At 39.9% G+C, this 66847-nt stretch overlaps 1 protein-coding gene across 3 annotated transcripts; it reads left to right on the top strand.

Annotated features, from left to right (window-relative positions):
* The first annotated feature begins 20461 nt into the window (after positions 1 to 20461).
* On the top strand, positions 20462 to 45180 carry Zswim2 (zinc finger SWIM-type containing 2). 3 transcript variants are annotated; one of them, XM_021155466.2, is made up of 9 exons: positions 20462 to 20672; positions 21989 to 22065; positions 22924 to 22964; positions 28863 to 29073; positions 30291 to 30542; positions 32682 to 32766; positions 42452 to 42561; positions 43406 to 43559; positions 44279 to 45180. In XM_021155466.2, the coding sequence occupies exons 1-9, from the start codon at positions 20508 to 20510 to the stop codon at positions 45077 to 45079; spliced, it is 1896 nt and encodes a 631-aa protein (XP_021011125.1). In that variant the 5' UTR covers positions 20462 to 20507; the 3' UTR covers positions 45080 to 45180. The 3 variants fall into 3 exon arrangements, with proteins under 3 accessions (XP_021011125.1, XP_085686665.1, XP_085686670.1); XM_085830539.1 differs by having other exon boundaries at positions 44287 to 44343; XM_085830544.1 differs by lacking the exon at positions 43406 to 43559 and having other exon boundaries at positions 44279 to 44428.
* Positions 45181 to 66847: the final 21667 nt, after the last annotated feature.

The following is a 66847-nucleotide window of genomic DNA, read 5'->3' on the forward strand; positions in this document are numbered from 1 at the left end:
GGCATCCCAACACACCTGAAAAACTAGACCTGGATTTAAAAGCATATCTCATGATGATGGTAGAGGACATCAAGAAGGACTTTAAAGAACTACAGGAGAACATGGCTAAAGAGTTACAAGTCCTTAAAGAAAAACAGGAAAACACAACCAAACTGGTAGAAGTCCTTAAAGAGAAACAGGAAAACACATCCAATCAGATGATGGAAATGAACAAAACCATACTAGACCTAAAAAGGGAAGTAGACACAATAAAGAAAACCCAAAATGAGGCAACACTGGAGATAGAAACCCTAGGAAAGAAATCTGGAACCATAGATGCAAGCATCAGCAACAGAATACAAGAGATGGAAGAGAGAATCTCAGGTGCAGAAGATTCCATACAGAACATCGGCACAACAATCAAGGAAAATGGAAAATGCAAAAAGATCCTAACTCAAAACATCCAGGAAATACAGGACACAATGAGAAGACCAAACCTACGGATAATAGGAGTGGATGAGAATGAAGATTTTCAACTCAAAGGACCAGCAAACATCTTCAACAAAATTATAGAAGAAAACTTCCCAAATCTAAAGAAAGAGATGCCCATGAACATACAAGAAGCCTACAAAACTCCAAATAGACTGGACCAGAAAAGAAATACCTCCCGACACATAATAATCAGAACAACAAATGCACTAAATAAAGATAGAATACTAAAAGCAGTAAGAGAAAAAGGCCAAGTAACATATAAAGGCAAGCCTATCAGAATTACACCAGATTTTTCACCAGACACTATGAAAGCCAGAAGATCCTGGACAAATGTTATACAGACACTAAAAGAACACAAATTCCAGCCCAGGCTACTATACCCAGCCAAACTCTCAATTAACATAGATGGAGAAACCAAAGTATTCCACGACAAAGCCAAATTCACACATTATCTCTCCACGAATCCAGCCCTTCAAAGGATAATAACAGAAAAAAACCAAGACAAGGACAGGAACCACGCCCTAGAAACAACAAGAAGGTAATCCCTCAACAAACCTAAAAGAAGACAGCCACAAGAACAGAATGCCAACTTTAACAACAAAAATAACAGGAAACAACAATTACTTTTCCTTAATATCTCTTAATATCAATGGACTCAACTCCCCGATAAAAAGACATAGACTAACAAACTGGCTACACAAACAAGACCCAACATTTTGCTGCTTACAGGAAACTCATCTCAGAGAAAAAGATAGACACTACCTCAGAATGAAAGGCTGGAAAACAATTTTCCAAACAAATGGTATGAGGAAACAAGCTGGAGTAGCCATTCTAATATCTGATAAGATTGACTTCCAACCCAAAGTCATCAAAAAAGACAGGGAGGGGCACTTCATACTCATCAAAGGTAAAATCCTCCAAGAGGAACTATCAATCCTGAATATCTACGCTCCAAATACAAAGGCAGCCTCATTCATTAAAGAAACTTTAGTAAATCTCAAAGCACACATTGCACCTCATACAATAATAGTGGGAGACTTCAACACACCACTTTCACCAATGGACAGATCATGGAAACAGAAACTAAACAGGGACACAGTGAAACTAACAGAAGTTATGGATCAAATGGATCTGGCAGATATCTACAGAACATTATACCCTAAAACAAAAGGATACACCTTCTTCTCAGCACCTCATGGTACCTTCTCCAAAATTGACCACGTAATTGGGCACAAAACAGGACTCAACAGATACAAAAACATTGAAATTGTCCCATGCATCCTATCAGATCACCATGGACTAAAGCTGATCTTCAATAACAAAATAAATAATAGAAAGCCAACCTTCACGTGGAAACTGAACAACACTCTTCTCAATGATACCTTGGTCAAGGAAGGAATAAAGAAAGAAATTAAGGACTTTTTAGAGTTCAATGAAAATGAAGCCACAACATACCCAAACTTATGGGACGCAATGAAAGCATTTCTAAGAGGAAAACTCATAGCTCTGAGTGCCTCCAAAAGGAAACTAGAGAGAGCACACATTAGCAGCTTGACAACACACCTAAAAGCACTAGAACAAAAGGAAGCAAATTCACCCAAGAGGAGTAGACGGCAGGAAATAATCAAACTCAGGGGTGAAATCAACCAAGTGGAAACAAGAAAAACTATTCAAAGAATCAACCAATCAAGGAGCTGGTTCTTTGAGAAAATCAACAAGATAGATAAACCCTTAGCCAGACTCACTAGAGGGCACAGGGAAAGCATCCTAATTAACAAAATCAGAAATGAAAAAGGAGACATAACAACAGATCCTGAAGACATCCAAAACACCATCAGATCCTTCTACCAAAGGCTATACTCAACAAAACTGGAGAACCTGGATGAAATGGAGAAGTTCCTAGACAGATACCAGGTACCAAAGTTGAACCAAGATCAGGTTAATGATCTAAACAACCCTATATCCCCCAAAGAAATAGAAGCAGTCATTAATAGTCTCCCAACCAAAAAAAGCCCAGGACCAGATGGGTTTAGTGCAGAGTTCTATCAGACCTTCAAAGAAGATCTAATCCCAGTTCTTCACAAACTATTCCACAAAATAGAAACAGAAGGTACTCTACCCAACTCATTCTATGAAGCCACAATTACTCTGATACCTAAACCACAAAAAGACCCAACAAAGATAGAAAACTTCAGACCAATATCCCTTATGAATATTGATGCAAAAATCCTCAATAAAGTTCTTGCTAACCGAATCCAAGAACACATCAAAAAAAATCATCCATCCTGACCAAGTAGGTTTCATCCCAGGGATGCAGGGATGGTTCAATATACGGAAATCCATCAACGTAATCCAGTATATAAACAAACTCAAAGACAAAAACCACATGGTCATCTCGTTAGATGCAGAAAAAGCATTTGACAAGATCCAACACCCATTCATGATAAAAGTCTTGGAAAGATCAGGAATTCAAGGCCCATACCTAAACATGATAAAAGCAATCTACAGCAAACCAGTAGCCAACATCAAAGTAAATGGTGAGAAGCTTGAAGCAATCCCTCTAAAATCAGGGACTAGACAAGGCTGTCCACTTTCTCCATACCTATTCAACATTGTACCTGAAGTCCTAGCCAGAGCAATTCGACAACAAAAGGAGATCAAAGGGATACAAATTGGAAAAGATGAAGTCAAAATATCACTTTTTGCAGATGATATGATAGTATATATAAGTGACCCTAAAAATTCCACCAGAGAACTCCTAAGCCTGATAAACAGCTTCGGTGAAGTAGCTGGATATAAAATTAACTCAAACAAATCAATGGCCTTTCTCTACACAAAGAATAAACAGGCTGAGAAAGAAATTAGGGAAACAACACCCTTTTCAATAGTCACAATAATATAAAATATCTTGGCATGACTCTAACTAAGGAAGTGAAAGATCTGTATAATAAGAACTTCAAGTCTCTGAAGAAAGAAATTCTAGAAGATCTCAGAAGATGGAAAGATCTTCCATGCTCATGGATTGGCAGGATCAACATTTTAAAAATGGCTATCTTGCCAAAAGCAATCTACAGATTCAATGCAATCCCCATCAAAATTCCAACTCAATTCTTCAACGAATTAGAAAGTGCAATCTGCAAATTCATATGGAATAACAAAAAACCTAGGATAGCAAAAACTCTTCTCAAGGATAAAAGAACCTCTGGTGGAATCACCATGCCAGACCTAAAGCTCTACTACAGAGCAATTGTGATAAAAACTGCATGGTACTGGTATAGTGACAGACAAATAGACCAATGGAATAGAATTGAAGACCCATAAATGAACCCACACACCTACGGTCACTTGATCTTCGACAAGGGAGCTAAAAACATCCAGTGGAAGAAAGACAGCATTTTCAACAAATGGTGCTGGCACAACTGGTTGTTATCATGTAGAAGAATGCGAATCGATCCATTCCTATCTCCTTGTACTAAGGTCAAGTCTAAGTGGATCAAGGAACTTCACATAAAACCAGAGACACTGAAACTTATAGAGGAGAAAGTGGGGAAAAGCCTTGAAGATATGGGCACAGGGGAAAAATTCTTGAATAGAACAGCAATGGCTTGTGCTGTAAGATCGAGAATTGACAAGTGGGACCTCATGAAACTGCAAAGCTTCTGCAAGGCAAAAGACACCATCAATAAGACAAAAAAACCACCAACAGATTGGGAAAGGATCTTTACCTATCCTAAATCAGATAAGGGTCTAATATCCAATATATATAAGGAACTCAAGAAGGTGGACTCCAGAAAGTCAAATAACCCCATTAAAAAATGGGGCTCAGAATTGAACAAAGAATTCTCACCTGAAGAATACCAAATGGCAGAGAAGCACCTGAAAAAATGTTCAACATCCTTAATCATCAGGGAAATGCAAATCAAAACAACCCTGAGATTCCACCTCACACCAGTCAGAATGGCTAAGATCAAAAATTCAGGTGACAGCAGATGCTGGCGGGGATGTGTAGAAAGAGGAACACTCCTCCATTGTTGGTGGGATTGCAAGCTTGTACAACCACTCTGGAAATCAGTCTGGCGGTTCCTCAGAAAATTGGACATAGTACTACCGGAGGATCCAGCAATACCTCTTCTGGGCATATATCCAGAAGATGTCCCAACCGGTAAGAAGTACACATGCTCCACTATGTTCATAGCAGCCCTATTTATAATAGCCAGAAGCTGGAAAGAACCCAGATGTCCCTCAACAGAGGAATGGATACAGAAATTATGGTACATTTACACAATGGAGTACTACTCAGCTATTAAAAAGAATGAATTTATGAAATTCCTAGCCAAATGGATGGACCTGGAGGGCATCATCTTGAGTGAGGTAACACAATCACAAAGGAACTCACACAATATGTATTCACTGATAAGTGGATATTAGCCCAAAACTTAGGATACCCAAGATATAAGATACAATTTGCTAAACGCATGAAACTCAAGAAGAATGAAGACCAAAATGTGGACACTGTGCCCCTTCTTAGAATTGGGAACAAAACACCCAGGGAAGGAGTTACAGAGACAAAGTTTGGAGCTGTGATGAAAGGATGGACCATCTAGAGACTGCCGTATCCAGGGATCCATCCCATAATCAGCTTCTAAACGCTGACACCATTGCATACACTAGCAAGATTTTGCTGAAAGGACCCAAAGATAGCTGTCTCTTGTGAGACTATGCAGGGGCCTAGCAAACACAGGAGTGGATGCTCACAGTCAGCTATTGGATGTATCACAGGGCTCCCAATGGGGAAGCTAGAGAAAGTACCCAAGGAGCTAAAGGGATCTGCAACCCTATAGTTGGAACAACATGATGAACTAACCAGTACCCCGGAGCTCTTGTCTCTAGCTGCATATGTATCGAAAGATGGCCTAGTCGGCCATCACTGGAAAGAGAGGCCCATTGTACTTGCAAACTTTATATGCCCCAATATAGGGGAATGCCAGGGCCAAAAGAATGGGAATGGGAGGGTAGGGAAGTGGGGGGCGGTATGGGGGACTTTTGGGATAGCATTGGAAATGTAATTGAGGAAAATATGTAATAAAAAAAAACAGGGAAAAAAAAAAAAAGAAAAGAAAAAAATAGTCCCAGTAATGCAAAGGTTTTACTTTAGTAGTTCTGGTATCTTGTTAATCACAGCTGATTCTTCAGCCCCAGCTAACCAGAACCATAGAATCTTCCCAGTCATATTAGCAATGGCCCTGAAAAGAGTCTTTAATTTTCCCTCTGAAATTTCACAAGCCAGACCTCCATCTTCTGCACTGTTCTCAACATTATCTTCCAAGCTCCTACACAACATTTGACAGATCTCTTAACAACGAATGGATCTTCTGGCCTAAAGTTCCAAAGTCCTTCCACAGTCCTCCCCAAAACATGGTCAGGTTGTCACAGGAATACCCCACTATGCTGGTACCAATTTGTCTTAGTCAGGGTTTCTATTCCTGCACAAACATCATGACCAAGAAGCAAATTGGGGAGGAAAGGGTTTATTCAGCTTTCCATACTGCTGTTCATCACCAAAGGAAGTCAGGACTGGAACTCAAGCAGGTCAGAAAGCAGAAGCTGATGCAGAGGCCATGGAGGGATGTTCTTTACTGGCTTGCCTCCCCTGGCTTGCTCAGCCTGCTCTCTTTTAGAACCAAGACTACAAGCCCAGAGATGGTCCCACCCACAAGGGGCTTTTCTCCCTTGATCACTAATTGAGAAAATCCCTTACAGTTGGATCTCATGGAGGCATTTCCTCAACTGAAGCTCCTTTCTCTGTGATAATTCCAGCTGTGTCAAGTTGACACACAAAACCAGCCAGTACAGTATTCTATAATTTACAGCTAATATCCACTTACCACTGAGTACATACCATGTATGTCCTTTTGGGTCTGAGTTACCTCACTCAGGATGATATTTTCTAGTTCCATCCTTTTATCTGCAAAATGTATGATGTCCTTGTTTTTGATATCTAAATAGTATTCCAGTCTGTAAATTAACCACCTTTTCTATATCCATTCTTCAGTTGATGGACATTTGGGTTGTTTCTAGTTTCTGGCTATTACAAATAAAGATGCTATGAACATAGTGGAGCATGTGTCCTTGGGTGATGGTGAAGCATCTTTTGCATATATACCTAGAAGCATAGCTGGATCTTCGGGTATTTCCAATTTTCTGAGAAACAATCAGATTGATTTCAGAGTAGTTGTACAAGTTTGCAAACCCATTAGCAATGGAGGAGTGCTGCACTTTCTTCACACCCTTGTCAGCAGAGGGATAAGGACACCAACCCACCTACAAAATCCTTGAGTTTTTGATCTTAGCCATTCTGATGGATGTAAGATGGAATCTCAAGGTTGTTTTGACTTGCATTTCCATGATGACTAAGGATGTTGAGCATTTTTTTAAGTGCTTCTTGGCCATTCAAGATTCCTCTTTTGAGAATTTTCTGTTTAATTCTGTACCCCATTTTTAAATTGAGTTATTTGTTTTTCTGGAGTTTAACTTCTTGAGTTCTTTATATATTTTGGATATTAGCCCATGTCAGATATAGGGTTGGAGAAGATCCTTTCCCAATCTGTAGGCTTTCGTTTTGTCTGGTTAACAGTGTCCTTTGTACTTACAGAGCTTTTAGTTTCATTAGGAGTCATTTATTAATTGTTGATCTTAGAGCCTGAACCATTGGTGTTCTGTTCAGGAAAATTTCCCCTGTAACAATATGTTCAAGGGTATTTCTCACTTTCACTTCTATGAGATTCAGTGTTTCTGCTTTTATGTTGAGGTCCTTGATCTACTTGCACTTGAGTTTTGTGCAGGGTGATAAATATGGATCTATTCACATTCTTCTACATGCAGACATCCAATTACAATAGCACCATTTATTTTTTCTGTTGTATGGTTTTGGCTTCTTTGTTGAAAATCAGATGTCCATAGGTGTGCAGGCTTATTTCTGGGTCTTTGATTCTATTCCATTGATCAAACTGTCTATGTACAAATATCATGCAGGTTTTATCACTATTGCTCTGTATTACAGCTTGAAGTCAGGGACAGTTATTCCTCCTGAGGGTATTTTATTGTTCAGGATTGTTTTGACTGTCCTGGGTTTTTTGTTTTCCTATATGAAGTTCAGAATTGCTCTTTCAAGGTCTGTAAAAATTGTGTTGGAATTTTAGTGGTGATTGCATTAAATCAGTAGATAGCTTTTGGCAAAATGGCCATTTTCATTATGTTAATCCTACCAATCCATGAGCATAAGAGATCTTTCCATCTTCTGATATCTTCTATTTCTTTCCTTGGGGACTTGAAGTTTTTGTCATACAGATCTTTACTTGCTTGGTTAGAGTTACACCAAGGCATTTTATATTATTTGTGCCTGCTGTGAAGGATGTTGTTTTCCCAAAATTCTTTCTCTGCCTGTTTATCATTTGTATAAAGGAGGGTTAATAATTTCTTTGAGTTAATTTTATAGACAGTCATTTTACTGAAGGTATTTATCAGCTGCAGGAGTTCTCTAGTAAAATTTTGGTGATTGTTTATGTATACTATCATATATATATATATATATATATATATATATAATCTGTAAATAGTGATACTTTGACTTCTTCCTTTCCAATTTGTATTTACTTGATCTCCTTTTGTTGTCTTATTGCTCTAGCTAAAACTCCAAGTACTATATTGAATAGATATGGAGAGAATGGGCTATTGATGTGGGCTATTGGTTTGCTATATATTACTTTTATTATGTTTAGGTATGTGCCTTTAATCTCTGATATCTCCAAGACTTTTAACCATGAGGGGGTGTTGAATTTTATCAAAGGATTTTTTTCAGCATCTAATGAGACAATCATGTAATTTTTGTCTTTCAGTTTGTTTATATAGTAGAGATTATGTTGATGGATTTTCATATATTGAACCATCCTTGTATCCTTAGATGAAGCCAACTTGATAGTGGTGAATGATATTTTTAATGTGTTCTTGGATTCAGTTTGCAAAAAATTTTATTGAGTATTTTTGCCTTGATGTTCATAAGTTAAATTGATCTGAAGTTCTCTGTTGTTGTTGAATCTTTGCATGGTTTAGGTATGGGGTAACTGTAGCCTCATAGAATGAATTAGGTAGTGTTCCTTCTGTTTCTTTTTTGTGGAATAGTTTGAGTACTGTTGGTATTAGCTCTTCTTTGAAGGTCTGGTAGAATTCTGCACGAAACCCATCTTACCTTGGCCTTTTTCAGGGTGACGGGGTTGCTAGTGACTGCTTTTATTTCCTTAGGGATTATAGGCTTGTTTAGATAGATATGTACTCATATCTGTTAAGATTGAAGCTATACTGTAGCAGAGTTCCATAGGCTCCATCTATTGTATGCATATATTGTAGTAACTTTCTACAAGTCTTTACTCTTGCAGGAAAATTACAGATGCAGATATCTGTCAGTTGACATCACCTGAGCATCACTCTACATCACCAAGAATTCTCAGTTCCTAAGACATTCTATCTCGATAACCATTTCAGCACAAAAATGCAGGTCCTACAAGTGACCTTGATTTTGTGTTTCCTTTCTCATATCTCTCAGTGCACCCAACTGCTCTGCTCTTCCTTAGCATTTTCCTTTGCATTCTATGAGATTCTTTCTCTCTTTTGTCTTGTAATTTATTATATGTGGCAATTAATGAACTTATAGTGAGTGATAATGTGCAGCCTGAATTTAACGACTAAGCTAGACATGACACTGCTTGCTCTGTGATTTTAATCCAGCCTAGTCTGCTTTGAGAGCTCCAGGTTTCCAGGTCTACACAGTGAGTCCTTTTTTTCTTTTCACAAAACAAAATAGGTGAATTATTGTGTGAGACGCCTGACTTGCCAGCAAGAAAGACACCACAATAGGATCCTTCTGCACACGTTTATTGGGCTGCGCATTGACTGTGTAGGCGAAAGACCCCGAGCCCTGGGCCTCTCACTCTTATATACTATCAGTTCCCATCCACTCACAGCAGGCCACATCACCTCACCAGGTACGCAGCTTCAGCTAATCAGGGCAGAAGGGGCATATCTCCACCAAAATGACTTCGCCAGTAACCTGGTACACCTGCGCAGCTCTCACAATGTTTGTGGTTTATATGAGGAAGTCAGGTGCAAGTCATACGACTTAGCTGCAGTCCCTGGCGCCTTTGGGACTGCCGCCACACCCGCTCCCCACATTATTGTTTTCTTGTTTTTATCCAACTGAGGAAAGCATAACAGTATAGAATGGGATAGATGGGAATCAAGCTTTGGGTACTAGCAATATAATTCAACTATTGACCTCTGTTTAAGTTCTATGCCCAAAGTCAGTCATTTTATGGGAAAAAAATATATATACATACATACATATATATATATATATATATATATATATATATATACACACATACATACATACACACACACACACACACACACATATATACACAGAGAGAGAGAGAGAGAGAGAGAGAGAGAGAGAGTCTATGATTTTCTTCGACTGTTGAAAACAAAGAATTAGAAAATCCCATCGTACACTTTTACACTTTCCTCAGTTGGCTTGAGCTTCTGGAAACTCAAAAGCTTCCCTCTAGTAGCAAACACTCCAGCAAGGCCACATGTCCTAATCTTTTCAAATAATGTCACTCCATATGAGTCTATAGGGTCATTTTTGTTCAAACCACAATTGCCATTTCCACCTCAAACTTTCCTACTAAATTCACTTGTTGACTGCCAACTCCCCTCAGAAAGTAAACCATTATCAGTCTCTATGCCACTTCAAAATCTCCAAATCCAAACTCTTTCCTGCCAAATTTATATCTCTCCTTGAAGTCCTAACTGATTATAAAATTTACCACCAAGGCCTCTAAATTAAAAAGTGTCAAATATTTTTCTTGATTCTTCCCATTTCTGATCCCATAAGAAATCAAGTCTCACTAGTATTTGAATAACACTTTTCAGGGACCTTTGATACATCCTTTTAACAAATATTTGTTGCACATTAATTATGTTTCTTGTACTGTTTTAATCATAATTAACAAAGATAAACATAAACCTACTCCCATTTTAGATGTTTTCACATAGTGCACATATATATTCTCTGTCATAGAGTTCTTTCTCATAAAAAGTAGTCAGTACAAATTTACTAAGATTATTATGCAAAAAGGAAAGGGCTGGGTTGCCTTTTCTGGCCTCAGTGGGAGAGGATGCACTTAGCAGAGACTTGATGTATCAGGGTAGGGGAATACCCAGGAGGGTCCCCACTCACTCAGGAGAGAAGGGGATGGGGAATGGGTGAAGAATTGTGGGAGGGAGTGACTGTGAGAGAGGCAGTGAGCAGCATGTAATGTGAATAAGCAAACATAAAATAAAAATAAAATTTTTGGCTTCTATGACATTACTATTGTGGGTTTATTATTATTGAAAATAATTTTGCTATATATATATAATATAGCATAGTAGAGTAGAATTTCCCCACAATTTTAAGAAAATTGAAAAGAAAAATTACAAACACATACCTAACAACCATTGATTAATAAGTTAAAAATATCTCCTGAAATATCAGAATATCTTATATTTCAAAACGTAATAAAACATTGACTACATTAAAAGCAAATGTCCTAAACTGTGCGTTTCACTGAATTTTGTGTCCTGTTATTTGAAAATATGCTTAGGCACGTGTTTCCTTGTTTGTTTGTTTGTTTGTTTGTTCATTTAAAATATAATGAGAACTGGGCATGGTGATGCATATGTTTAAACCCAGCACTTGGGAGGCAGAGATAGGTGGATCTCTGTGGGTTTAAGGCCAGTCTGGTCTACAGAGTGAGTTGAAGGCCAGCCAGAGTTACATAGTGAGACCCTGTCTCAAAACAAAACAAAAGAGAAAGTAGGGAGAGTTGTACTCTAAGCGAAACCGAAAAGCTCTGTCACATGAAGGAGACAGAAATGCACAATGAAGAACTTTCCCACATCTAGACACCGACTTCAGGCATCTTCTGCACGTGGGAAATGTACGATGAAAGTTACTGTGAGTTGAGTCAGGGCCAAGTCAACACAAAGCTGACACAAATGATGCTGCTTTAGGCGTCAGTGAAGGAAATGGTTAAAAATGCTTCCAAATGACACAATGTGTCTTCTAAGGAGCAAGAGTACCATTCCTTATGGCCTGAAGCTACTCAATTACGGCTCATATCCTTTAAGGCATATTTTTAAATGAAACAACTGAAAGAGGAAATATTATACGTTTGATCTTCCCATAGTTCAAATGTTTTTCATAACCTCCAGAAGAGAAAAGCCACCAATTGAAAACCCTCAGCTCAGAAGCAGGAAGTGCTCAAGTTACTGTCTTTCCTGAGCTGTGTGGGGTTGGTTTTTTTCTTTCCTAGTTCCCTCCCTGGGGTCCAGCAGCCAAACTTTTTACACAGCTGACTCTAATCAGAATGATTTTTAAAAATTAGGCAGAGAGTGATTATTGCAATACACAAGATAATTGCATTGTCGAATTTCAGTTTTATACATCATCATTCAGGAGACAAGTAAAAGCTGTTTACTACAAACAAGCAATGACTAAATGGTCGCCAAGACATTGTGAGTGGTGCTCTGCTGACACCCAGTGGAATAAACATAGACTCCCAGCTGCCGAGAAGTCTTTGCTGTCACCTTCTACCCCAGAGTCACATAGACACACTTAGTGTTAATCCAGTTACTTAAAAGAAATTGAAAAACAGAATCCATTGAATTTCAAACAATACTTCACCAAAGTCCCTGCTAATGAAAATGAAAATTAGCTTACTCAAAAGCAATCAGTAGATTTTATTTTCATCAAAATTCTAAATTAAAAACTCATTTGCTAAAATAAAACAGTCCTTCACTTTCCACATTCTGTCATCCATTCTTCAAATGTACATGTCAATTAATTTATCTGTGTTTTATTTTCATGTCTGTATCCTATAGCAACTTCTTAAATTGTTTTATTTGCTTCCCGCAAGTGGGTCGAGGACTTACCTTTTTCTTTTCAGTCCAGTCGTTCTCATGAGAGGACTGCATCGTGCTTTCTGTTACCACTGATAAACACATCTTGAACATCTCCATAGTGTTCAGAGACGGCTGTAGGGTGGTAAACTGTAATTCCACTTGGTATCTCTCAACAACATTCTATCTAATTAATGTATTTTTGTTGTTGACATAGTCTGTTTCCCTCTAAGCCCAGTTCTCTGGATAAGAATCTAGAATAAACTGCAATGGCAATATTTTAGGGGGAGGTGTCTGTGTATGAAAAGTCTCTGGAGAAAAGAGGACAGAGGAGAAGAAGGGAACTCGGGAAAAATTGAGAGCATACATTATTGGATATTATCTTTGGGGTCAAGCAGAGCTGGCGCTCCATGCAGCAAGGCCATCTTCAGAACAGTCAGGAGTGGGGTATTAAAACCCCCAACCTTATGTCCCAAATTAGTACTGAAAGTTCTACTTCCTTGCTACTAACTTCATTCCAAAGAAGTTAGAATGGTCCTGTGAGCAGTATCTCAGCCTTACATTAACAGGCCAGCAAGGCAAACAGGAGACAAGGGACACACGGCCACACATAAAATAAGGCCCTGACAAGGCTCATGTGAACTTTGTCAGTCACACTGCTACTGGGTTGGAACTACGACCCAAAGATCACCAAAATAGATGCATCCAAGACCTTCTTGGGAGATTTGTTTTTTACATTTCTGTCTCTATTGGTGATTTAACAAGCTCTGAAACTATCTTTTAAAAAATCCACTCAATACTTTTCACACATCCTCTGTTCTACCAATACATGCGTTCTCCTTGAAAATAACGAATCTGGAAACTTCTGGACTGCTTCAGTCTTAGATACCTGTGTACAGATCACACTGATCACCTGTATCTCTAACAAGATTCATTGTGGCTGTGACTCTCTCTCCATTTGTTCACTTTGATAGTTAAAGAGCATGTACCCTAATAGATTCCAGAAGGGAGTCCAAAAGAAAAAGAATCCAAGCAATCTAATAGCTATGCTTTCAATGTTTGTGTTGCTCCTTATAATCATGGGAGACAGCGGGAGGGAGGGATCAGGATGACAGAGGAGAGGGAGAGGGTAGAGGGGGAGTAAGAGTAGGTATGGGAGAAGACAAAAGAGAAACCCAGAGGGGTCAGGAATGGAAATATGCAGCTAAGGGTTGTGGGAAGTAGGAGGGACCTCTAGAAAGTCCCAGAGACCTGGGAAGTAAGAGGCTCCCAGGACTCAATGGAGATGACCTTAGCTGAAATGCCCAACAGTGGAGAGATGGAACCTGAAGAAACCACCTCCAGTAGATAGACAGGGACCCCAGCGGAGGAATGGGGTCACTAACCTACCTTCAAATTTTTGACCCAGAATTGTTCCCATCTAAAAGAAATACAGGGACAAAAATGGAGCACAGACTGAAGAAAAGGCCATCCAGTGGCCGGCCCAACTTTGGATCATCCCATGCACAGACACCAAACCCTGACACTATTACGGATGCCATGTTGTGCTTGCAGACAGGAGCCTATCTTGGCTGTCCCCTGAGAGGCTCTATCAGTAGCTGACTGAGACAAATGCAGATACTTACAGTCAACCATTAGACTGAAGTCAGGGACCACTATGGAAGAATTAGGAGAAGAATGAAGGAGCTGAAGAGGACTACAACCCCATAGGAAGACCAAGGGTATCAATTAACCCCCTGGGAGCTCCCAGAGACTTAGTAAGCCACCAACCAAAGAGCATACATGGCTGGTCTGTGCCACCACCACCACCCCACCCCACCCCTGCCTCCCCAGCACATATATAGCAGAGGACTGCCTTGCCTGACCTCAATGGTAAAGGCAAGTTTCCTGTAGAAACTTGATGCCCCAGAGAAGAGTGGTGGGGGAGGGAAGAGGTATGGGGAGGGGTGGGGGTGGGGTGGAGAGCCCTCTCAGAGGCAAAGAGGAGGGTGGATGGTATGAAGAATTCTTACAGCGGGCACCGGGAAGGGGGGCAACATTTGGAATGTAAATAAATAAAACATTCTTTTAATGTTGTACAAGCTTAAGATAAGGCAAAGCCCCCCCTGGATTGCCCTCATTCACCTCCTTCTCTCTTATCACCAACTTGAGGTTCCTCCTCCAGGTGCCACTTGTTTACTGCTCTGGGGGCTAGAAGTCCTGGGAGAATGGAGCTGATGAATGAGGCAGACTAAGGTCTCATGCAATAGCCGACTTTACCCCTCATGTCAGACAAATTAAACTCTCTGAGGGTTAAATGGGGTCACATGAGTAAAGCATGCAATCACAGTGACTAGCCCTACAAGTAAGAGAGTCACACCTGGGGCAGACAAGCTGCATGTAGTGAGCAAGCCACTTGTGGCAAAAACTTGTTTTTACATCGAGGCATGTAATAAATAATCTGAGGTAAACTTATTCCTAGCCACTGTGCCTGGGAGGAGCAAGAAAACACATGCCAAGAACACATTCTGTGTTTTGAAGAAAGTGGCATCACAAGATCCTTGGCTTGGTGTCTTGGGAGTTTTCTCACAAGCACTCAGAAATAGTCTCACATTACTACATTCTTGGGCCAACAGTGTGTGGTTTGTTGTGGAGAAGAGCTGTTTCCTTCATCAACCTAGGAAATGGAGAGAAATGAAAACATGGTATCAAGATGTTCCTAATGACATGGCCCCACGGGCCTACATATTTCATTGAGCCCCTCCCCTAGGGTCTTATCACTTTTAGCATAGGGTTTAGGATTAGACACCACTTTCCCTGGAAGTATAAAGTAGAGTGTCCTTTGTCTTATAATTTCATAGGTGTTTATCACATACACACAAACAAATCCATTTTTACTCCAGACCATGTAATCACTCTTAGTCTTTCTCTATTTCTGCAACTGTATCTCTCAATTTCTTCTTTCATGGGAATGGCTTTTCTCTATGAATGACTCAATCACCTTTGCTAGCCTCCATTTTCCTTAATTACAACAAGAAGAAAAAAATCCTTGCTAAATGTAATTTGGTATATTTAACAATTAAACAATTTTAGCTAAATAATATCTATTGTCAAAGAAAATTGCATTGGGTAGAGTTAAATACACACAGACGTCTTTATGAATGCTATTGCAATAAGGAGAGAGATCAAAGTCAATTATACTGAGATAAGAACAGGAAATCCTGGGCATTTGGATGAGCTGGTGGAAATGCATTGCCATGTGGGAAGAGAGGTGTCACTGTGACTTGACCATTGTATTTACTACATGACAGGTTACTAAATTGTGACTGTATTGTCACCAAGATATAGGAGTCTTCTCCTTCTTGATTAAAATGAGAGGGGGGAGGGAGGAAATCCACATTTTCCAGGAGAATTTTACTATATTTTGATACCATCAAATGCTTGCACTTCAGAGAAGCATTTCTGCTTATTTCTTCTGGTAATTTTCAGTTGGGAAATTCAAGGAAAGTCAGGGATCTAAAGCCAACAGGGAAGATGTTCTAAAGGTGAGTTGAGCTAAAAGGAGTACTAAAGCTATTGTAATCAATAGAGAGAAAAGACTTAGGATCTCTTATTTCTTACCGTATTCTAGTTTTGTTCTGTTGCTGGGATTAAAATATCCAGACAAAAAACAACTAAACAGAAAATTTATCCAAGGTCACAATTCCAGGTTAGAGTCCACCAAAGCAGGGACTTAAAGCTTCAGGTCACACCACATCTGCAATCAAGAAACGGGAGATAAATTCTTCCTCAGCTCGACTTTTTCACTCTTGCATAATTCAAGGCCCAACCCATGAAACATGGCTGCCAATATTGAGAATGGTTCTTCACACATCAACTAACATAATTAAGAAACAAATTCCCCGCTAGTGTGTCCACAGGTCATCTTTATCTAGAAAATCTTTTTTTGAGAGTCTCACTCCAGGTGTTTCAAGAATGTGACAAGTAGACAGTTAAAATTATTATACAGTCCACTATTTTCCCCAAGAAGGTATAAAGGGCACAAGGAAACTGAAATGTGTATACACTTGAATCTGATAACAAAAGCTGAGGGCCTTAAATGCATACCTGTCTCCTAGATTCTTACTAGTCACTTGTGGGACAGGTGTTGCCTGTTGTGCCTGAAATTATTTTAGCTTTCTTAAGATGGCATGTTGCTGGCACCTTCTACTGGACTCCTTATTTCTGCCTCTATTCAATCATGAGCTCAATGCATTCAGGATCTTCTTTTTTCTTTTGTGTACATTTGCTAGAGGAAAACATCACCTCTAATATTCTCTGAATGTCTTTACTCATTCTAAGTTGGCCTAGTTAGGATGACTACTGCTGTCATGCGGTGTCTGTGGCTTACACTTCCACAGCATTGTTCATTATTGAAGAAAGTCAGGATAGTAACTCAAACAGGACAGGAACCTGGAGACAGTAGCTGATGCAAAGGCCTGCTCCTCATGGCTAGTTCAGTCTGTGTCTCAGTTCAGGTTTCCATTGCTGGGAAGAGACACCATGACCTAGGCGACTCTTATAAAGGCCAATATTTAATTGGGGGTGGCTTACAGTTTCAGAGGTCTAGTCCATTATCATCATGGAGGGAAGCATGGCAGCATGTTGAAGGAGCTGAGAGTTCTACATCCTGATGTGAAGCCAGCCAGGAGGAGACTAGATTCCAGACTGGATAGAGAGCCTAAGCATAGAAGACCTCAAAGCCCGCTTATGTAGTGACGTGCTTCCTCTAACAAGGTCATACCTCCTCAAAAAAAGCCACACCTCCTAATTGTGCCACTCCCTATGGCCAAGCATTCAAACACAGGAATCTATGGGAGCTGAATGTATTCAAATCACCACAGCCTGCCATTTTATAGAACCCAGGGCCACCAGCCCAGAGATGTCACCACTCACAATGGGTTGAGGCCTCTCCACAACCACTCATTAAGAGAATTCCCTACAGCTGAATCTGATGGAGGTATCTTTTCCATGATTAAGGTTCCTCCCTTTCAGAAGACTTTGGAATACTCTTAACTATAGTCAAGTTAACACAAATCTAGCCAGGACAGAAGCCAAGCACCATTCCCAGCTCATTCATTTCTTCCTTCAATACCTCAGCATACTCCTCACTATGTGTTAGACAAAACAAAACCTGACAATTCCTAGTAGATTAGCTCTTGCTAGCCCTGTTCCCCCAAGTATCTTCCTCTATACACCAGTCTGAGGCATCCTCAGGTCATCTCAACCCAATCTGTGTTTACCAGTCCTATGCTAACTACACACATCCATGGAGAGTAGCAGGTGATCTCTCCCTCCGACTTTACTCTTCTTCCTTCTGCACCAGCACTGTAAGGCTAGCTTTTTTTTTATATCTCAAGTTGGAAATACAGCACTAATGCCTGTCTTCTATGGCCAATTGCATTAATGGTTCATTCATTAAACAGATTTATCAACTCAGAAAGCTCAGTCAACTTCCCTGGGTGGAAATATGCCTTGACTTGTAACATGAAAGATAATAATGAACATTTAAGGAGACATTCGTAATTCTTCAAATTAAAACATTTGCAAAAATATTATTCCTGTCATCAAATTTTCAAAAGACGCAGAAAGCATATGGACCAGTCACCTGACTCTAAATCTGTTTCTAACATTTTAACTGACAGATACAAAAGCAAATGTCATCCAGCTAGACTACAGTTCTGTTTAGCAATCTGTACTTTCTGTTTTTAACTTGCATGAGAAGATGAATTCTGTACTTCTACCAATCCTCAAATGGAATTAATGAACTACAGTCAACTTATATAATTTATAATTTAAGCATGTGACCTTTTTTAAAATAGTACTTATCACACATGAAGCAAATATCATTCTATATAAATGCAAAGGCTTAAATATTTATTGCTGTTTGGTTTTTAAATCCTCAAACAGCTAGATGCATACACACACATTCCGGCACACGGAGTATGGTGTGTGAATAGTAAGTACTTAAAGTACCTTCACTGTGAAAACAAATTCATTCTATTTCATAGAAAATATGAGCCGACATTCATTAATTCTGAGATTTTAAATAATAAACACTATTATACAAAGTGAGTTTACAGTTTATCTTCTTCTCAGGGGTTTTCTTAATGTATGGTGTTTTCCTTTGCTAACCCAATGTTTCACTAATGCTAGTGTTGGAAGTATGATAGTGTAACTGTTAGTTCTTCATTACTTAATAAGAAAGCAAAACAAAATAGTTTTGTTCAAACCCTGGACCTGATGTCCCATAGTGTTTGTACAGATGGCTCGCGCCTTGTCAAAGCTGCCATAACCACCGTCTGCACACTAGGCTGGTGCCTTTGCCATTTTCTTTTCCGGTTCTTGACCTGATCTAGTTGTGGTTTCCTCTCCTGATAAGATAGGATCGATGCCTTCCTTCTTCCTGTGACCAAGCCAGCAAGCAGAGCTCTCTGCCGCTTTCAGTTTCTTAGAAAGAATCCAGCCACATGGCTTTTTGTTCAGTAACCATGACTCAAACTATTGACTAATATTTTAGGATAGCTCTCAACTTGTAATATAGAAACAAAGTTCAGAAACAATTTGCGGATTGTTGGACCAGCCTTGAAAAATCTTACTCCTTAAAATAGTGCTTTATCGAGAGGCCCATTGGTCGTGCAAACTTTATATGCCTCAGTACAGGGGAACACCAGGGCCAAGAAGTGGGAGTGGGTGGGTGGGGGAGTGGGTGGGGGAGAGTGTGGGGTACTTTTGGGATAGCATTGGAAATGTAAATGAAATAAATACCTAACTAAAAATTAAATAAATAAATACATATCTAAATTTTAATGTTATTGTTGTAATCTACATAAAATTTTTGAAAATATGATCGAATTTCAAATAGTGTATTAAAATATGCAAATTTAATTTTACATTAAAAATATCTACATAGACTATTTTTGTTATGCTGTATCAGTCTTTCAGTTAAAAATAGTTTCCTAAAAGAAAATAATGTAAAACATCATTTTCCTACAGTGCCAAGCTATGGTAAACAGTTTTGTTACTAAGTCTTTGACTCTAACCAGAAATAATGAACTTTACTGAAAAAGACTGTATTTCTCATGATGACTATTCAGTTCCTAATTGTTAATTTAGGCATTATTTTTGTTCTTTACACTTATGCTGATAAGCTGTTGTAACCACAAATGTTCATATGACATCTGACTCCCATAAAAGATGTTATGTGTCTCTTTAGTGCCAGAATCATTGTCTTGATACAGCAGGAGATAATCCATATAAACAATACCTAGATAAGGAAGAAAAATTATCCTAGTTGTCTTTCCACGCTGTTTTCCAGACTCATCATGAGTTAATCTAACATGCCCAAGCCAAGCACTTGCTGTTCAAAACATGTTCAAGTCTCTATATATCCCATTATTGCAAGATTGTTACTGTAATAAACAAATACAAGTATCCCAAGAACAAAATTTAAAAAAATAGTGCTTTATCAATTTTGAGGGTGTGGACACTGACAGCACATCCAATATCCAAACCCAACATGAAACTTGAGAATTTCTCCTAGCTTCAAAACGAACACGGCAACACAGACACACACACACAGACACACACACACCCTTAGAGGGTCTACTGGCCCTATTTTCTCCATCTTTCCTCAGCGACTAATTGCATGCTGTTGTGAGCCACTGAAAAATGTTTGTGGAATATCAACAATCGTGGTGAGTTTTTTGATTATGAAAGAGAAATTCGCAGAACATAACTTTATCCTCTGGAGCCCACACTGTAACTGGGTCTGAGAATGTGCAGATCGACAGTCTTGCCTGTGAACAAATAAGCAAAAAGAATACTAGGTGTGCAGCTGTGCCTGTGACCTCAGGTTTCAAAGTCTAAGCATGGACTTCGGAAATTTCTCCAACCCCAACTACTGCAGGGCAGTGCTCAGGACAGAACCACCGTTACCGCGGCAACCGCGCTGCACGCTGTTGCCATAGAGACCCAAGGCGCCTCAGAAAGCTTAACGTAGAGGCTCCTGGCCGCCAGGGATGCTTCGCGGAGGCTGTAAAGCCTCAGAAAAGCGAAGACACTTAAGCGAGAGCCTCAGCTGGCAGCAAGACCAGGCGCTGAGTAGCAGCATCTATCTCCTGCGACAGATCGGCCCCACAGGCTTCCTACTGAGGGAGGAGGAGCCAGAAAAGGGGGATTTCCGAGTAACTACCGCACCTCCAAGCTCCCTTGGGGGTTGGGGGATGGGCAGTAGGAGAGGGGCGGGAAGGGGCGGAGTAGGGGAGGTGTCCCAAGCCAACTTCCCAGTTTCTGCAGAAATGGTGGCTCACACCTTTACTCCCAGCACTTGGGAGGCAGAGGCAGGCGAATTTCTGAGTTCGAGGCCAGCCTGGTCTACAGAGTGAGTTCCAGGACAGCCAGGGCTACACAGAGAAACCCTGTCTCTGAAGAGAGAGAGAGAGAGAGAGAGAGAGAGAGAGAGAGAGAGAGAGAGAGAGAGAGAGAGAGATCATTTCCATGAGTACTCCCCAGAATTTAAAAATGTGTACCTTACAAAACTAAATACTGTTTGCCAGAAAATGCTCTTCCTTGATAGTTAGGAATTCAAATTGCATACAATTCTTGTAAAGTGATGGTGTGTATTCCTGGACGCCTTGTTGGTGTTCACCAGCCCTGTAAATTAAATGAGAATCCTACTATCTTCTAAATATTTGCTCATTAAAATCAGTTTCTCTATAATAGTTCCTATGATCATTTTCTTTTTGCTCAATTTTAAAACTGTAGCAGCTCATTAAAGGGGAGTTTAAATGTCCATACTTTGAAAGCATGTGCATGAGAAAGACTCCCATTTCGTTTTGTTAAAAGAGAACAGATGTTTCATATTTACATGTCCTGCTCTTGTCTGTCAAAAACGAGCCACTGAACACTTCCCTGTCGTTTTAGAAACTTTAAATCTATTGCCTCATAGTTAGGAGTACTGGATACAGCTTATCACTCTGTGCTTTGTTCAAAGCATGCTTCTTTGATTTGCTTATTTATTGAGTTTAACCGTTTTAGCCTATACAGTCTTCAATAAAACTAATCTTCTACCAAAAGTAAAGTTCGAATGCAAAAGTCAATCAACCAAAAAAAAGTCAATAAATAAATAATCAAACTGAGCAAGCCTTTTTACAAAACTCATTTAACTCTATACTTAAAAAAAAAAAGTAATGGTTTGGAAGGAGAGCTTTGAATTTTAGATTTGATTTCATATAAGCACGACTTTTAGAAAAAGTGTTCATTCACAGTGCCAGTTGGTAACCAAGGCCAAGAATAAAGGAGTAGAAACCCAGTTTCGAATGTTAAGAGAGACTATTTTTCAGAAGGCCCTGTTTGATCCATATCCAAAGTTCAGAACCACTAAACCAGTCAAGAATTTAAATCTCTTTTAATCTAGTTATTTTATCAATTTAGTTTTACCATAACTCTTAAAATTAACTGGGATTTTATTTATTTATTTATTATTTATTTTACTGTAAAGGTTTTGCTTGGAAACCCACATGAGTGCAGCTGCCCCACGTTTCTGAAGAGGGGGGAACTGTGCAAGCACATATGCTGGTGAGTGACTCTTAGCAATGGCCTTCCACAAAGAAACCTGCCTTACCGCTGTTCAGGGTTTGAATACACCACGAATAAAGAAGTTTAGTATTAAGGGAATTAAAAATTAAAATGCCATAGCTTACCAGCATGTGTCTTAGGTCACTTTTTATTAAACATCTATTAACATAGGTTACTGGTTCTACCTGGAAGAAAGATAAATATACTGGCCTTTCAAATGTATGGTGTGTCCTCATAATGCTTACAGTATTTCCAGTATTATTTTATGACAGGATAGGGTATGGTTATTCCTTTCTGCTCTTAATATACTATAACTCATTTCATATAATATTTTAACCATAAACTAAATGGAAATACTATCCAAGTATATAGCACATATTAATATTAATGTAATTAATGCTGAAGCACATTTACTATATTTTTAATTATGTGTTTTTGTGCTCTTTAAAATCACAATGTTAGTGAGATTTGAATTTTTTCTACTGTACATTAAAATAGTAGATGTAGAAAACAGTAACTTGAAATTCACTTGTAAGGAAGTTAAAAGAACTACTGGCAATGCCTAACATTCTTCACTCTCCCTGGAAGGACTTCCTGGATTTCTTCCTGTAAGGACTGTGGCTTGAGAAATAAAGGCACTCTCTCTCTAATCAGACCTTTGAGCATGACATAATTTTTCTGTCTATTTCACATCAACTTACCTTAAAACATAACTATAACAGAAAATTGATTAAGTTTAAGTTTATATATAACATTGTCTGCATTAAATAATTCTCTTTCTAGTCTACATGTTCAAACAATATGTTTTAAGACTATATACAAATAAATGTTTTATTTTTTTCTACTTGTGAATATTAGGGTGTTATTGAAAAAATTCAAGCTTCCAAGGAATCATGAATGTAAGTTTTTGACTTTTTATTTTCTAATCCTTTGCTAATTTGAAATTAACAAAACTATGATAACCTTTCATTTAAGCATATTCTAAACTGGAATGCTTATTTTTCCCAAACTTATTTCTCAAGTTAACTATCCCTTTCTAAACTTCTTACATTTCAGAAAGTTCAGTCTCATCTTAAGCAAAAATACATTTGTATATTCCACTCAAACTCAGATTCTTAATAAACACATGGATGAGGACCACAGAGCTGGCTCAGCAGGTAGAACTGTGGGCAGGGCAAGCCTGAGGGGCTGAATTCAGTCCCTGAACATAGTGGAAGAAGAGACCCAACCCCTGAAATGCCCTGTGAGCTCCACATGTACACTGTGGTGCATGCTCACATGAAGGAGCAGGCACACATTAATAATAAAAGTACATAAAAACTGACTAAAAATTTTTTAAAAAAGAAAAATGTTTTCTTGAAAGTTTGCACAAGACTTAAATTTAGAAAAAAAAAAAGCAGAGATGAAACAATGGTGTTATTGGGAAGAAAATAACTTTCCTTATTCTAGGCAAAGATTCATAGTGGTTTGATATACAAAATTTGTATAGAACAAGTAAAACATTTCAGGTCCCAGAACTACCATGACACATAATTACACTCAAAACTACCTTGGCTTAACCAGGCATGGTGGTGCATGTCTTTAATCCCAGTGTTCAGGAGGCTGAGGCAGGCAGAGGTAGGCTGATTACTGAGTTCAAGGCCAGCCTGGTCTACAGAGTGAGTTCCAGTACAGCTAGAGCTATATAGTGAAAAAGGAAAACAAAAGAAAGGAGGAGGAGAAGGAGAAGGAGGAGGAGGAGGAGGAGGACGAGGAGGAGAAGAAGAAGAAGAAGAAGAAGAAGAAGAAGAAGAAGAAGAAGAAGAAGAAGAAGAAGAAGAAGAAGAAGAAGAAGAAGACGACGACGACGACTAAAAAAATAGTTCCGCTGAAACTTTTGTGCTGTTGTCTGTACAAAAGTAATGCCTATAACTGAGGAGTTGTTTGGTGTTCAACCTAAGGACTGAATTTTGAATTTAGGTGATTAATGTTCATAATATCCATGAAGAATCAAAGTGACAATCTCATTTAAATTTTTTAAATCAAAACTTTTACTTAGGCAAATTCATCCCCCCCCCAACTATTATAAATATATTTTAATTTTATGTTAAAAATAAATTGACACTGGTGTTTTCACATGTAGTTTCCTCTTGGTGTCTTAAGTTCACATAGTCTTTCAGAAATGTCTCCTACTTTTTACAACTCCAGCTGTTAATTTTGTATTGCTGATTGCTGCTTAGCCACAAACCAACATTTCCAGCTGCCTTCTGGAAAGCTCATTTTGAAGGCCCCCCACAGACATGTTGAGCAGCAGATTTCCCTGATCCCTGTTCCCCTCTCATATGCCAGATGTCACATACTGTCTCAGTCACTGCCCTGTTGCTGTAAAGTGACACCATGACCGAGGAAACTCATAGGAAAGAAGGCATTAACTTGCGGGCTGCTAGCAGCTTCTGCGATGTATCCCATTACCATCAAGCAGGCAGACACTGCAACAGTAGTGGAGAGCTACATCCTGATCTGAAAGCAGAAAGACAGACACTAGCCCTGGCATGAAACCTCAAAGCCCTCATCCAGTGACACATCTCCTCCCACAAGGCCACACCTACTAATCCTCTAATTCAATCAAAGAGGACTCCCTGGTAACTAAGCATTCAAATACATGAGCCACCCACTCTGACTTCCTCTTTTATTTCCTTGCTGAACCTAGAAATCATACAATTCTTCATTTGTCTCCTCATACTCTTCTTCCGCGTCTAGCCATTCTCCCCACCCTGTGTATTCTACACCCTGCCTTTTCCTCAGGTTTCCTAGCTGTGGTGTTCTTCCCATTATTCCACCAGTTTACCTCTGTTCTCTCCACTTCACTGTTTATGCCTCCTCGGTCGCTCTGCAAATCCTTTCCGCATGTTGACAAGGTTGTGTGACCTCACACATGTGTTCTTCTCTAATTCAACACTAAATGACATGTTGACTCTCTCCAAGACTCATTCTTGCTGACCTTAATACTGTCATTCCATATCATATTCACAAGCTGCCATGTTTTGGTTGAAGAACAGAAACGTAAGACAAGCCATATGTGAAATTTTGTAGCTGCAGTTTTATAAGAATCAAACAGTGCTGAGGAAGAATGGAAAAACATATTCTAACAATATGGTAAAATAAACTGTCACTGTCCAGTTGGAATAGATATTAGAAACACTATTCTCTCATTTTTGTTTTGTCTTCAAAATCTACTGTGTTTTAATACTTCTCAGGCTATGTACTCAAGCACTATATTTCAATTGTGAACATTTGATCTGCTTGTGGTCCAATGTATGAAAATGTCATAAGGAAATTTATTACCTCATTGATAACTTAAAGATAAATAACAAGGCCTTGTTGGACATCAGTGGGAAGAGCGACCCTTGGCCCTGAGGGAGTTAGATTCCCTAGCATAGGGGAATGCCAGGGCTAGAAGGCAAGAGTGGGCAGGTGGGTGGGGGAGCACCTTCATAGAGGCAGGAGAAGGAGGGAGGGGATAGGGGGTTTCCAGAGAGGAGACCTGGAAAACGGATAACATTTGAAATGTAAATAAAAAAAATATCCAATAAAATACAAAATAAAACAAATAAATAACAAAAAGAAAAATTGACTTATATAATACCCAAGTCATCACAAACATACTCAAAAAAACAACTGCAGATGATCGGCGGTAAACATAACAAAAATTTTAATTCATATTTTTTTCAGTCATTAGCTAAATCTAGTTATATGACAGTTCCAATGGCTAGTGGCTAAAATATTACAGTGTCTAAAATACTACATTTACTTAGATGTAAAATATTACATTTAAGTGTGTGTATTAGGTACATTCTCAGTTCAAAAGCAGCATTTAACTATGGATTGTTCTAATATTTCATGTACTTTGTATTCCGTGAAGGCAATAGCCTTTATTTTTCCATGAGTACAGAAAGTATTAAATTAGTAAATTATTTATATTGACTGGTACATTAATTTTTAAACTTTATACTTCCTAACTGAAATAAATATTTTGAACACTGAACTCTGTTTCTCCTAAAAGTATATTTCTACTCAAACTTAAATATATCATCCAGTGGTTTCTTTTGAATGCAATGGTGTATGAAGCCATCTGTTAAATTATTCATACATAAATAAAAACATATTTAAAAAGAAACTTTCAAATTTCCACACAAATATATCCAGAATTTTTATATGCTGCTTTTATGATTATAAATACACACACACATATATATACTAAAAATGTAAAACTACATAGACCTATTTTGTTTGAATTCTGTATTCTGCCTTTCCCACACAATTTCTATCACTTTGTATTTTCAATTCTATGTATTTGTTGTAAATTTTCCAAATGGCTAATGTTCCCTGACTACAGCATATGAAAAATAACCCATTATTCAATATTTATTTAACTTCTACTTATTATATTCCTTTGTATGATGCTTTTTTGTTTTAATTTTGGAGCCTAGAAAATCATTAATTTTTAACAGTCATATTAAAATTTTTTGTTTGCTTCTCATATGAATTACTCTTTTAAATACTTTCACTGGTTTGCCATGAGTTCAGAAGTGTATCAATATTCTTATGTGTTTTTGGTTCATGTTTAATAGAACATAAAGATATTAACCACATATTTAAGTCTCTACTAGAAATAAAGATACAGAGAAACATTTTGACCTGTAAATATTACTGTAATTTTAGGACAAAACAGACTAAGTTGTATAAGTTGTAAATAATGACAGATGAAAATTCATAGTGATTTTCTCATGCCTTCTAAATTAAGCAAGAGATTGTTTTCACTCTCTCACATGTCAAACATTTCTATGCAGAAATCCCAGATGCCTCCAAACAACATCTTAAGTATAGAAAGTTTATACTTTCACTCATCATTATTTGTTTCATAGATTTAATTTAATGTCTCTGCATTATTCTTGCTTTAATTCACTTGAAAGAAGGATGAAAGTAATTCACTGAGACAACTGTGTGGTGATGCAGAGATGATTAATTCAAACCAAAGACCACCTTCCACCCTGCACCAACACATACAGATGCCACAGTAACAAAAACCATTGCCATTATAAAGAAAAGGTGGTTCGAAAGGGCAGAGACCGTGCACACGAAAAGAAAAGAAATCGGTTTAACAATAGGAAGAAGCCATAGAGAAAGCACACGGAATGCAAGGAACACACTTTCAAAGAGGTGTCATTTCTGAAATGATTTTTTAGTTTTATTTCAACAAACAGCCAAAGGATAATTTATGCATAAAGGACTGCACATAGAAAACAAGGACTGGGTGATAGCCTTGCAAATCTCATTAGAATTGGAAGAGAGGTCAGTCAAAATAAGAGAGGAACACACACACATGAAATAAAACGTAACAAACATGCACTGTGTTGTTTGTCTCATGTTCTCAAGACCGTCAGAACAGTAAATAAGTAAAATTTAAATCATGTAATAGATTGAGGTTGTTGACAAGGCTTGCTCCCTTACTCTTGTCTTACAGAACATTTCCATTGGTCTCAACACTGCTTTTTCCATGTGATCTCACGGTGGTTCTATTACTGTCTAATTCATTTTATACCACACAGAACAGTTTCTGGGCAGCTTCTTTTGTGAAATTCTTAAATGTGCAATCTTTTGTTCACTTTCTTTTTTATATTCTCCTTTCTTTTTTTTTTTTAAGAGAGCAGATGTTACTGTTTCTCTTTATCAAATAATTCCCCTTCTCCAAGCACTGGGTGATTAAAGTTTGATTTCCTCCCACAATCCACCTGCACCTGCCACACCACCCAAGAGAAGAAACAAAAGGTTTCTGTACTGAAACAGAAATATACAACATAAACAGAACTCAGGAGTCTAACAACCAGAATTTAAACTGTGCTATCATAGGGAGAGAAGGCAGGAGGGGGAAGGAGCCATGGATAGGGAAAAAGAATTTCAAGTTGTAAGACTATAACGACATACAACACAGTTGTTTATAGGAGCAACGGGATGTGGGAAATTCATGCCTAAAGAATGTAAATCCCAAGGGTACAGGCAATGGCAGTGTCCAACTCTGCCATGACACAGATGATCAAAGCTCTCTTTCTATGGATACAAAACTAAAACAGGAAAAAGCCACAAGTAATATCTAATAGAGAGCCTCTTCTCTGTTGTCTGCTCATTAACAAACACTAGCCATGCGTACATATCCACGTGCCCCTGTTTTCTCTATGTATTCATACTGTTGCTTAATCCATTCAAGCTTTTATTCATTTTCTTTATTTATATTTGTGTATGTATTTGTGTCTCTATGGGTGTATGACCAATATGTGGGTATCCACTGAGGCCAGCAAGAGGCTGTTGGAATCTCTGAAGCTGGGATTGCAAGGGTGCTGGGAAGTGAACCTGTGTGCTTGGCAAGTTCAGTACATGCTCTTAACCTATGAGCCATGCCTCCACCCTTATTTTAATACTATTGTATATTGATGACATATTTGTTTGTGCACACATGAAAAGACCAAATGTCAGCACGATGACAACCCTATGGTAATATTATCACACCCCAAGCCCGTGATGCAGGCTGTACTAGCTTCAGTAGCAAGGTGGAGTGAAGGCAGTTGCATTATTTCTATTAATTGCTCCTTTCTAGCCACCTTTCCCCCAATTAGAACACAAAGAAGTGGTGAGCATGACCAGAACAGTCCACCTGGTACTATCTCTCTCATATTTGAAAGAAAACTATAGCTCATCTGTGACTGCCTCTTTGCATTTCCTTTCTTGCCACCAAATTCTAATGCTTCAACATTTTTCACCAGCTGCTTTCCAGTTGGGTCTTACCGAAGGAGAAATAAATGACTTGCTCTGGGGGATACATCAGGTCCAAGCTCCACAGCTTAGAGCAAGTGATGAGACTGCACTTGTGGAAGAAGACGGCTACCTTAAGCAGAAGGATATCAATGCAGGGGATATCTGTCCTATTTGTCAAGAAGTGCTGCTGGAGAAAAAACTCCCTGTCACCTTCTGCAGGTGATGCCTTTGTACTCTAAAGCCTTACGAAAATTCTCGATTAATATTCCTAGGAAGTTACATCATGAAATTCCTTGATAGAAAAAACAAAAAATAAAAGCTTCCTCTGTGTCTGTTTATTTCCTTTGTGTTCTTTTGTTTCCTAGTGTGTATCTTATGAGATGTTCTGTTCTTCTAAATATTTCTAGGCTATGTTTTCAGGGTAAAAATTGAAAGTATCAGTCCATAGTTACTCAACCCTCTACCTTAATTAATGAAGAATAGGAAGACTTTTTAAAATTAATCCCTTTTACGTTTATTGATTAACTGATTAGTTGACTGCTTTGGTGGGTGTGTGGAGTCACGTGCTTTCGCCCACGTGAAGGTCAGAGGAGAAGCTGATTTTTCTCCTTCCACTTTGTGTCTCAGCAATGAGATCACTACCCAATTGCCTTTACTCATTTTCCATCTCACCAGTTGTTTTCTTCTTTATATGGTGAAATTATATGACTGTAATAATATTTTCTGAATATAAAAATTAATTTACTTTGAAGTTGTAAATGTTCTTTTCAGTTTTTAAGGAATTCTATCTTCTAATTTAAGGTGTTCAGATTTTTTACTTAGCGGGTGAATGTCCTCACTGAGAGAAGCTCGTTCATACTGTTCTTCAGGGCACTCAAGCTGGACTTTAGAAGTTGAGGGTGCCATTTGCTGATGAATTCTCTTTATTTTTTCTCCTGTGTACGTGCCAAATATTTGACTCCTGTTTTGCATATGTCCATGTGGTTGCTTTTATTGTATACTTAAAAGGTACTACTTCCCCAAACATTATTTCTCCCACAGAGATTGCTCACATGTTTAAGATGTCTCATGATTTTTCAATAAAGCAAAAGAGAGAAAAGGAGGGTAGGATCTACGCACCTCCCACCCCATTTAAAGAATTAACATTTTAACTTTCATTTGTGTTGAAGCTACACTTATTCTGGCCTTATGAATGAAAAATAATTTTTTGATCTAAGTCTTTCACCATTTCCTCTAAATGAAAAACTTGTGTTTGGAATTCTGATAAAGATGGTAAATTAGATTTTTGTCTGTTTGTAATCCAGCTATATTTAGAAATCAGTTTGAAATGCATTTTATAAGGAATAAAGATATTCCCAGAGAGATTTTTAATTTATTTAAATATTTATAGCGAGTACATACAATGAATGATAATGCTTGAATTTTATTTCTGATAGATTTGGTTGTGGCAATAATGTTCACATAAAGTGCATGCGGATCTTGGCTAACTACCAAGACACAGGGTCGGACAGTTTCGTGTTAAGATGTCCACTGTGCAGAGAAGAGTTTGCACCACTAAAAGTTATCTTGGAGGAGTTCAAAAACTCTAACAAACTTATAACTATATCTGAGAAAGAACGACTGGACAAACACCTCGGAATTCCCTGTAATAACTGTAACCAGCTGCCAATTGAGGGGAGGTGCTACAAGTAAGTCTCCAGTGCTCACGGCTCTGAGCATCAGTGCGTCCAGCCTTTAGGCTGCCCCTCTCTCTCCCCTCCTCTCCCCTCCCCTCCCCTCCCCTCCCCTCCCCTCCCCTCCCCGGGTCTGCCTTGTTTGGGATTTCATTTTATTTTCCTTGCTTTTGCAAGAGGATTGGCTTTGCATTCTCACAGGAGTTGGCTATGAAGCAACTTGTGGAAACTCTGACATTATTCTTATTTCTTTGCCCTAGGTGAGTTTCCATGTTCAGGGTCCTGTTACAGGATATCTCACATCCTGTAACACAGTGCACCACAGATGAGGGGGACATGACTATAGTCTCCTAATAGTCATAGATGGATATTGGTTAGACTGACTGAACTTTAAATACACTTCCACCTGCCCCAAATTACAAACTATATCTCCATCTGCCTTGAGTATGATTTTGTTTTCATTCATATTCAGCTCATTGCTAACAAAAACAATATGATTCATAGAGAAAACAGTTTGAATGTTTTATGTGTAATGTCAAACCTTCCTATAATTGCCACAACCATATAATTGCTATACCTTGGTAACTATAATTTCTTGAATAAAATATCAAGTTGTATATTTAAAAATGTTTTGTTTCAATCTTCATTAAAAATTTTCCTGAAATATATCAATGTACTTTTCTATTGCCCTGAAATTAGACTATGGTCAGTCAAATTAAATATTTAGTTTAACTTTCTGATGGAATAGGAATTTTTTTAACCCCAGCAATACTTTATACTTCTGTCCTTCAATTTTAAGCCTGTGGTACACCAAAGAAAATTAGTCATGAGCAGAAATCAGTATTAGAAAATGGCTGGCCAAGAAAAAAGAAAATGGCTGGCCAAAGAGGGTTCCAAGGAGTCATCTGACTTGAAAAAGGACAGAACTTGCACAGACTTTTAGCATGAGGTGCGCTAGCTCAGGACTGTTGGTTTTAGGAATGATGGTCATTGGCAGCTATTGCATGAATAGTTTAAACACTGTTGTAAACAGTATTGGAACACTTAGGGACCAAATGTCCTGTGTGAGAGAGAAGGGTGTGAAGAGGAACCATGGGGTTGAAACAGAAAAACCTCTGCACTCGTACAAAGGTATTCCTCAAAGAGTTAACACCCTTTAACTGATTCTATCAAAGATGGTGGAACACTATTAGCCTGTAGTTGTTAATAATGGTCAAGTCCTTGGCAGGGTGGTGTCTGTTTTCTGTCCTGAAGGATTGTCCTTCTGGAAACCACTAAGTTGCTGCCTTCTAGACTGTGCTTCTCTGCTCCATGCTCAGTCTCATCTGAGGGAAACTTCTCGTAACTTGTCTTAGGATTTGGCTAACAAGTACCCGTCCTGAATTCCTTGGTTACAAATCATAGTTGTATCTGTGACATTTGTGACTCCACCTTCTACTCTTTCCTTCAAGTACTGAACATTTCACTCAGCCCAAAAATCAAATTCTACTAAATGGAAGCCGTAGTTTCCCCTTCATTAGTGTGTCATGTTGCAGCTGATTCACCTTTTACATTAATTCATAAAACAGCTGATTATCTTAAGATTTTATCCTTACTTATTCTGATGTATCTAGCAAATTGCAGCATAACTCATTTGTGACCTTGATTATTAAGAATCCACACATATGAATAGAAGTAATAAGTAAACCAGAGCCTGTGTCTTCAGAAATGTCTGAGGGCACATTTTTTTTCTTATTTCTGAGGGAAATGGCCTTCTAAACACTGTGGAAGAGAGGCAGAAAGTGTTCTTAATTACCTAGAAGATGGAGCAAGGGCCTCAAGTTAGGAGGTGTAAGCTGCCTTTAGAATATGGCAACAGCCAAGGAAACAAATGTTTTTCTGCAGCCTCAAAAAGTGACAAAGCTGGGACAACACTTTACCTTTATCTCTTTGAGACCTACCAAGCTTCTGATTGATTATCAGAACCCTCTGATAATCAATGGATGCTATTTAAGCTAACACATTTATAGGAAACTCTACAGAGGCAATAGGAAACTAAGTCACACTGTGACCAGAGTGGGCTTCGCTGTTCACCAGGATGTTCTCAATGTTCTCACCTAAAACAGTGGCAGTGATGGGGTTTTTCTCTCCTGTGTCTTGGATGCTGTGTTCCAGGTGCACTGAGTGTGTGGAGTATCACTTATGCCAGGAGTGCTTTGACAGCTGCTGCCACTCTTCCCATGCCTTTGCGTCCCGTGAGGTAAGTGCCCACCAAAAACTGATGTGCCATGTGCTGTGCCATAAAGACCGGCAGATCTAAGAGCATGAAAAGCACATAACACTCTGGAAGGAAGGAAATAACTTTGTTTTTGTTTTGTGTTTTTTGTTTTTTGCTGTTGTTGTTGGTTTGTCTTTATATTTCGTTAGATATTTTCTTTGTTTACATTTCAAATGTTATCCCCTTTCCTGGTTTCCCCTCCAAAAACCCACTATGTCCTCCCGCCTCTCCATGCTCACCAACCCACCCACTCTGGATTCCTGGCCCTGGCATTCCCCTACACTGGGACATCGAGCCTTCACAGGACCAAGGGCCTCTCCTCCCATTGATGGCCAACAAGGCCATCCTCTGCTACATATTGGCTGGAGCCATGGGTCCCTCCATGTGTACTCTTTGGTTGGTGGTTTAGTCCCTGGGAGCTCTGAGGGTACTGGTTAGTTGATATTGTTGTTCCTCCTACGGGGATGCAAACCCTTTCAGCTCCTTGGATCCTTTCTCTAGCTCCTCCATCAGGAACCATGTGGTCACTCCAATGGTTGGCTGAGAACATCCATCTCTGTATTTGTCAAGCACTGGCAGAACCTCTCAGGAGTCAGTTATATCAGGCTCCTGTCAGCAAGCTCTTGTTGGCATCCACAAGAGTGTCTGGGTTTGGTGACTGTATATGGGATGTATCACTAGGTGGGGCAGTCTCTGGATGGTCTTTCCTTTGGTATATACTCCATAGTTTGTTTATGTAACTCCTGGATATTTTTCCCCCTTCTAAGAAGGACCAAAGTATCCACACTTGGGTCTTCCTTCTTCTTGAGCCTCATGTAGTCTGTGAATTGTATCTTGGGTATTACACATTTCTGGGCTAATATCCACTTATCAGTGAGTACATGTCATGTGAGTTCTTTTGTGATTGGGTTACCTCACTCAGGATAATGCCCTCCAGGTCCATCCATTTGACTAGGAATTTCATAAATTCATTCTTTTTAATAGCTAAGTAGTACTCTATTATGAAAATGTACCACGTTTTCTGTATCTGTTGAGGGGCATCTGGGTTCTTTCCAGCTTCTGGCTATTATAAGTAAGGCTGCTATGAACATAGTGGAACATGTATCCTTATTACATGTTGGAGCATCTTCTGGATACATGCCCAGAAGTGGTATAGCTGGGACCTCAGGGAGAACTATGTCCAGTTTTCTGAGGAACCACCAAGCTGATTTCCAGAATGGTTGTACCAGCTTGCAATCCTATCACAATGGAGGAGTGTTTCTCTTTCTTTTTTTTTTTTTTTTTTTTTTTTTTAATATTTTTATTACATATTTTCCTCAATTACGTTTCCAATGCTATCCCAAAAGTCCCCCATAGCGCCCCCCCACTTCCCTATCCACCCATTCCCATTCTTTTGGCCCTGGCATTCCCCTATATTGGGGCATATAAAGTTTGCAAGTCCAATGGGCCTCTCTTTCCATTGATGGCTGACTAGGCCATCTTTCGATACATATGCAGCTAGAGACAAGAGCTCCGGGGTTCTGGTTAGTACATCATGTTGTTCCAACAATAGGGTTGCAGATCCCTTTAGCTCCTTGGGTACTTTCTCTAGCTTCTCCATTGGGAGCCCTGTGATACATCCAATAGCTGACTGTGAACATCCACTCCTGTGTTTGCTAGGCCCCAGCATCGTCTCACAAGAGACAGCTATATTTGGGTCCTTTCAGCAAAATCTTGCTAGTGTATGCAATGGTGTCAGCGTTTAGAAGTTGATTATGGGATGGATCCCTGGGTACGGCAGTCTCTAAATGGTCCATCCTTTCATCACCGCTACGAACTTTGTCTCTGTAACTCCTTCCCTGGGTGTTTTGTTCCCAATTCTGAGAAGGTGCACAGTGTCCACACTTTGGTCTTCATTCTTCTTGAGTTTCATGCGTTTAGCAAATTGTATCTTAAATCTTGGGTATCCTAAGTTTTGGGCTAATATCCACTTATCAGTGAATACATATTGTGTGAGTTCTTTTGTGATTGTGTTACTTCACTCAAGATGATGCCCTCCAGGTCCATCCATTTGGCTAGGAATTTCATAAATTCATTCTTTTTAATAGCTGAGTAGTACTCCATTGTGTAAATGTACCATAATTTCTGTATCCATTCCTCTGTTGAGGGACATCTGGGTTCTTTCCAGCTTCTGGCTATTATAAATAGGGCTGCTATGAACATAGTGGAACATGTGTCCTTTTTACCGGTTGGGACATCTTCTGGATATATGCCCAGGAGAGGTATTGCTGGATCCTCCGGTAGTACTATGTCCAATTTTCTGAGGAACCGCCAGACTGATTTCCAGAGTGGTTGTACAAGCTTGCAATCCCACCAACAATGGAGGAGTGTTCCTCTTTCTCCACATCCTCGCCAGCAACTGCTGTCACCTGAATTTTTGATCTTAGCCATTCTGACTGGTGTGAGGTGGAATCTCAGGGTTGTTTTGATTTGCATTTCCCTGATGATTAAGGATGTTGAACATTTTTTCAGGTGTTTCTCTGCCATTCGGTATTCCTCAGGCGAGAATTCTTTGTTCAGTTCTGAGCCCCATTTTTTAATGGGGTTATTTGACTTTCTGGAGTCCACCTTCTTGAGTTCTTTATATATATTGGATATTAGTCCCTTATCTGATTTAGGATAGGTGAAGATACTTTCCCAATCTGTTGGTGGTTTTTTTGTCTTATTGATGGTGTCTTTAGCCTTGCAGAAGCTTTGTAGTTTCATGAGGTCCCACTTGTCAAATCTCGATCTTACAGCACAAGCCATTACTGTTCTATTCAGGAATTTTTCCCCTGTGCCCATATCTTCAAGGCTTTTCCCCACTTTCTCCTCTATAAGTTTCAGTGTCTCTGGTTTTATGTGAAGTTCCTTGATCCACTTAGACTTGACCTTAGTACAAGGAGATAGGAATGGATCGATTCGCATTCTTCTACATGTTAACAACCAGTTGTGCCAGCACCATTTGTTGAAAATGCTGTCTTTCTTCCACTGGATGTTTTTAGCTCCCTTGTCGAAGATCAAGTGACCGTAGGTGTGTGGGTTCATTTCTGGGTCTTCAATTCTATTCCATTGGTCTATTTGTCTGTCACTATACCAGTACCATGCAGTTTTTATCACAATTGCTCTGTAGTAGAGCTTTAGGTCCGGCATGGTGATTCCACCAGAGGTTCTTTTATCCTTGAGAAGAGTTTTTGCTATCCTAGGTTTTTTGTTATTCCAGATGAATTTGCAGATTGCACTTTCTAATTCGTTGAAGAATTGATTTGGAATTTTGATGGGGATTGCATTGAATCTGTAGATTGCTTTTGGCAAGATAGCCATTTTTACAATGTTGATCCTGCCAATCCATGAGCATGGGAGATCTTTCCATCTTCTGAGATCTTCTATAATTTCTTTCTTCAGAGACTTGAAGTTTTTATTATACAGATCTTTCACTTCCTTAGTTAGAGTCACGCCAAGATATTTTATATTATTTGTGACTATTGAGAAGGGTGTTGTTTCCCTAATTTCTTTCTCAGCCTGTTTATTCTTTGTGTAGAGAAAGGCCATTGATTTGTTTGAGTTAATTTTATATCCAGCTACTTCACCGAAGCTGTTTATCAGGCTTAGGAGTTCTCTGGTGGAATTTTTAGGGTCACTTATATATACTATCATATCATCTGCAAAAAGTGATATTTTGACTTCATCTTTTCCAATTTGTATCCCTTTGATCTCCTTTTGTTTTCGAATTGCTCTGGCTAGGACTTCAAGTACAATGTTGAATAGGTATGGAGAAAGTGGACAGCCTTGTCTAGTCCCTGATTTTAGAGGGATTGCTTCAAGCTTCTCACCATTTACTTTGATGTTGGCTACTGGTTTGCTGTAGATTGCTTTTATCATGTTTAGGTATGGGCCTTGAATTCCTGATCTTTCCAAGACTTTTATCATGAATGGGTGTTGGATCTTGTCAAATGCTTTTTCCGCATCTAACGAGATGACCATGTGGTTTTTGTCTTTGAGTTTGTTTATATACTGGATTACGTTGATGGATTTCTGTATATTGAACCATCCCTGCATCCCTGGGATGAAACCTACTTGGTCAGGATGGATGATTGTTTTGATGTGTTCTTGGATTCGGTTAGCAAGAATTTTATTGAGGATTTTTGCATCAATATTCATAAGGGATATTGGTCTGAAGTTTTCTATCTTTGTTGGGTCTTTTTGTGGTTTAGGTATCAGAGTAATTGTGGCTTCATAGAATGAGTTGGGTAGAGTACCTTCTGTTTCTATTTTGTGGAATAGTTTGTGAAGAACTGGGATTAGATCTTCTTTGAAGGTCTGATAGAACTCTGCACTAAACCCATCTGGTCCTGGGCTTTTTTTGGTTGGGAGACTATTAATGACTGCTTCTATTTCTTTGGGGGATATAGGGCTGTTTAGATCATTAACCTGATCTTGATTCAACTTTGGTACCTGGTATCTGTCTAGGAACTTCTCCATTTCATCCAGGTTCTCCAGTTTTGTTGAGTATAGCCTTTGGTAGAAGGATCTGATGGTGTTTTGGATGTCTTCAGGATCTGTTGTTATGTCTCCTTTTTCATTTCTGATTTTGTTAATTAGGATGCTTTCCCTGTGCCCTCTAGTGAGTCTGGCTAAGGGTTTATCTATCTTGTTGATTTTCTCAAAGAACCAGCTCCTTGATTGGTTGATTCTTTGAATAGTTTTTCTTGTTTCCACTTGGTTGATTTCACCCCTGAGTTTGATTATTTCCTGCCGTCTACTCCTCTTGGGTGAATTTGCTTCCTTTTGTTCTAGTGCTTTTAGGTGTGTTGTCAAGCTGCTAATGTGTGCTCTTTCTAGTTTCCTTTTGGAGGCACTCAGAGCTATGAGTTTTCCTCTTAAAAATGCTTTCATTGCGTCCCATAAGTTTGGGTATGTTGTGGCTTCATTTTCATTGAACTCTAAAAAGTCCTTAATTTCTTTCTTTATTCCTTCCTTGACCAAGGTATCATTGAGAAGAGTGTTGTTCAGTTTCCACGTGAAGGTTGGCTTTCTATTATTTATTTTGTTATTGAAGATCAGCCTTAGTCCATGGTGATCTGATAGGATGCATGGGACAATTTCAATGTTTTTGTATCTGTTGAGTCCTGTTTTGTGCCCAATTACGTGGTCAATTTTGGAGAAGGTACCATGAGGTGCTGAGAAGAAGGTGTATCCTTTTGTTTTAGGGTAAAATGTTCTGTAGATATCTGCCAGATCCATTTGATCCATAACTTCTGTTAGTTTCACTGTGTCCCTGTTTAGTTTCTGTTTCCATGATCTGTCCATTGGTGAAAGTGGTGTGTTGAAGTCTCCCACTATTATTGTATGAGGTGCAATGTGTGCTTTGAGATTTACTAAAGTTTCTTTAATGAATGAGGCTGCCTTTGTATTTGGAGCATAGATATTCAGGATTGATAGTTCCTCTTGGAGGATTTTACCTTTGATGAGTATGAAGTGCCCCTCCCTGTCTTTTTTGATGACTTTGGGTTGGAAGTCAATCTTATCTGATATTAGAATGGCTACTCCAGCTTGTTTCTTCAGACCATTTGCTTGGAAAATTGTTTTCCAGCCTTTCATTCTGAGGTAGTGTCTATCTTTTTCTCTGAGATGAGTTTCTTGTAAGCAGCAAAATGTTGGGTCTTGTTTGTGTAGCCAGTTTGTTAGTCTATGTCTTTTTATCGGGGAGTTGAGTCCATTGATATTAAGAGATATTAAGGAAAAGTAATTGTTGTTTCCTGTTATTTTTGTTGTTAAAGTTGGCATTCTGTTCTTGTGGCTGTCTTCTTTTAGGTTTGTTGAGGGATTACCTTCTTGTTGTTTCTAGGGCGTGGTTCCTGTCCTTGTATTGGTTTTTTTCTGTTATTATCCTTTGAAGGGCTGGATTCGTGGAGAGATAATGTGTGAATTTGGCTTTGTCGTGGAATACTTTGGTTTCTCCATCTATGGTAATTGAGAGTTTGGCTGGGTATAGTAGCTTGGGCTGGAATTTGTGTTCTTTTAGTGTCTGTATAACATCTGTCCAGGATCTTCTAGCTTTCATAGTCTCTGGTGAAAAATCTGGTGTAATTCTGATAGGCTTGCCTTTATATGTTACTTGGCCTTTTTCTCTTACTGCTTTTAGTATTCTATCTTTATTTAGTGCATTTGTTGTTCTGATTATTATGTGTCGGGAGGTATTTCTTTTCTGGTCCAGCCTATTTGGAGTTCTGTAGGCTTCTTGTATGTTCATGGGCATCTCTTTCTTTAGATTTGGGAAGTTTTCTTCTATAATTTTGTTGAAGATGTTTGCTGGTCCTTTGAGTTGAAAATCTTCATTCTCATCCACTCCTATTATCCGTAGGTTTGGTCTTCTCATTGTGTCCTGTATTTCCTGGATGTTTTGAGTTAGGATCTTTTTGCATTTTCCATTTTCCTTGATTGTTGTGCCCATGTTCTCTATGGAATCTTCTGCACCTGAGATTCTCTCTTCCATCTCTTGTATTCTGTTGCTGATGCTTGCATCTATGGTTCCAGATTTCTTTCCTAGGGTTTCTATCTCCAGTGTTGCCTCATTTTGGGTTTTCTTTATTGTGTCTACTTCCCTTTTTAGGTCTAGTATGGTTTTGTTCATTTCCATCATCTGATTGGATGTGTTTTCCTGTTTCTCTTTAAGGACTTCTACCAGTTTGGTTGTGTTTTCCTGTTTTTCTTTAAGGACTTGTAACTCTTTAGCCATGTTCTCCTGTAGTTCTTTAAAGTCCTTCTTGATGTCCTCTACCATCATCATGAGATATGCTTTTAAATCCAGGTCTAGTTTTTCAGGTGTGTTGGGGTGCCCTGGACTGGGCGAAGTGGGAGTGCTGGGTCCTGATGATGGTGAGTGGTCTTGGTTTCTGTTAGTAAGATTCTTACCTTTACCTCTCGCCATCTGGTAATCTCTGGAGTTGTTATAGTTGTCTCTGTTCAGAGGTTGTTCTTCTGGGGATTCTGAGTATCCTCTGTCAGCAGACCTGTACAGACTAAGTTCGGCGGAGTCCCGGAGCCAAGATGGCGCTCCCTGCAGGGCAGGTCACTGTTCTCCGGCTGGGAGGGTGTCGGATGTCTGCGGCCCCAAAAGGGTGCTGCCTCAGCGGTTCTGTGGCTCCCGCCTGTCCCAGAAGCTGTCTGCCTCTGTGGTCCTCACTCTGACCTGTACAGACTAAGTTCGGCGGAGTCCCTGAGCCAAGATGGCGCTCCCTGCAGAGCAGGTCACTGTCCTCCGACTGGGAGGGTGCCGGATGTCTGCGGCCCCTAAAGGGTGCTGCCTCAGCAGCTCTGTGGCTCCCGCCTGTCCCAGAAGCCGTCTGCCCCCGTGGTCCCCACTCTGACCTGTAGAGACTAAGCTCAGCGGAGTCCCGGAGCCAAGATGGCGCTCCCTGCAGGGCAGGTCACTGTCCTCCGACTGGGAGGGTGCCGGATGTCTGCGGCCCCAAAGGGGTGCTGCCTCAGCGGCTCTGTGGCTCCCGCCTGTCCCAGAAGCTGTCTGCCTCTGTGGTCCTCACTCTAACCTGTAGACTAAGTTCGGCGGAGTTCCGGAGCCAAGATGGCACTCTCTGCAGGGCAGGTCTCTGTCCTCCGGCTGGGAGGGTGCCAGAAGTCTGCCTCCCCAAAAGGGTGCTGCCTCAGCGGCTCTGTGGCTCCTGCCTGTCCCAGAAGCCGTCTGCCCCCGTGGTCCCCACTCTGACCTGTAGAGACTAAGCTCGGCGGAGTCCCGGAGCCAAGATGGCGCTCCCTGCAGGGCAGGTCACTGTCCTCCGACTGGGAGGGTGCCGGATGTCTGCGGCCCCAAAAGGGTGCTGCCTCAGCGGCTCTGTGGCTCCCGCCTGTCCCAGAAGCCGTCTGCCCCCGTGGTCCCCACTCTGACCTGTAGAGACTAAGCTCAGCGGAGTCCCGGAGCCAAGATGGCGCTCCCTGCAGGGCAGGTCACTGTCCTCCGACTGGGAGGGTGCCGGATGTCTGCGGCCCCAAAAGGGTGCTGCCTCAGCGGCTCTGTGGCTCCCGCCTGTCCCAGAAGCTGTCTCGTGTTTCTCTTTCTCCACATCCTCACCAGCATCTGCTATTACCTGAGGTTTTTTGTTTTGTTTTGTTTTTTTGTTTGTTTTTTTAATCTTAGTCATTCTGGCTGGTGTGAGGTGGAATGAACTGACTTCTAATTTAGAAATCACATTTAGAATTCTCCTGTAAGTGTGTACAAAACAACCGACTTTTGTACCGGTGCTTTATTAATTCCATCACAATACCAAGCACTGAGTGTCATAAAGAAGCCTTAAGAGCAGGCACCCTCAGCCTGAAAGTAAGCTATAGAGACCCTTGCCTGTGTGCAGGCTTATAATAACAACAACCGTTATGCTTTTCTCTTAAAATTTCTCATACCTACAAATAATACATAGAAGTTTTATCGATCCTTTGAACTGTGCATTTTAAAAGTATCTCCTGAAGTCAGGTGTGGTGGCACAGACCTGTAATCCCAGCACTTTGCAGTCTAAGGCAAAACAGTCACATGTTTTGGGTCAATCTGGGCTACTTAGGGAAACCTAGCAATACATATCTCTGTGTGTGTGTGTGTGTGTGTGTAGTGATGCTGGTTCTAACTATAAAAATAAAACATCTATTATTATAGTTCATTTTGGTTTGTTTGCTTGTTTGTTTGAACCAGGGTTTCTCTGTGTAGCCTTGGCTGTCCTTGAACTCACTCTATAAACCAGACTGACCTTGAACTCAGAGATTTACCTGACTCTGTCTCCACAGTGCTTGAATTAAAGGTATGTGCCACCATTACTTGGTTATAATTAATATTTTTATGTTAAGAAGAACAGGGTAAGCCAGCAAGATAACTCTGTGGGTAAAGGTGTTTGCTGTCAAGCCTTGAGACCCAAGTTCAATCCCTGAGACCTACAATGTCAACAGAGAGAATCTACTCCTGTAATTTAATGTCTGTCCTCAATGCAAGTGTATGTACTCACAGGGTGAGGGGTGGAAGAGGGAGAGGGAGACAGAGATAGACAAAGTCAGAAAGAATACTAACCTAAATAAATAATAAAATTGGAGGAGGAGTGATGTTGGGTGTGGTGGTATATACCTAAAATCCCAGTTTCTCAAAGGCTGAGGATTGCAAAGTCAATGCCAGTTTGGACAACATGAGAAACTTACAAAAGAAGAGGATAGAGAGGTTTGTTTTTTTTTTCCAGTGATACAGATACTTGCCACTCTTCCAGAGGACCCATGGGGTAGCTCAAAACTCTCCTTTAACTCCAATTCCAAGACCTATGAGCACTGGCATGCACATGGTACACATATATACACATGTAGGCAAAACACCCATACATACATAATAAATAACATTTTAATTAAAAATAAATTAATGAATTCAAAGTAATGGATGTTGCTCAGTGTTCCATTGGTTAAACCAGTGTTGAGAAAGAGTATAAAGCCATTCTAGTAAACCCACAGCAGGATGTGAGATTTGATATTGTAATGTGGTAAAGTAGATATTCTAAAATGGGTATTTTACAATATATTGTTAATATGAAGCCTTGATTAATTTAATCAGAAAACAATTCTTAATGATTTACAAAGTAACATCTACTCTTTTCCCCGCCTATTTCAGAAAAGAAACCAAAGATGGAGATCAGTAGAAAAAAGATCAGAGGTCGTGAAATATTTAAATACTAAAAATGAGGGCAAAGCAAATCTGGGATGTTTTCAAGAAAAGCAAGGGTAAGAGTCTCAGTGAAGTTTACACTTTTCTGGTGTGACAGGATTGGTAATTTTTTTTTTTTTTTGCACATGTATCCCAAGTACCATTTCACATCCCAACAAAGGGCAAGGGTCTTGTGTCAGCCCACTCAAATCCAGTCCTAGTCAAGCACACACTATCAAAATGGCTTTGGGGATACAAACTTCTCTCTGCACATTTTTCCCATTTTAAAAGATGGATACCATTGTGCCACTATGGGTGTGTATCTGTGCAGTAATGGGAAGCATTAACTTTTTTGTTGACTATGTGAATCAGTTCCACATCTCCTTTAACTCTGCTTTTGTTCTTGAATACCATTCTGTCTGTCTCACCAGTTTCTAATGGCACTGAGAACCAGTTATTTCAATCTGTCATCTTATGATAATTGTACATTTAACATTGCACTCTTAGTCTCACCATAAGGGGGCAAGCACGGAATTTTCTCACAAACTGTCATCTACCAATTGACATCACTATCCTTGAGTATTTGAGCTTACTGCTGTGCACCTCATCTGTTGACAAGTAAGCTGGTCTGTGTTCTCTAAATGTATGCCTAATTATTTGACTCTCCAAATGTCTTTTTATTGACTTGAAAGTATAAACAAAAAATCACACCGACATTTCTACTTGATATGGCTAAGTTAAACCGTGTTCTTTATGATATCAGCCCTACCAGATTCCGGATCTATACAACAAGCATAGATCTCTAACTCAAGAAAACCCTGGGCTCTGTTGTATTACTTATGTAGCAAATCTGTGCTCTGGATTACTTTCTAATCTGTAATCACACATGAGCATTCCAGACTCTCTGTTTGTCTTGCTCAGTCAGTTTTACACACCGAAGCATGTTGTGAAGTCTCTGCCTCTCCTGATGATTACAAAGAAGAGCAAGCTGCTGGCCCCAGGGTACCAGTGTCGACTTTGCTTGAAGTCATTTTGTTTTGGTCAATATACAAGACTGCTACCATGTACTCACAAGGTAAAAGCCACATCCCTTCACTTTACTTTTACAAAAAGGCAATTTAGTAACAAATTCAGGAGTAAAGCGGCAGTTGAAGTCATCCCTTCTGTTTTTCCGTCGCACTCTGCACAGAGATGCTCACACAGGTGGACACGATCCTGCAGAGGTGGTATCTTGCCCTCATGACAAATTTGCATTTAGTAAGACTTAGTTCTTTATATACAGTCTGGCTAGGATAAATGGCACTTAATGTTACATATGACATAGAAAAAGGCTATAGAATCCTAGCACTGTGCCTAGCACTGTGCACACATGCTTATTTTAAAGAGCTTTAAAGTTACACTTAAACTGTCTGATAGTACTTCTTTATAAGCAAAAATGTATGTCTGTTATTTAGCATCTTATGATTGCTAGAGCCATTCTCAACTCTAGTTGGTTATAAATTTTTAATTTAAAGTACTTTCATTAGAAGTTATTAGCATGAAAACAATACCTCAACTGGTGAGTTTCTATCAAAGCCAGGAAGGTGATTACATAAAGGGCTTTGCATTTTACCATATGAAATGGAAATCAGTCAGTATAGGCATTGTATGTATAAATGAAAGCGTTCAAATATTGTCATAAAACTTGTTAAGTTGGCACCATCTTGGTCTTTGCTCAATCGTTTTAGTACACAAGTAGGCTGGCAATTTTTATGTAAGTAGCGTCTCATGAACTTATAGCATTTTTGTTTCAAGTTTCACAGGAAATGTATTGACAATTGGTTACTCCACAAGTGCAATTCATGCCCGATTGACAGACAAGTCATATATAACCCTCTGATCTGGAAAGGCATAGCCACGGATGGACAACCACATCAGTTGGCTTCAAGCAAAGACATCGCCTGTCTGTCGAAGCAGCAAGAGCCAAAACTTTTTATTCCTGGTACTGGATTAGTTTTAAAAGGAAAGAGAACGGGAATTTTACCTAGCATTCCCCAGTATAATTCTAAAGTATTGACTACACTTCAAAATCCATCAGACAACTATCAGAATATAACAATGGATGACCTATGCTCAGTCAAATTAGATAATTCAAATTCAAGAAAATTAGTTTTTGGATATAAAATTAGCAAGCAGTTCCCCACATATCTACAAAATCCAACCACTGGGCAAACACCATCTCAAACATTTCTTCCTTCCCTTCCTCATAAGAATATTACTTGTCTCACTGGAAGGGAAAGCCCACATATTTATGAAAAAGATCATATTGGTCAGAGTCAAAAGACAAGCAGAGGTTACGAACATATAAACTATAACACAAGGAAATCTCTCAGTTCTAGATTAAGACAACACAACAGATCAAGTGCATTATCTACAGAAGATTTAAATCTTACTATCAACTTGGATACAACTAAACTTAGTTTGTCTAAAAGGCAAAATAATTCCATAGGGAAAGTTAGACAAAAACTTGGTCATCCACCCAGACGACCTGCGTATCCCCCTTTACAAACACAAAGTGCTGCTCTGTCTTTAATAATGCAAGGAATTCAACTCTGAAAAAAAAAGTTTTATTACACCAGAAAAAAATGAATATTTAATATGCAAAATATTTTATTTGTAACACATAAAAATCCATGTACATCCTTGACAAATATATATAAAATACTCTATTGTCATTTTTGCCTACTTGTCTGTGAATAACTTACTGTGCTTACAGAAGTCGTCCTGCTATGTGGGTGACTAACAATATGTGTTTTGATGAGAAGACTCAAGATGTTACATATTGTGAATAATGAATAGAGTGTTCATATCTTATTTTAGGTTGACTATTTTTTTTTCCACGAAAGAAAGATTTTCCCCTGCTTTGAGTCACTGCTCTACCACTACCAAAGAATAACATCGCATACAGGATTACTTCTGGGGAACTACATAGATTTCTCACTTTTTTCACACTAACAATCACTGAAAACGTATACAAAAATCCTAACTGTAATACTTTTGTTATGCTTCCTTAAAGCAGTTTTATTACATGTGAAAGGAAACATAATACAATTAAACCATGACACATTGACAGAAGGTTCATCATTTTATTTTGAAGAAATACTTATTTTATGATTACTTTTCTAAGTCAGAGCTATTTTTAAAAAAAATCAATGCTTCAAAAATTCATCTGAAAAATAATAACTTTTAGATGCTTATTATATTTTTATATTGCATGACTTGGCAGGTTTTTACATCTTTGTTAAAAACTGTGGTACTGAGAGGGCAAGCCACACATGTGGATGGCAAAGGCGAACTTCAGGTGTGTTTATTCAGTAGACATCAACTTTATACTTTGAGTCAATGTCTCTTGCTAGGACTAGGGCTCACTGATTCAGCTACACTTGGCTGTCCATTGAGTCCCAGGGATTCCTACCTGCCTTCATCTTGAGATTATAAGCACTGCACTCAGTTTTGTTGTTGTTGTTGTTTTGCTTCCCCCCCCACACACACAGGTACTAGGATTCAGGCTTGGGTCATCATGCTTAGGTGGCAAGCACTTTGTTGACTGAGCCATCTCCCCAGCCTCTCAAATAATGTTCTTTATTTTGTCTGCATATGTATATCAGTGTACATCTGCAATGCCATAAATATAGAGATCAGAGGAGAACTTGAGGGAATTAGTTCTTTTCTTCCACCATGTAGGTTCCAGGGATCCAACTCAAACTTGTCCTTAAGTGCTTTAGCCCACTAATTAATCTCTAAGGCCACCAAATACTCTTTTTAAACATTACCATATCATTGATTTTTATTTGTCTCATGGAAGGAAATCTACCATATTTTTGTCATGATAATGGAACACACAGTTCTGAGAAACAATTTGTTGTTTGTTTGTTTGTTTGTTTGTTTGTTTGTTTAAACAAAATGTCAATCCTTCAATTTTACCAATGAAGACTCAGGAGCGAGATGCTGGAGTGAAAGTCTACTAGGTCAGAGAGACAAAGAAAGCACCTAGCTGACCTTTCTCCTCAATAGACATCCCACCAGTGCCTCATGCCATCTCAAATATCACCTCCTTCAAACAGTGTCTCTCCCTTCTACTTCCTGTGCACCTCTCCATCAGTATTGCAGGATATTTGATCACACTGTGAACCCTGAAATTGTGTTATTTACTGGAAAACCCTGTTTCTAGGTGTGGTGTGGCTCAGACCTAGCATATACCTTTAATCCATGAGTGTTCTGTTTACTGTAAGCAAGATTAAATGAAGTCAACCATAGGTGAGAAGTAGAGCAAGCAATCAAATTGACAGGGAGTGAACATAGGGAAGAAACACAGAGAGTAGAAGGAAGTCAGGAAGACAAATGAAGTAGAAGGGTGGGACATGTAATCTGAGGGGTTTCAAGACACAATGGAGAAGGAGAACTTTCTTTTCCTTTTAGGACATGGGTTGTGGAAAAAGGTCAGCTAGATACTTTCTCTGCTTCTCTGAAATAGCAGGCTTTCATCCCAGCATACAATGCTCAACATGATTGGAGAAGAAGAGAACCAACCAACGTTGCAGAAATCAGAGAACATTATTGGAGAGAACAGGAGGCATCTTACAGAAAGCCACAGAGAAAAAATTTGCCTGGGATCAGATCCAGAGGAAGCATGCATTCCTCGAGCTTGGCTGGATACCCAAGAGATTAGGGGAAACTCCAAAGCTGCTGGAGTTTGAAGCCCAGAGCAAGAAATGACACAGGACTCTCTGAGACAGTGAATCACAGTGATGAGAGATGATGGGTTCCATCAAAATTGATAAAGATCTGATCCAAATAAAAGAAGCTTCTACATGAAAGATACAACTCAAAGAATAAAGAGATGCAGAAAGACAGCAATGTAGATAACACATAAAGCTGATCTGCCCCTACCCCACCCCTGCATGGGGACAACTCAACAAACCAGCTGAAAAAGGACAGATTGGCAAACTGGCAGACTGGAAAACCTTGCTGCTAAAATGGACATTTGCTGAAGGACAGGTGATTGAAACTGCAGTTATAAAGGACCACCATCAGATCTTCATAAAAACAGTCAAATTGTTAAAGTTATAGAATTGATACTGTTGTAATAGTTGAAATATATATGATTTGTAGCTTAAAATGAAATGGGAAAGATGTAAATTTTAATCCAGTAACATGGCTGCTCTGGCAAGGGACCTCATTCGACAATGTTGTAGGTCTATGTGATTTGACTGGAATATGAACATACCTTTAATCCACAATAATGTAGATAAATTTAGTTTATAGAAGGAAGCAGCCATGTTAGAACATAATGTCTAAGGGGCAGACAAAGTGACAAATCAGAGGAAGATTTGACAGAGGAGTCAGAGATGGGATACACCCAACTCTCAGGAGAGAGAAGGCAGTTTTGCCAAGAGAGTTTTACAGAGAGGTTGAAAAAAGAACAAGCTATACACAGGTAAAGACAGAACAAGCCAGAGAAAAGAAGGAGCCAGAAAATTAGAATAGATGTCTAGAGTTAGTTTGAAGCCTGGTAGAGCAATTCAGTCAGAAGTGAGAGAAGCCAGTTTGAATCAGTCAACTTGGAAAGGAGTTTGAGCCAGAACAGCTGAGATGAACCAGCCAACAAGAGTTGAAAAAGAGATAGGAAATGTGAGTTTATTCAGCAATAATTCTCCAAGTCTAAAAACATTCTAGGTCTAGATTAGATTGTACCAAGTCTAGAAGCTTCCAGGATTAGGCCTAGATTAGCAGATTGAGGTACTAAGCCTTTAGAAAACAATTACATCAGGCAAATGAAAGATATATATTTTATTTAAAATTTTCCTATCTGACTCCCTCCTACTCTCTGTTTCTTTTTTTAATCCTATTTTGCTTCCTGTCAACTGACTGCTTTTTCTGCCTCTTGACCTATGGTTGACTTTATATAATCCAGTTTACAATATTCAAGGAGAAAGCTCGTGGATTAAAGGTGTATGCTAGTACTAAGCCACACTACAACTAGAAACATTGTTTCCCAGTAAATAACACAATTGTGGGGTTCACAGTGTGATCAGATATCCTGAAACAACATTTCTAAAAGTTTAAATCTGAAGACACATACTTAATTTTTTAAATAAACAACTGAATTTCCACACACAAAAACAAAAACAAAGAACCCTAGAAATTAAGATCATTTATTTTGCACTAAAACAAAGAAAATCAAATTTGAACTCTTAAATTTTTATTGAAATAGATTTTCTCATATAATACTTGTGACCAGTTTCCCCTTCTCCATCCTCCTAGCTCCCCACCACCACCTTCCTGCTCCTCCAGAGCCACTCTCCCTTTGTTTCTTATAAAAGTAACTTTTTAAAATTAGATATTTTCTTTATTTACATTTCAAATGTTATCCCCTTTCCTAGTTTCCCCTCCAAAAATCCTCTAGCCTCTCCTCCTGCCAGATGAAATTGTCATCTAGGAGGCTTATTGTTGAATAAACTCACCCTTTTATCTCTTTCTGAACTATGGCTGGATGGTTCGACTCAGCTATTTTGGCTCAAAACTCCTCTCCAAGGTGACTGATTCAAACTGGCTTCTCTCATCTTCTCACTGAATTGCTCTGCTTGAAAAAAAAAATGCGGTTCCCAGATCCCTCAGAGACTAGTCTGCCCAGGTGAGAGTGTAGAATACAGAAGCTAACAGCTTCTGGGATAGGCAGAAGCCACACAGCTTCTGGGGCACACCCCAATTCAGGCTCCAGACATCTGGGCAACTTCCCTGCCAGAGGAGAGTTGTCCACTCTGCCTGGGACGGCCTTCCTGAAACACCTGGGGGAGCCATCTTGGTTCCCGGATCCCTCAGAGACTAGTCTGCACAGGTGAGAGTGTGGACTACAGAAGCTATCAGCTTCTGGGACAGGCTGAAGTCACACAGCTTCTGGGGAAGGCACCATTTTGGGCTCTAGACATCTGGGCACCTTCCTTGCCAGAGAAGAGGTGTCCGCCCAACCCAGGAGGGCTTTGCCTGACCACCTGGGGGAGCCATCTCTGGTCTGAGATCTCTCACAGACTAGACTGTGTAGGTGAGAGTGCAGACTATAGAAGCGACACAGCTTCTGATACAGGCCCTGTTTCAGGCCATCATCTTCTGCCAGGAGGCAGGATCGAACACCAGATATCTGTGCACCTTCCCTGCAAGAGGAGAGCTTGCCTGCAAACAGTACTCTGACCACCAAAATTCAGGAGAGAGCTAGACTCCCATGTCTGCTAATAGAGGCTAAGAGAATCACGGGAGGAACAAGCTCTATCTAGAGACAACTATAACATCTAACTCTAGAGATTACCAGGTGGCTAGAGGCAAACTTAAGAATCTTACTAACAAAAACCAAGACCACTCACCATCATCAGAACCCAGCACTCACATCTCAGCCAGTCCTGGATACCCCAACACACGGGAAAAGCTAGACCCAGAATTAAAAGCATATCTCATGATGATGGTAGAAGACATCAAGAAGGACTTTAATAACTCACTTAAAGAAATACAGGAGAACACACTAAAGAGATACAAGTCCTTAAAGAAAAACAGGAAAACACAACCAAACAGGTAGAAGTCTTTAAAGAAAAACAGGAAAACACAACCAAACAGGTGATGGAATTGAATAAAACCATCCAAGACCTAAAAAGGGAAGTAGACACAATAAAGAAAACCCAAGTGAGGCAACAATGGAGATAGAAACCCTAGGAAAGAAATCTGGAACCATAGATGCCAGCATCAGCAACAGAATACAAAGGATGGAAGAGAGAATTTCAGGTGCAGAAGATTCCATAAAAACATGGGTACAACAATCAAAGAAAATATAAAATGCAAAAATATCCTAACTCAAAACACCCAGGAAATCCAGGACATAATGAGAAGACCAAACTTACGGAAAATAGGAGTAGATGAGAATGAAGATTTTCAACTTAAAGGGCCAGCAAATATCATCGACAAAATTATAGAAGAAAACATCCCAAACCTAAAGAAAGACATGCCCATGAACATACAAGAAGCCTACAGAACTCCAAATAGACTGGATCAAAAAAGAAATCCCTCCCAACACATAATAATCAGTACAAGAAATGCACTAAATAAAGATAGAATATTAAAAAGCAGTAAGAGAAAAAGATCAAGTAACATATAAAGGCAGGCCTATTAGAATTACACCAGACTTTTCACCAGAGACTATGAAAGCCAGAAGATCCTGGACAGACATTAACGGACACTAAGAGAACACAAATACCAGCCCAGCCTATTATACCCAGCCAAACTTTCAATTAACATAGATGGAGAAACCAAAGTATTCGATGACAAAACCAAAGTCACACAATATCTTTCCACGAATCCAGCCCTTCAAAGGATGATAACAGCAAAAACAAAAAACAAAAAACAATACAAGGACAGAAATTACACCCTAAAAAAAGACAGAAAGTAATGTTTAACAAAACTAAAAGAAGACAGCCACAAGAACAGAATGCCAACTCTAACAACAAAAATAATAGGAAGCAACAATTAGTTTTCCTTAATATCTCTTAATATCAATGGACTCAATTACCCAATAAAAAGACATAGACTAACAGACTGGCTACACAAGCAGGATCCAACATTTTGCTGCTAACAGGAAACCCATCTCAGGGAAAAAGACAGACACTACCTGAGAGTGAAAGGCTAGAAAACAATTTTCCAAGCAAATGGTCTGAAGAAACAAGCTGGAGTAGCCATTCTAATATTGAATAAAATCGACTTCCAACCCAAAGTTATCAAAAAAGACAAGGAGGGACACTTCATACTAATCAAAGGTAAAATCCTCCAAGAGGAACTCTCAATTCTGAATATCTATGCTCCAAATGCAAGGGCAGCCACATTCATTAAAGAAACTTTAGTAAAGCTCAAAGCAAACATTGCACCTCACACAATAATAGTGGGAAACTTCAACACACCACTTTCACCAATGGAAAGATCATGGAAACAGAAACTAAACAGGGACACAGTGAAACTAACAGAAGTTATGAAACAAATGGATCTGACAGATATCTACACAACATTTTATCTTAAAACAAAAGGATATGCCTTCTTCTCAGCACTTCATGGTACCTTCTCCAAAATTGACCATATAATTAGTCAGAAAACAGGCCTCAACAGATACAAACATAATGAAATTGTCCCATGCATCCTATCAGATCACCATGGATAAAGGCTGATCTTTTTTTTTTAATTTTTAATATTTTTATTACATATTTTCCTCAATTACATTTCCAATGTTATCCCAAAAGTCCCCCATAGCGCCCCACACATCCCTACACACCCATTCCCATTCTTTTGGCCCTGGCATTCCCCTAGATTGGGGCATATAAAGTTTGCAAGTCCAATGGGCCTCTCTTTCCATTGATGGCTGACTAGGCCATCTTTCGATACATATGCAGCTAGAGACAAGAGCTCCGGGGTTCTGGTTAGTACATCATGTTGTTTCAATCATAGGGTTGAAGATCCCTTTAGCTCCTTGGGTACTTTCTCTAGCTTCTCCATTGAAAGCCCTGTGATACATCCAATAGCTGACTGTGAACATCCACTCCTGTGTTTGCTAGTCCCCAGCATCGTCTCACAAGAGACAGCTATATTTGGGTCCTTTCAGCAAAATCTTGCTAGTGTATGCAATGGTGTCACCGTTTAGAAGCTGATTATGGGATGGATCCCTGGATACGGCAGTCTCTAAATGGTCCATCCTTTCATCACAGCTACGAACTTTGTCTCTGTAACTCCTTCCATGGGTGTTTTGTTCCCAATTCTAAGAAGGGGCACAGTGTCCACACTTTGGTCTTCATTCTTCTTGAGTTTCATGCGTTTAGCAAATTGTATCTTATATCTTGGGTATCCTAAGTTTTGGGCTAATATCCACTTATCAGTGAATACATATTGTGTGAGTTCTTTTGTGATTGTGTTACTTCACTCAAGATGATGCCCTCCAGGTCCATCCATTTGGCTAGGAATTTCATAAATTCATTCTTTTTAATAGCTGAGTAGTACTCCATTGTGTAAATGTACCATAATTTCTGTATCCATTCCTCTGTTGAGGGACATCTGGGTTCTTTCCAGCTTCTGGCTATTATAAATAGGGCTGCTATGAACATAGTGGAGCATGTGTCCTTTTTACCGGTTGGGACATTTTCTGGATATATGCCCAGGAGAGGTATTGCTGGATCCTCCGGTAGTACTATGTCCAATTTTCTGAGGAACCGCCAGACTGATTTCCAGAGTGGTTGTACGAGCTTGCAATCCCACCAACAATGGAGAAGTGTTCCTCTTTCTCCACATCCTCGCCAGCATCTGCTGTCACCTGAATTTTTGATCTTAGCCATTCTGACTGGTGTGAGGTGGAATCTCAGGGTTGTTTTGATTTGCATTTCCCTGATGATTAAGGATGCTGAACATTTTTTCAGGTGCTTCTCTGCCATTCGGTATTCCTCAGGTGAGAATTCTTTGTTCAGTTCTGAGCCCCATTTTTTAATGGGGTTATTTGACTTTCTGGAGTCCACCTTCTTGAGTTCTTTATATATATTGGATATTAGTCCCTTATCTGATTTAGGATAGGTGAAGATACTTTCCCAATCTGTTGGTGGTTTTTTTGTCTTATTGATGGTGTCTTTAGCCTTGCAGAAGCTTTGTAGTTTCATGAGGTCCCACTTGTCAAATCTCGATCTTACAGCACAAGCCATTACTGTTCTATTCAGGAATTTTTCCCCTGTGCCCATATCTTCAAGGCTTTTCCCCACTTTCTCCTCTATAAGTTTCAGTGTCTCTGGTTTTATGTGAAGTTCCTTGATCCACTTAGACTTGACCTTAGTACAAGGAGATAGGAATGGATTGATTCGCATTCTTCTACATGTTAACAACCAGTTGTGCCAGCACCATTTGTTGAAAATGCTGTCTTTCTTCCACTGGATGTTTTTAGCTCCCTTGTCGAAGATCAAGTGACCGTAGGTGTGTGGGTTCATTTCTGGGTCTTCAATTCTATTCCATTGGTCTATTTGTCTGTCACTATACCAGTACCATGCAGTTTTTATCACAATTGCTCTGTAGTAGGGCTTTAGGTCCGGCATTGTGATTCCACCAGAGGTTCTTTTATCCTTGAGAAGAGTTTTTGCTATCCTAGGTTTTTTGTTATTCCAGATGAATTTGCAGATTACACTTTCTAATTCGTTGAAGAATTGATTTGGAATTTTGATGGGGATTGCATTGAATCTGTAGATTGCTTTTGGCAAGATAGCCATTTTTACAATGTTGATCCTGCCAATCCATGAGCATGGGAGATCTTTCCATCTTCTGAGATCTTCTATAATTTCTTTCTTCAGAGCCTTGAAGTTTTTATTATACAGATCTTTCACTTCCTTAGTTAGAGTCACGCCAAGATATTTTATATTATTTGTGATTATTGAGAAGGGTGTTGTTTCCCTAATTTCTTTCTCAGCCTGTTTATTCTTTGTGTAGAGAAAGGCCATTGATTTGTTTGAGTTAATTTTATATCCAGCTACTTCACCGAAGCTGTTTATCAAGCTTAGGAGTTCTCTGGTGGAATTTTTAGGGTCACGTATATATACTATAATATCATCTGCAAAGAGTGATATTTTGACTTCATCTTTTCCAATTTGTATCCCTTTGATCTCCTTTTGTTGTCGAATTGCTCTGGCTAGGACTTCAAGTACAATGTTGAATAGGTATGGAGAAAGTGGACAGCCTTGTCTAGTCCCTGATTTTAGAGGGATTGCTTCAAGCTTCTCACCATTTACTTTGATGTTGGCTACTGATTTGCTGTACATTGCTTTTATCATGTTTAGGTATGGGCCTTGAATTCCTGATCTTTCCAAGACTTTTATCATGAATGGGTGTTGGATCTTGTCAAATGCTTTTTCCGCATCTAATGAGATGACCATGTGGTTTTTGTCTTTCAGTTTGTTTATATACTGGATTACGTTGATGGATTTCCGTATATTGAACCATCCCTGCATCCCTGGGATGAAACCTACTTGGTCAGGATGGATGATTGTTTTGATGTGTTCTTGGATTCGGTTAGCAAGAACTTTATTGAGGATTTTTGCATCAATATTCATAAGGGATATTGGTCTGAAGTTTTCTATCTTTGTTGGGTCTTTTTGTGGTTTAGGTATCAGAGTAATTGTGGCTTCATAGAATGAGTTGGGTAGAGTACCTTCTGTTTCTATTTTGTGGAATAGTTTGTGAAGAACTGGGATTAGATCTTCTTTGAAGGTCTGATAGAACTCTGCACTAAACCCATCTGGTCCTGGGCTTTTTTTAGTTGGGAGACTATTAATGACTGCTTCTATTTCTTTGGGGGATATAGGGCTGTTTAGATCATTAACCTGATCTTGATTCAACTTTGGTACCTGGTATCTGTCTAGGAACTTCTCCATTTCATCCAGGTTCTCCAGTTTTGTTGAGTATAGCCTTTGGTAGAAGGATCTGATGGTGTTTTGGATGTCTTCAGGATCTGTTGTTATGTCTCCTTTTTCATTTCTGATTTTGTTAATTAGGATGCTTTCCCTGTGCCCTCTAGTGAGTCTGGCTAAGGGTTTATCTATCTTGTTGATTTTCTCAAAGAACCAGCTCCTTGATTGGTTGATTCTTTGAATAGTTTTTCTTGTTTCCACTTGGTTGATTTCGCCCCTGAGTTTGATTATTTCCTGCCGTCTACTCCTCTTGGGCAAATTTGCTTCCTTTTGTTCTAGTGCTTTTAGGTATGTTGTCAAGCTGCTAATGTGTGCTCTCTCTAGTTTCCTTTTGGAGGCACTCAGAGCTATGAGTTTTCCTCTTAGAAATGCTTTCATTGCGTCCCATAAGTTTGGGTATGTTGTGGCTTCATTTTCATTGAACTCTAAAAAGTCCTTAATTTCTTTCTTTATTCCTTCCTTGACCAAGGTATCATTGAGAAGAGTGTTGTTCAGTTTCCACGTGAAGGTTGGCTTTCTATTATTTATTTTGTTATTGAAGATCAGCTTTAGTCCATGGTGATCTGATAGGATGCATGGGACAATTTCAATATTTTTGTATCTGTTGAGGCCTGTTTTGTGACCAATTATGTGGTCAATTTTGGAGAAGGTACCATGAGGTGCTGAAAAGAAGGTATATCCTTTTGTTTTAGGATAGAATGTTCTGTAGATATCTGCCAGATCCATTTGATTCATAATTTCTGTTAGTTTCACTGTGTCCCTGTTTAGTTTCTGTTTCCATGATCTGTCCATTGGTGAAAGTGGTGTGTTGAAGTCTCCCACTATTATTGTATGAGGTGCAATGTGTGCTTTGAGATTTACTAAAGTTTCTTTAATGAATGTGGCTGCCCTTGTATTTGGAGCATAGATATTCAGGATTGATAGTTCCTCTTGGAGGATTTTACCTTTGATAAGTATGAAGTGTCCCTCCCTGTCTTTTTTAATGACTTTGGGTTGGAAGTCAATCTTATCAGATATTAGAATGGCTACTCCAGCTTGTTTCTTCATACCATTTGCTTGGAAAATTGTTTTCCAGCCTTTCATTCTGAGGTAGTGTCTATCTTTTTCTCTGAGATGAGTTTCCTGTAAGCAGCAAAATGTTGGGTCTTGTTTGTGTAGCCAGTTTGTTAGTCTATGTCTTTTTATCGGTGAGTTGAGTCCATTGATATTAAGAGATATTAAGGAAAAGTAATTGTTGTTTCCTGTTATTTTTGTTCTTAAAGTTGGCATTTTGTTCTTGTGGCTGTCTTCTTTTAGGTTTGTTGAGGGATTACCTTCTTGTTGTTTCTAGGGCGTGGTTCCTGTCCTTGTATTGGTTTTTTTCTGTTATTATCCTTTGAAGGGCTGGATTCGTGGAGAGATAATTCGTGAATTTGGTTTTGTCGTGGAATACTTTGGTTTCTCCATCTATGTTAATTGAGAGTTTGGCTGGGTATAGTAGCCTGGGCTGGAATTTGTGTTCTTTTAGTGTCTGTATAACATCCGTCCAGGATCTTCTGGCTCTCATAGTCTCTGGTGAAAAATCTGGTGTAATTCTGATAGGCTTCCCTTTATATGTTACTTGGCCTTTTTCTCTTACTGCTTTTAGTATTCTATCTTTATTTAAAGCATTTGTTGTTCTGATTATTATGTGTCGGGAGGTATTTCTTTTCTGGTCCAGTCTATTTGGAGTTCTGTAGGCTTCTTGTATGTTCATGGGCATCTCTTTCTTTAGATTTGAGAAGTTTTCTTCTATAATTTTGTTGAAGATGTTTGCTGGTCCTTTGAGTTGAAAATCTTCATTCTCATCCACTCCTATTATCCGTAGGTTTGGTCTTCTCATTGTGTCCTGTATTTCTTGGATGTTTTGAGTTAGGATCTTTTTGCATTTTACATTTTCCCTGATTGTTGTGCCGATGTTCTCTATGGAATCTTCTGCACCTGAGATTCTCTCTTCCATCTCTTGTATTCTGTTGCTGATGCTGGTATCTATGGTTCCAGATTTCTTTCCTAGGGTTTCTATCTCCAGTGTTGCCTCATTTTGGGTTTTCTTTATTGTGTCTACTTCCCTTTTTAGGTCTAGTATGGTTTTGCTCATTTCCATCATCTGTTTGGATGTGTTTTCCTGTTTTTCATTAAGGACTTCTACCTGTTTGATTATGTTATCCTGTTTTTCTTTTTTTTTTTTTTTTTTTTTTTAAGGATTTGTAACTCTTTAGCAGTGTTCTCCTGCAATTCTTTAAGGGATTTTTGTGCTTCCTCTTTACTGTCTTCTGTTTACCAGCGTTCCTTTGTATTTCTTTAAGTGTGTTATTAAAGTCCTTCTTGAAGTCCTCTACCATCATCAGGAGATATGCTTTTAGATCCGTGTCTAGCTTTTCCGGTGTGTTGGGGTGCCCTGGACTGGGCGAAGTGGGAGTGCTGGGTTCTGATGATGGTGAGTGGTCTTTGTTTCTGTTAGTAAGATTATTACGTTTACCTTTTGCCATCTGGTAATCTCTGGTGTTAGTTGTTGTCGTTGTCACTGTTTAAAGATTGGAGCAGAAGCTGTGTTCCACTCACCAGCAGTCTCAAAATCCTGTGGCTGGGGTCGTGGGTGGCTGGCGGTACCCCGGTGCTGGTCCAGCCGGAAGAGGCCTGTGGTCCTACTCAGGCCGGTTTTCTGCTTCCCTAACTAATGCAGTCTTAGGTCCCGCTCGCAATTGGATTGGAGCAGAAGCTGTGTTCCACTCTCCAGAAGTCTTAAGATCCTGTGGTGGGTGTTGTGGGTAGCTGGCGAGTGTCAGCCGACCCTGCGCCCTAGCTACCCAGGTGCTTTTCTGACCGGAAGAGGCTTGTGGCCCTATGTAGGCCGGATTTCTCTCTCCCCAACCAGAGCAGTCTCAGGTCCCGCGTGATTGGACTGGAGCAGAAGCTGTGTTCCACTCACCAGCAGTCTCAAAATCCTGTGGCGGGGGTCGTGGGTAGCTGGCGGGTGTCAGCCGACCCTGCACTCTAGCTCCCCTGGTGCTGATCTGGCCGGATGAGGCCTGTGGCCCTACTCAGGCCGGTTTCTGCTTCCCTAACTAATGCAGTCTCAGGTCCCGCGCGCAATTGGATTGGAGCAGAAGCTGTGTTCCACTCACCAGAATTCTTAAGATCCTGTGGCGGGTGTTGTGGGTAGCTGGCGAGTGTCAGCCGACCCTGCGCCCTAGCTTCCCAGGTGCTTTTCTGACCGGAAGAGGCTTGTGGCCCTATGTAGGCCGGAATTCTGCCTCCCCAACCAGAGCAGTCTCAGGTCCCGCGTGATTGGACTGGAGCAGAAGCTGTGTTCTACTCACCAGCAGTCTCAAAATCCTGTGGCGGGAGTCGTGGGTAGCTGGCGGGTGTCAGCCGACCCTGCGCTCTAGCTCCCCTGGTGCTGATCCGGCTGGATGAGGCCTGTGGCCCTACTCAGGCCGTTTTCTCGGACTATATCTTCTTAAGGATATTAGGCCATATGGGCACCAGCACATCCCTGGCTGGGTTTATTAATTAAGACTTAGCTATAATTATACATCTATTGACCATAATAGAAGGTAAAGACAAATTCATGAGGGAGCACACTTCAATCTTTCGGAGAAAAACTTTGCATTCAAACAAGAGGATTGTCTTCCTCATTTTCAGGAAAGCCAAGAGGGTCAGAGCTGTAAAACTGAAAGGGAGATCATTAACATCCTCTCAGAGTCCTACATTTTTTTCTAACCATGATGTGAGGCTGACACAATTTGCCTGCACTGGTTGAATATTTGCTGCAGCTTGGCCACACCACTAAGGCTGGGCTTTCTGCTCTTTCTACCTTCCTGATGACTCCAAGTGTTTATGAAGTCATTGTGTGCAGGCTTGTTTATATAGTCATTGGCAAAGACCATTCCCTTTCTCATTCAGTATCCAGTTATCCACAGCATTTCATTATTGATTTCTAGGCTAGCTGTGAGCTTAACAGTGCCAATCCATTCACATGGTTTCTGACCTTTTTCAAAGGACTCCTAACTCTCACCAACTAGTACATACCAATCCTATTCAGCCCCTTAATTTCAATGATTAACCAGTGAAGAATTTCAATAACTGGTCACTGGCCTAAAGTCAAAAGATGCCACATTCCATGAACTAGAAAAGGATCCTCTGCACGAGCAACAAGTACTCTTAACTTGCAAGCAATGTTGCCAGCCCCTGGTCATTCTTGTGGGTTGGAAGAACAGGGATACAACCTTCTCTGACTGAGAAAATGAAGCAAAGGCTCTTCCTCAGAGACCAGGATTACTTCCTTCCTCTGTTGGAGTTCTAATCCAGCTTAGTTGTTTTAGCAGCCTCTATTTCAAAGATTAATTGCATTTTGAATGGGCAATCTGGAAAAGATGTTACAAATAAATTTGGAGAGTAGTAGAAAATCATGAAGCAACAGCAAGACAACTCCTTCCTATTCTCACAGTGTGACTAGGACATCCTGTTAGCAACCAGGATTGCTATCACTTGGGAGTCGATTCAACACTTCCCTTCAGAGTTTCTGGCAAATCACAACCATTCAGTGATTTCCAATGAGCAGAATGAATCTGCAGCAACCACCTATGAGCATGAACAAAAGTCTCTACAGCCAGGAACAGCCTTCTCTGAGCAAAAAAGCCCTAAAATCAGGTCATGCCAGCTGGGACAGCCTGCTAAAAGACTTTCAAGCATCTTCTGTGAGCCCCACTACAGTAAATGAATTTGTGACAGAGAGATGGGAAAGATGGAGTAGCTGGTGGAGAGATGGAAAAGAAAGCAAAGCACTGTTGAGAAAGGCAGAACTGGAGACTAGACAGTGGTGAGGAATAGGCCCATGAGAAGGTTATGGTGAGATCCTGGCCCGTGCTGCCACCAATGGCCATATCTGGGTCCATGGTCCTGCTCCAGCTGGGTTCTATGTTGATGTCTGTGGACAGAGTTATCATCAAAGGCCAAGTGGATCTTAGTGGCCTGTATTGCCACCTGAGACCATGGGGACATCTGGACCCAGGCAGCTGCTGTGGGCCATGTCTGGGTCCTTGGTTCTATGGCATCTGGAGTCTGTATTGTTGTCCCAGTCCTGTGTTACCATCAAAGGCCTTGAAAATGTCCCTAGTCTGGACTGGACAATGAAGAGATAGCCCCATCCCTCATTTGGGCAGTACAGTAGAGCTAACCCTGATGGTAGGAGAAGGTTGAGTCAGCCCCAAGGGAATAACCTCAAGAGAACTAGCCCTGCCCCTTGTCTGCCATGGGGTGGTGTCTTAGTCAGGGTTTCTATTCCTGGATAAAACATCATGACCAAGAAGCAAGTTGGGGAGGAAAGGGTTTATTCAGCTTACACTTCCATACTGCTGATCATCACCAAGGAAGTCAGGACTGGAACACAAGCAGGTCAGAAAGCAGGAGCTGATACAGAAGCCATGGAGGGATGTTCTTTACTGGCTTGCTTCCCCTGATTTGCTCAGCCTGCTCTCTTATAGAATCAAGACTTCCAGCCCAGAGATGGTCCCACCCACAAGGGGCCTTTTCCCCTTGATCACTAATTGAGAAAATGTCTTACAGTTGAATCTCATGGAGGCATTTCCTCAACTGAAGCTCCTTTCTCTGTGATAACTCCAGCTGTGTCAAATTCACACAAAACTAGCCAGTACAATTGACCCCTTGCCAACTTGACACACAAACACATCACTGGTAAGCCTCAACCCTTAGTTTCTTATTCATCCCCAAGATATAAATAACTTTAAAAGTCCCACAGTCTTTACAAATTCTCTTTACAATTAAAAGTCTCTTAACTGTGGACTTCACTAAAAAACTTCCTTCAAGAGGGAAAAATATCAGGGCACAGTCACAATCAAAAGCTAAAATCAAAAGTCTCTTAACTGTGGGCTTCACTAAAAAACTTCCTTCAAGAGGGAAAAATATCAAGGCACAGTCACAATCAAAAGCTAAAATCAATCTCCAACCGTCCAATGTCTGAGATCCAACTCACGATCTTCTGGGCTCCCCCAAGGGCTTGGGTCACTTCTCCAGGCATGCCCTTTGTAGCACACATGATATCCTCTAGACTCCAGATGCCTGTACTCCACTGCTGCTGCTCTTGGTGGTCATCTCATGGTACTGGCATCTCTAAAACACTGCATGACCTTCAGTCCTGGGCTGTCAATTGCAACTGAGGCTGTACCTTCACCAATGGCCTTCCATTGCCTCTCAAACTGCCGAGCCTCAGCTGTTCTGCGTGACCCTTTCATGCCTTCAAAACCAATACCACCTGGGTAACTCTTACACATTATTAAGTTCATCCACAGCACAAGATACAACCTTGGCTATCTCTGCAACCCAGCCTCTGTGCTCTGAAGAAAACACTTCCCAGAAGATTTCACCTCAGTGATGCTGGTCTCTTCTTAATCACTGCTAATTTCTTAGCTCCAACTAACCAGCATCAATAGTCTCAGTAATGCAAAGGTTTTACTTTAGTAGTTCTGGTATCTTGTTAATCACAGCTGATTCTTCAGCCCAGCTAACCAGAACCACAGAATCTTCACAATCCAAAATAGCAATGGCCCTGAAAAGAGTCTTTAATTTTCCCTCTGAAATCTCACAAGCCAGGCCTCCATTTTTCTGCACTGTTCTCAACATTGTCTTTCAAGCTCCTACACAACATCTCACAGAGTTCTTAACAGCAAATGGATCTTCTGGCCCAAAGTTCCAAAGTTCTTCCACAGTCCTCCCCAAACATGGTCAGGTTGTCACAGGAATACCCCACTATGCTGGTACCAATTTGTCTTAGTCAGGTTTTCTATTCATGGACAAAACGTCATGACCAAGAAGCAAGTTGGGGAGGAAAGGGTTTATTCAGCTTACACTTCCATACTGCTGTTCATCACCAAGGAAGTCAACACTGGAACTCAAGCAGGTCAGAAAGCAGGAGCTGAAACAGAAGCCATGGAGGGATGTTCTTTACTAGCTTGCTTCCCCTGGTTTGCTCAGCCTGCTCTCTTATAGAACCAAGACTACCAGCCCAGAGATGGTCCCACCCACAAGGGGCCTTTCCTCCCTTGATCACTAATTGAGAAAATGCCTTACAGTTGGATCTCATGTAGGCATTTCCTCAACTGAATCTCCTTTCTCTGTGATAACTCGGGCTGTGTCAAGTTGACACAAAACTAGCCAGTACAGGTGGTATAGGCAAGGAAGAGATGCCTTATTCCCCTGCACCTCATTACCTACAGCAGGTGGGAGAGCTGGCCCTGAGGTCAGGAAAGCAGGAGAGATGGCCCTGCCCCTCACCAGCTGCCACACTCAGAAGATCTGGCCCTGCACCTTGCCTGGGCCTGGGGCAAAGGCGCAGGTAAGATGTCTCTGAAGACATGAGAACAAGAGACCTGCCCCTTCCCCTTGCAGGATGCAGCATTGGGTGAGCTAGCCAGAGCATTGCTGGTAAGCTTGCCTGGTGGTGGGGGTGTAGACCAACTGGTGGGTCTACACCAACCAGGTGTGGTGTAGCTGGTGGGCTGACCAACTCAGCTTCCTCCCAAGCCCAGATCCAGGACTTTGAGTTGGCCCAACCCAACATCTATTCTACCTAGGAACTGCTAGAACATGAGAAGGGCCAGTCCTGCAGACTCAAAGCTGCAGGATCTCCATGACAGGGCAACAGAATATGTGAGAAGAATCCCAGTGAGGTTCATTGATAGTGTAGCAGAAGCCAGACCAATGACTCATTGTAATGAGCATTTGCAAGTAGAGATATATGGGCAAAAGGATATACTATGTGACGAACATAACACTCTACAGCTTCCAAGACAAGACTTTTTGGGGGTTGGAATTTTTTTTCTACTTTTGGAGAGGAGGTTGTAAGGGCAGAGAATGGACATGGAGGACCAGGGATATGAGTAAGATTGGGGAAGAGGATGTGAAACTCACAAAGAATCAGTAGTAGAAGGAGGGGGAGAGGAGAAGGAAGAAGAAGAGGAGAAGGAAGAGGAGGAAGAGGAAGGGGAAGAAAGAATCTTATTCACCATCATGCCCTGTATTTGAGATGATTCTAGGATTCATACATTTTTAATGTGTGATTTTTTTTTTTCTGAATAATGTTTTACATAGGCTGGAGAAGGTTGTATATCCTTCTGCTGTTGGAAGCAATAATACATTTATGAATGTTTATAACTCTTTGATCTATAATATCTTTATATCTACTATTCCCATTTTGATCTAATAGATTTTAGAGAAATTAGTCTGTATTAAATATCCCATTACTGAAAATGAAGTACTTTTATACTGCTATAAAATTTTTCATGTATATCTTTTGACATTTGTGGTATATTAAATACTCTAAGGTTTAGGACACATTTATTTACAAATAGATTTCTCTTGATTGACTCATGTCAATGACATTGCTGTTACATAGTTACAGACTTGAAGGCTATCTTGTCTAATATACTCACAGGCAGCCCTGCTAATATTGTCTCATATGTAGCATATATTTTAATCTTGAAAAACTGGTAAAGAGTAGTATTTGCCTGATCATTTTTAATTTCAAGCACTGTACACTTCTTATTGATATTTTAACTTGTTTATTTTGTAGTTCCTTTGTTTTCCCCCAATTGTCCACTTTCCTTTAAGATGTACTAAGACTAATAGTAACATGTCTTAATTCCTTTGTTCTGATCTCTTGTGTGTGTATACTAGAGGGAATTTTCCCTTTAATTAATCATGCGACTTACATAAACATACTTATAACATTTTATTTTAAGCAAATAATAATTTAAATACAGACACATGTAAGACTCTACACTTTACTTCCCTCCTCCACATCTTTTATGCTCTTGATTATAGCCTTTTGTTTATAATTTAACATTATTGGAACTGTATTTTAAATACTTTTGCTTCAGCTTTTGTACTAATGAAGAGAGCAGTTCATAGACTGTAACCTCCCCTCCCCAGCCTGAAACCTGTTTGCTCAGGTTTCAGTGTTAGAGAGCATCAGGGCGGAGCTTGCCACCCTATCATCCTGCCACTCCCGCTGCCGCAGCCTGCCACCTAGCTGTTCCGGAGCTTTCTATCATGTGGTCACCTGCAACCTTACTCCAAGATGATTTGGCGGGAATCAGGCCCCTCCCCCTGCTTCATAACTGAGTGTCGGAAATAGTAAAATCGAACCTTGAACAGAGCCTTGTCTTGGTTCCGTCTTTCTCTCCCTCTGCCTAGTCCCCCCTCTTCTCTTCCAGATTCCAAGATGCCTTTCCAGACTAGAACCCAGACATGTGAGCCGCTGGCTGGCCACAACAATAGACTATTTGTCTTAATCTGACTGTGTGTTCACTTTAACCAGTGAGCTTTATGTTTTCACACTATGTTGTTTCGTGCAGAGAATCCCTCAACCATTCCTCTTGAGAAAGATATAACAGCAATGAATTCCATCAGCATTTGTTCATCCAGGACTGTTTCTCTCATTTGGGGGGAGGAGTTTTCTGGGTAGGGTAGCCTCCATCATTGTAGGACTTGTCCCCTGCCACAGTGACCTCACAAGGATCTATTGAGAAGTCTGCTGATAGCAGTGTAGCAGCTCCTTGATAGAGGTCATCACTTTTCTCTTATTGTTAGAAACAGTCTTTAACTTTCTTTGATCATTTAGTTATCATTACTTATTGTATTTCACTTCAATGTTGCTTAAAATCCTTATCTTAATCCATGTCCATGTTTCTTCCAATATTTGAGGATTTTTGAGATAGTATTTCTTTGAATAGACTTCTCTTTCTCTTCCTTCTTCCCTATCCCTTCTTTCTCCTTTCCTTCTTCCTTCTCTTCCTCTACCTTACTATCCTTCCTTCTAAAATCCCATAATATATTTCCTCGTACATTAAGTGGTATCACATTAGTCCTTTTGCCTCTTCACTCTTTTATACTTATTTATCATTACTATACTACTCTTAAACATGCTTAGTTGATCTCACTAATTACCTCTCCCACTGGACAACTCTGTTGGTGATGGTCCTTGCTGGATTTTTCAGTTCTGCTGTTTCCTTCTTCAATTCTGAGACTTCAGTTTGGTTCATTTGTGTTCTATTTCTTTACTAAATTTCCAGTTTCATCATGCATTGTTACCATGATCTTATGTAGTTTCCTGTTGGTATTTTCTTGCTACTAGCTGAGTCTTAAGGTAATCACTTCGAATGACTTTTCAAGAATTTTGTGGGCTTCCTTTTCCAAGGAGGAAAGGATCTTTAATTTCCTGTAAGGTTTCATGTTTGCAAAGTTTTCCATTACCTGTAAAATCTTGAATGTCAGCGTTTGAAAGTGAAAACATTTCTTCCAGTATTTACTAGCTGGTTTTGGCAGGAAAAGTCCTTGTCCTTTTTTGGTCTCTGGGCAATCTCTGGTTGATATAAATGCCTCCAAGATCATGTTCAAGTAAGGCTGAAATGAGGTCATGTGACTGCTAGCATGTCCATATTTGGTCTGACTGTTATTACCAGGAGAAACCTTCATAAAGTTGAGCTCTGTTGGGATGAGGCTTCATCTCAACCCTTGGATGACAAGCAAGTCATGACCCATGTCAATCTATGGTTGAAAGCAACTTTTGTTTATCAGCGTAAGTGTGGATACTTAGAAGACATTTTGCTGTGTCTTCAACTTAGTTAAATATCAGTAGTAAATGTATTGGCTAGACCTATAACCTTATCAGCCCTGGGTTGTTAGCTGGACTTACAATATAAGGCATGAATACTGCACTCCTCAGGATCCCTTCCAACCCACCACATAGAGCCAGCCCTAAACAAAACATTCATCCCACTGCCTTTAGGCATTGAGAACATTGTGGAAGACAGAACAGCAAGAATATAAGAGTGGAAAATAGGGTGAAGGGCAACAAAATGCCATTTTCTAGATTCATAAGATTGCAGCCATTAGCTCACAACTGTACTGTTCTGGGTCCACACAAGACCCAGTAGGAAGTCAAGGAGCCCACCAGACCCCAATGTATAGTTACAGGGATCATAGAAAATAATAGATCTAAATGTGAGAGAGATTTGTTGAAATAATGGTATGGGGTATGTATTCCATACATGTGTGAAATCATCTAAAACAATTTAACTTTAAAATATTAACAATTAAAAAGTCCCTTTAAAGTTTTGACCCTTACAGTGTTTTACAGCCTCCTACCTATATTCCAAAGATGCTATAAAGACTCTTTAGTTTGTGAAAATGTACTAAATTATTGCTATTAGAGTTGCAAGAAGGGAGGCCGTGTGTGTGTGTGTGTGTGTGTGTGTGTGTGTGTGATAGGCACATGTGTGAAATGCACATGGTGTGTGTGATATGCACATGGTTGGGTGGGAGTTGCATGTGCACAGATATGTGTGTCTGGCATATGCACATGAATGTGAGTACACAAACAGAGGACAAAAGAGAGTACAATGGTTATCCTGTTTTATGACTTCCTGTCTTATTCCTTTGAGATAGGATTTCTTACTAAACCAGGGTGTAAGGTGGCACCCAGGGAGCACCTCCTATTTCTGTCTCCCACTTACAGCACAGGGGTTGCAGGAACATGTCTCCAGTTTTTTATGTTATTGTTGAGATTCAAACTCAGCTTCTCATTTTCCCTATGGCCCCTAGACCATCTCTCCAGGATGCTCTTTTTCTACCATCTTGCTGACACCTGTCTCCTTACTTCTCTAAACACTTAGATCTTTCCATTGAACAAAATCTATCATCATGTATTCATTAATCAATATTATTAAGTATATCACAAAGCTATTCTTGGAAACTAAGGGTGTTAAAGAGCAATTCCTGTCCACAGGGATCCTATGGTCTTAGCAGACATATGTAAGGTTATCAGTGC

Source organism: Mus caroli, unplaced genomic scaffold, assembly GCF_978045245.1.
Source record: "Mus caroli unplaced genomic scaffold, Mus_caroli_1 scaffold_2, whole genome shotgun sequence".
Lineage (NCBI taxonomy): Eukaryota > Metazoa > Chordata > Mammalia > Rodentia > Muridae > Mus > Mus caroli.

Coding starts and splice junctions, on each gene's coding strand:
- Zswim2 (XM_021155466.2), top strand. CDS start 20,508: ATGCTTCGCGGAGGCTGTAAAGCCTCAGAAAAGCGAAGACACTTAAGC. Junction 20,673..21,988: donor CAGAAAAGGGGGATTTCCGA/GTAACTACCGCA, acceptor TTTACTGTAAAG/GTTTTGCTTGGAAACCCACA. Junction 22,965..28,862: donor GCTTCCAAGGAATCATGAAT/GTAAGTTTTTGA, acceptor ATTTTTCACCAG/CTGCTTTCCAGTTGGGTCTT.